Source organism: Amia ocellicauda, chromosome 11, assembly GCF_036373705.1.
Source record: "Amia ocellicauda isolate fAmiCal2 chromosome 11, fAmiCal2.hap1, whole genome shotgun sequence".
In the NCBI taxonomy this organism is placed as follows: domain Eukaryota; kingdom Metazoa; phylum Chordata; class Actinopteri; order Amiiformes; family Amiidae; genus Amia; species Amia ocellicauda.
This window is the reverse complement of record NC_089860.1, coordinates 32,789,547-32,850,494: the sequence shown is the minus strand read 5'-3', so window position 1 is coordinate 32,850,494 and position 60,948 is coordinate 32,789,547. Positions and strand designations below refer to the sequence as shown.

At 42.4% G+C, this 60,948-nt stretch overlaps 1 protein-coding gene across 1 annotated transcript; it reads right to left on the bottom strand.

The window, feature by feature from the left end:
* Positions 1-4,392: 4,392 nt before the first annotated feature.
* Positions 4,393-35,325, bottom strand: slc9a1a (solute carrier family 9 member A1a). Its single transcript, XM_066717525.1, has 12 exons — positions 34,431-35,325; positions 17,922-18,382; positions 15,142-15,392; positions 14,248-14,465; positions 13,955-14,154; positions 11,094-11,183; positions 10,731-10,801; positions 8,875-9,048; positions 7,956-8,070; positions 7,181-7,279; positions 6,742-6,814; positions 4,393-6,568 (listed from the first exon to the last, which is right to left on the bottom strand). The coding sequence occupies exons 1-12, from the start codon at positions 34,708-34,710 to the stop codon at positions 6,300-6,302; spliced, it is 2,301 nt and encodes a 766-aa protein (XP_066573622.1). The 5' UTR covers positions 34,711-35,325; the 3' UTR covers positions 4,393-6,299.
* Positions 35,326-60,948: the final 25,623 nt, after the last annotated feature.

The following is a 60,948-nucleotide window of genomic DNA, read 5'->3' as shown; positions in this document are numbered from 1 at the left end:
AAGCACATTAAGGTCCTGGAGTGGCCTAGCCAGTCTCCAGACCTTAATCCCATAGAAAATCTGTGGAGGGAGCTGAAGGTTCGAGTTGCCAAACGTCAGCCTCGAAACCTTAATGACTTGGAGAGGATCTGCAAAGAGGAGTGGGACAAAATCCCTCCTGAGATGTGTGCAAACCTGGTGGCCAACTACAAGAAACGTCTGACCTCTGTGATTGCCAACAAGGGTTTTGCCACCAAGTACTAAGTCGAAGGGGTCAAATACTTATTACCCTCATTAACATGCAAATCAATTAATAACTTTTTTGAAATGCGTTTTTCTGGATTTTTGTTGTTGTTATTCTGTCTCTCACTGTTAAAATACACCTACCATTAAAATTATAGACTGATAATTTCTTTGTCTGTGGGCAAACGGACACTCTGTACACTCACAGCTCACCGATTAACGATAAGAATTTGGTTACAGCATACAATAAAACCCAACTTGTGGTACTGTTTTCCAGTTTGGATGATCGCTCACCGAAATACACATAACAAAATAAAGTGAATGTTAAACTAATCTGGCAAACGAAAGTTGTCGTTTTGAAGACCGCCCATAATGGCCACTACGGGCTGCATCAACTCCTGCTCGCGTTTAATCTACACATGGGAAAGCACGATACAAGGAAGTTATACACCTTTCTATCAGAACCAGCATTCACTTTTTCAGCAATTTGAGCTACAGTAGCTCATCTGTTGGATCGGACCCACAGGCCAGCCTTCGCTCCCCACGTGCATCAATGAGCCTTGGCCGCCCATGACCCTGTCGCCGGTTCACCGCTTTTCCTTCCTTGGACCACTTTTGATAGGTACTGACCACTGCAGACCGGGAACACCCCACAAGAGCTGCAGTTCTGGAGATGCTCTGACCCAGTCGTCTAGCCATCACAATTTGGCCCTCGTCAAAGTCGCTCAGATCCTTACGCTGCCCATTTTTCCTGCTTCTAACACATCAACTTTGAGGACAAAATGTTCACTTGCTGCCTAATATATCCCACCCACTGACAGGTGCCATGATAATGAGATAATGGTCATAATGTTATGGCTGATTGGTATACATCATAAGCCTATTTAGGTTTTAAATGAGTCATATTTCAAAAGCAACAAACAAACCCAGTAATGAATCAATACGCAGCACAGGTATTTTATAAATTAGAACTTTAATTTGTATATTACTGACACAGTACATTGGGTTCTATGTACAGGAAGTGGAATGCGGCGGCTGTGCTAGTCAACACCAGGGTGTGATGACGAGATGACACACGATACAATCTTAAAATGTACATTTGATATAAAAAAATAAAGGAGTTAAGTGCATTTTTTATTGCAAAATGTACTTTCTTTGCACATCACCAGAAAACAACTGACGGCAACGTATAAAAGACGAAGCGTAATCTCACTCGACAGACTCAGACCCACAGTGAGACACTTGCAGCTCATCTGCACAAGGGACACAGAAAGAAAGAAAGAAGATAAAGGAATTATGCCATTGTGCGCCACCTTCAATCTCCTGCACCCAGTCAAGCATTTTGGAGGAAAGAAGAAGAAAGGCATCCCAGCTGATTGGACTCTAAATAGGGATGTTAAATGACCTGCCTTTTCCCTGGCACTTAAGTGGTTTTCACACTCGCTGCGAGACAGAACTGTTGACCACACGGAAGACGCTGCCTGTAGACCTTCCAGTGGGCAATTTCGACTGCCATTGCATTGTCACACAACTAAACGACACAATCTTATAGGAGCTGAGTTAATACGAGTCAAAAAGAGTATCCTTGGAAATTGTCGAGTTTGAACAAGGCCTATGAGAAGTCCTGGATTAAGTCACTTCATGCTAAGGCTTTGTAGTAGCTCTCCTCCCCTCAGCATGTCCCCCAGGCCTAAACAGCTAGATGGGATTGGTTTATTAGGTTGGATAATAAAGATCTGATTGGGCAATTATATAAACAAAATACAAATACAAACTGACACTTGTGGTTCCAGAGTTCGGACCAGAGTGCAAAACTGTTGCTACATAATTTGAGTTACATTCATTAGAATTGTTTGAAACTATTATTTAGGCGTTTCCTTTTCAAATTGTATCCTCTGTAAGGCATTGGGTTAGGGAACAGCGAAATGGAGGAGCGATGGGGCAGATGCTGATGCCTGAGCTGCACAAGGAGTTGAAAATGGCAGCACAAGCTCGGCCCACAGGTTACCTTTAGTGGAAATGCCCAACAGGTAGAAGGCAAAACTGAAACCCCATTCTTTGTAATGCAAACAGTTTAGGACAGACAATAACATTCTCAGATGAGAGTTTGCTGAACATGATGTAAAGCAACAAGTTTCAGTTGTCATTTATTTTCAACATTAAAGCACAGAAAACCTGCAACACGACTCCAGCCTCACACAGAGGTCGCGGTGGAAAACAAACTTTAAAGCAGAGAAGCGCTCCCTGCACCCGGCCCGCCTGGACTGGGTTTGTAGGCCACGTATTTTTCACAGGGGAGAGAGTTAAAGGAGCTACGAAGGACAAGGGAAACTTTAAGACCACGGAACCCCCCAAAAAATAAGAACGACTGGAAATACATTTCTTTTCAGAGTGAAGAATGTGTGTGACCTTTTATTTTGAGCAGAACAATCTGGATGTTATCCGTTTGCGGAGCCCTGGCTATTCATGAGAGCAGATTAGAAACCGCCCGAGGAGCGAAACTGGTGGCAATTGTAATTTTCCACTTCTGTTATGCTTTGTTATATTGCATAGCACCGGAGTGATTCCTAAAACCATGTAGCCTATTGAGAGTAATTATTTTGTCCCTAACTCTCTGAATGGATGAAGATATAAACTGCCTGCAGGAAGAAAAACAGTCGTCTTCTTCCTCAAGGCATAAAGCATACCTCAAATATGTTACTGAATGATTGAATGTGAGCATTTCCTCACTAATTTAGGATTGTTTGCCACCCATCTCTGCCCAGAAGAGTTCAGCACCAGGATAGTTCTGGAGAAGCTAAATCCACTCAACTGGGCATTAGAGTGCTATGCAACACTTTTCTTTTTCTTTTTAATCAAGATCTGGCAAGAAAAATGTTTTGTCTTAGGCTCATGCTATCACTGTATCTGCTCACACCCAAATCTCTTCCAAGTCTCTAAATAAAATGCCTGGAGATGACCTTAAAAGCAATTACTCTCTTCTTCATTGACATTGCAGACAACAGGAGAAAAAAAAAAAAAAAAGGCACAGTTCTGGATTCCACCTCTCCGGAGTCACGACTGAGATACAGGAGCCGGGATGAAGCAGAAAATACATTTCTGATGACTGACAATCGGTACTGCGGCTGCTTCAAGTTATATTCATCATCGGGTTTCTGTGCCTGTCTGCCGTCCCCAGGAGTTACCGGAGAACAAAATCAAACAAACTCAGAAATAAAGTTAGAAATCCTCCCCACAGAATACAATCAAATAAATAAAACCTTAAAGTCTGAAACTTGGCATTCCTGTGCACACAACTCCACGTGTAAAGACAGGGCACAATTAAGCAGAAGTAGTATTTAAGTAAAAGAAAGACAATCTCACACTTGACTTTCACACTGAACGGATCGTGAACGGCCTGGTACACAATCAACTGGCTTGTTGCCTGTAATGCACGACAGGAGAGCGGGTCGCTGGCTATCACAGGCTTCACAGCAGCTCCGACTGGGCCAGGGAGCACCGCTCGCCTCGAAACACAACCGGCACAGCGATGCACGCCAACCCAACTGTGATCAAACGCAGCAGATCAAACGCATCCTCGCAGACTGTAGCTCCTGTGAACACCGCGGCGCTCGGCAGCCTGGAGTTTTACTTCTGTTTTGAATTTAAATAAATGATGCAAGTAGATCTGACCAAGAGGCATTTCTTTACAGCTTTTTCTTGCACGACAATAAATAGACAATCCAGTAAGATTTCAGAAATATTTTAAAGTGGATATTTTACACCAGTTATGGTTTTTAAAATCTAAATAAAATAGTTCATATTAACATATTCTACAGCAGTATTCAAAAGATGTGTGTATATATGTAATTTTTCAAAAGATGTATACACAATGCATGTACTTTATATATACGTCTATGCACAGAAACAGTTATATCTTACATTGTTTTAAATAACATGTTGCATAGTGTATCTTTCTGGAGTCTAGTTTGCAATGGATTTATCTGGTTATCACTGTAAGGGGATTCATTTAAACCTGAACACACTTTTAAATCTTGCTCTTGGGAGGGGATCATTTCTTAAGTCTCGAGGATGTGCCAGCAAGTATTGTGACCCATATTAATGCAAAGAGTGGTTTTCCAAAATATACATCTCATTGGTTGCAAATTAAAATGCTGGCACAGCGATGGATTGAAAATTTAAAAATATATTGCTTTAATTGCACATGAAAGAAACAAAACATTACAATTAGAAAACATGGTTTACTGCATGTAGGTAGACAGTGCCAGGGGCAGATTAGTACTCTCTTAAGAAATCCCCAAATCTTTTTTGGAGCTTAAAATTGCATCATCACAGATTTTAAGGACTTGTCTGATCTAACAATGTCAGGTTCGGGAAAACAAAAGACAAAAACTAGGTAAAGCTGAGAAGAACATTCAGATTAAATTCATATCAAATTAAAAACAAAGCTGATTTTGTGTTTGTATTAAGTTCCCTGAACAATCACGGATGTAAAAATCATAAATAATACAGAGATGTATCCACATTCCCCTTGTCAATCTCTTCAGCATCCATGTCGCTGACCAGTTAAGAAACGTTGCTGACGATCGGATCATAACTTGATGCAAAAAGAAAACAGGCTGTAATAACGCAATTTTCACTCCGCTCTTTGGCTTCCCTCTTGCAATTCATAGTTTAAGTTCCTAGTTAACAAATTAACAAATGTCTAACCAACTGGCCCACGTCTTACTGGTGCTAAGCGAAGCTTGGCCAAGATGTTTGTCGTTTTTCTGTTTTGGAACAAGGCTGTAAAAAAATAAACTATCATTGCAAATATCAAGAATGATACCTAAAGCGAAGACCGACATTTATTTATTTGTATTCAAAAAAGCCTACATTCTGCGGAACTGTTAACATCCTCTGTGTTCCAGATCTCCAGATCATTCCACAGACCACAGCTGGCAACATTTTGAAGTAACTTCGTCTTATCTCTGTGAAATACCTTAGTTTTCGGTCCAAAATTTATCTATCAATGACACATTCGCTGAGAGAAGGACACCGGAAATCGGGAAAATCACAAATATCTCGATTACAAAGGTCTGAAAACAAACTCCTCTTTGGTTACAATGTAAAAAAAAAAAACACAAAAGAACTGAATCAAGTTTTGTGACCGATACCAACATTGAAGCATCCCCACCACAGACTAACAGGAAACCTTTCAAACCATGTCGCTCTAGTGCAATTTCTCATCCGCTGAAAAAATAAACCTATACATTTCATATTGCCTCTCGTTACACGTCCGCTTTCCGAATTTTAAAATCACTTTTGGAAAATCAAATAACTTTATTTGCTCAATATTTAAGAATCGTCGACCCTCCAAGAGCTATTGTACGTCATCCTCTTATAAGACACATTTATCCATCACTGAAGCAGAAACCTTAAAAACGGAGCGCCAGGCCTCCGGTGCCGGGTAGATCGAGCACGCTCAGATCCCTCTACTCCACGCTATCGATCCGTTTCCCAAGAAGAGTATTAGTATTGCTACAGAAAACAGAAACAGGGTAGAAAAGCCGCGGTCGGCGAGTAAGACGGATATTTACAGTGTGTTCCCCTTTATGCCTCGAACGCGGATCAGACTAGCTTAAAACAAACCGAGAGCAGTTCCTGGAGGGGAGGTTACACTATCATGGCTTTTGTACTGCGTCTTAAAACTGCCAGTGGTGAACACAAACGCCACAAGACGAGGAGTCGGCACGAGAGGAAAGGCTTCCCTCTGTATAAATATGATTCCGATACGATTAAAAAGACACACAAAGAAACCCAACGGACATAAAACCCCACGTCCGGAGTCGAGATGACTAGAACAGTACTCAGCTTTGGTTATGCATAGTTCCGTCCCCGTCTTCCAGGAGAACCGACAGCTGGAAAAGGACTGCTTTTTAACTTTAAACTTAAAAGACAAAAAAAAAATATATATTCCCAACGAATTAATGGCTATTCCTCTCTCTTTATAATCAGTGTTGTTTATTTCTTTTTTTTTTTTTGGTTCGCTCTTTAGTGTTGGCATCACCCCCAGGTTCAAGCCGGGGTGACGGGGGTCAGGGAAGGAACGGCTCGTCCTCCTCCTCATCGGTGTGAGGCCCGGGGTCACTCAGACAGCGGACGAGCCGCTGGTCTTTCCCGCCCTCCCGCTCCTCCGCGTCCTCCTTAGCCGCGGCCTTGATGACGATGCCCTGGTCGTCCTCCTCGGCCCGCTTGCTCAGCTCGTTCTCCAGGTTCAGCGACTCCGGGGACTGGGGCGAGGCCAGGTCCACTTTGATGGCTGGGATTTCCTGAGTGTTAGGCTTGGAGCTGTAGGCCTGGGGGTCTGAAGGGGGAAGGAAAGTCATTTCTGACGTCGTGAGAAGCTTTATTGCCCTTTATGCATCCGTGCCAAATTACTAGTGCACATCATTTACTGTTGTCATTTGGCACTATTATCTGTATTTATTCATTTACTTTCACGTGAAAGGCGCTATATGAAGGCACTTGAACCCTTACCCGAGGCCAGCCGGGCTCTGATCATGGTTGGTGAATCAGGGTGGTTAGCTGGTACAGTTAGATAGTTATTCATCTGGAAGAGAGAAGAACAGAATTCCAACATCTTCAAAACAGTTTAAAAGGTTAATATCTTGTCAATATAAGAGGATGCTGCAATCCCTGTATACAATATACATTAAAGTACTGTGGCTGACAGCAGATCTGTAGCTTCTGTGAAATTAATTGATCATAAAATCCCTATCAGGAACCAAGCTTCGAAATCAGGGTGGATCAAATCACACAATTACACAGTGAGTAGAGTTATATAACACACGCTCCCGAGGCTAAAGATCCATACTCTTATTTTGCCCCCCCACACACTACTTCTCCCACTTAAAAAAAACATCAGTTTTAAATCGCCCCCTCTCGGAGCAGGAAACACGCTGCCCCGACTCCTTACCTTTCTCTCGAGTATGGCTTTCTGTTTCTTTATCAAGAGTTCGTTCAAGCCATCCTCGTACGGGTCGGCCACCAGCGTGTGTCTGTTGTACGACCGCAGCTGGGATGGGAAAAGCAAAGCAGGTTTTATTCCGGCAGTCACATCTCGGCAAGCATGCTATTATTTTACTACATAATGGCACCGCGTCCGTAACTGGCAACACGCGGCAGCCTCCCGGGCAACTGAAACCCAGAACGGTGCTGCAAAATAAATGATTCCTCCCACACACTGCTTCTGGAGGGATTGTCTTTAATTAAGGCACGGTTTCTTTTCAGAGAGACAAAGACATGGAACAAATAAATAGCTCATGGAAATTCAAATGTAATCGTTTTTCAAACAGATCCCTAGTTCTCAAAGGGCATGCGACTGATTGTAATAACTGCAATACGCTGTGGTTGTGAAAGGAGAATAGTAAATTAAAAACAGTACATAAGGCACACTTCTGAGGCGGTTGTGTTAGTGATCTGTTATCAAGTCTGACTAACGATGTAATAGAAGTCACAGCATGGTGTTTGCTGGTCTTTCCGTCTCTACTAATGGAGAAAACTAAGTGGCGCTACTTCCTTTGCTAAAAATATTAGATTTGGGGAAAGAAAAGAAAAAACACAAAATACCCTTCCAATGTCATGCGTCATTAGCCAGGGTCCCGTCTCTGTAACACACATGACCCCCTGACAAAAACAACAGTGACTGAGAACAAACGGACAAGCAGAAGAGAGCGAGGGCGACGTCTTACCCTCTGCCTGGTCTTCTGGAGGTTCGTCCGCAGAATGTTCCGGATCTCCTCCTCGCGGCCTTTCGAGATCTGGGGCAGAGCTCTGTCGGGATTCTTCTGTTTGGGATGGATGTTTCTAGACGCACACACACATACAAACGAGCACTGGGTTACTTAAGAGGACTTTGTCCCTTTTAAGTTTTTCTTTTTTCCAACCCGAAATCTTTCCTTTCAAAAGACGGAGCAAAGGTCCAACGGACAAAAATAAATAAATAAAAAGCCAAACTTCTGGGTATCAAATCTCACAGCCACTTCACTTATCGTTCGGAGTCAAAACTACGTGAGGGGGAATATAAACATCGTGTCCAGCACTTCCTGTTAAACATCAACAGATGATTCTGGCCGCGGACCAGCTCTGATTACAACCAGGGCAGTGGGAAGGATTTTGAACTTTAATTGCAGCTCGGCTCAGTAACCGCTGGGGAAAATACAGTGCCTGTGTTCAGTCACGACAATATCGAATTACCAAAGAGTTCAAAATCTAAATGACCAGATGCATTCTAGGGTTTGGTTTCCTTTTTGTTCAGTTCATGACAAAAAAAACTCATCTCAAATCACTTAAATGCTTTTATCAGTCTGGTTTAATCCTGTATTTTAATGTCAAATGAGTCCGGGCTCTTTGCTCAAGCAGGGTAAAGGTGTTGCGTGACAGAGAAAAACCCAGCTGACAAGTTCCAAATTCCTAACAAGTTTCCCCAGCGACATAGTGGCTGGTTGTTAATGTTTAAAAGGAATTGGGAACATAAAATCCTTGAAACTTTCACCCTTAGCTGCCAGGTGGAACAAAACCCTTTGAGAAGCACAACAACCCATTGAAAGCACTCTGTTTCCCCCGTGCAGTTCCCTGGGTTAACGAGAAGGTCAGGACGGAGTTCCTTACTGCATGGAGACAGTGGACACTGTCGAGGGGATTTTGGAGATGCCTCCGCTCTCCACCAGCTCGATGGCCTGCTTCATCTCCATCTTGTGGTAGAAGGCAATCAGCTGCGGCTCTTTGGACCGTTCTCCTTTGATCAGGCACTTCTTGATGTACTTCTTATTGAAGCGGTTTAGCCTTTGAAAGGTGAAAGACAAGAGGCATGCAAATGTCAACAGACTGGCATCTGACTCATCCTTGAAGAGGTCTAGTAAGACTTATGGCATTCCTGTTGGTGGCTAAAGTCGCTGCCAAGCATTCGAGAGAGGAGAGCATCCTCAAAGCAAATTACGGCGTCTTTATTAGTTGGATTAAATCCCAGGATCTCAAAGGCTCACCGGAGAGGCGGTGCATGGAAATTAAGCAAGACCTTTATTACATCTGCTGCCTCCCTCACCGCATCCCCACCTCCATGACTTCAGGAGACTGTCATATCGTTCTCTAGTGTGTCGAGGCAAACTCCTTAATTAACACCACTCTGCTAATGCCCTCGCATCTCACGTGGGTTTTATGACTCACAAACGAATGCTGATCACGGAGGAGGCAAAACTAGAGCACGCCGATCTGAGAAGGTGTCATAGTCTTGGCACCAACCAGGTTTGAGAATTATTAGCATACGATAAACCCCTTTCTTGGCTGCGGTCTGCGGCGCTGAAATACCCCCGAGCGCATTACGATTGCTAATTTTCCAGCACGTTCAAGCGTTTCTGTCAGGGATGAATCAAGACAAAAGCCATCCTGTGACTCATACTTGGAGGTCATGTTTTTTGGTTTAATCAAAAAAGCTGTTATCACTCCAATGCACAAATACTAACAAGACAAATGCCCCCTACCGCCTCCAAACACTCCTCCCCTGGCTCTCAGTCTGTCTCTCGCTTTCTATGCCCGTCATGCTGGAGAATAACCACTGGGGGATCCATTATTGGAAAAATGTACTAACGTGGCCAGTACCAATACACTCACTGTAACTATCGCAGAGAGTGGCATGTTCCTCGTCACCACGCTGGGCACAGTAAAACTGGGTGGGATCTCGGCACTCGGGCTGCGACTGCCATCATTGCGGATCTGAATTCTGACTCTCAAAGACTCCCCGTGTTTTCCTGGCAGCGGCTCCCATCGTGCTCCTAATAACCTATGCTAACCGATCCCCAAATTAAACCATTTTCCTCATCGTGGTCCCTGAAATAGCCTGAGGTCAGTGCATTAAGAAATGGAGCGCTCAGAACTTGCATGGCTGTCCTCTCAAAGCGATTATTTTCTATCCTGAATAGAATACCGATAAATAATGTACAAATGGACACATTGTATTAAAAACATTCCGTCTCAACGTTCCGATAGGGGCCATTTATTCCAAAAGCAGTCGACAGTATTCCTGAATAAGGTTCTGGAATCCAGCGTGTTCCACAGGAAGAGTTGGTTTTATATTCTGTAGGAGCTGAAACCAGTTTGAGTGATCAAGGAAATCTCTTCAATCAAAAGGTCCTGTTTGCCTGTAAAATACAACACAGGAACTAGGAGGAACACAAAGCCAGGACATTACAAAATCTGAATATGAAAAGAAAAGGGCTAGAATGCGACTTTCATGGCTTGGGAGACCTATTTTAAAGGTGTCAAACTGGTTTAAGTTGTACAGAGAAACCCTCCCTGTTTGTGTCAGGAGTTTGCAGCACAGTCATCATGTGCTTGTGCAAATACACAGAACAGAGAACCTTTTTAACCTTCCCACCAAAAAAAAAAAAAAACCAGAAAACCAGCTCTCTTCCCTGGGGACACGTACTCTGAAATGTGAAGAGATTTGGGAGTGGCGTTCACAAACTTACTTATCTTTCCAATGGTGGTGGCCGTAGTGCCCACATATATCCTCTATTCCAGTCAAGAGGTGGTCCAGGAACTAGTTAGCATGAGAAATGGGGGGCGGGGGGGCAGTGTTGAAGACAAGCAAACAAAAAAAAACAAAAACAGGTTAGAATAGAGAACTGCTTATCTTATCGCATCTTCTCAAACAGAGCCACCGCTGAAAACCAGTTCTCCCGGTCGGGTTTACTACCAAGTCAAACCCACCCCCTGTGTCCCATCATCGATCCGTTTAAAAATCTGTGTCCCGCCAAACGTGTAAACTGACAACTCTGACATGAGAAGCACATGCTCTGGTATGAAGTACGGAGAACAGATGAGGGGGTTACCTGCGTGTGGATTTCCTCGTTGATGGATCGCTTCGTCTCCTGTTTCTTCTTCACCGCCAGGAGGTCTACGAGAGGCCGGATGGTCATACCCTAAAACGGACAAAGCAGACTTTCTCCAGTGGATGCCCTCGTAATTCGCACAAACTGGTGTGTTTAAAGTTTCCTCACAGGGTGACTGGCTTCACATTAGTGAGGGCGTGCCGAGAAAAGCTTACAGAGCCAGGCATCACAACAACGGCTGTATCTGCAGGGTCTCACTCATGCGTTTCGTTTCCCAATTGATCTTTTAGCAGTCTGAGCCTGAACAGCTTTTTAAACCTGCAAGATTGCCTCGGCTCCCCTGAAAGAATGTCTGATCACAATAAATACAGCGTGTGTGTGTGTGTGTGCGTGTGTGGGGGGGACTTTAGTCAATAATTTGTGGAATAGACTAATTTGTATTATCTTGTCCTTTGGTTTTCCCTTTCATTCATTCATTTTTAGCATTCCCCTCCCCAAACTGTCACTACTCAAAGAGAAAACAGTATTTTTGTTTGCGTTTTTGCTCAAATAATTAGGAGCTGTTGAATAAAGATACAAAGACAAAAATACCATCAAGAACTAAACACATGTAAGAAAGATAACTGAATTCTACTATGATTATTATAATTTTTCAACATTTATTATAAAGCACTTGACTACAATAACAGCCGCAATACAATTTCCTGAGTTGCCTTTGAAATTATTTTCTTCTACTGATCTGTCTGCTCTAGAAAATGGTATTCAAACCATAACAGGGACGCTAGATTTCAATTATAGAAAGAGTGATAAGAAATTGGGGTGATCAAGTCTAGCTTGCTTTGAAGCAGTTCTGCCAGAATATGAAAAATCAGACTCGCCCACTCCCTGTCGGTCTGACTGCCAGCTTGCCTCATCATTTGACACATCATTAACTATTTCAGTCACTGTGCCTCTCTCTTTAATCCCATGGCTGTCAGGTGTTGTAGTATTCGCTGTCTTGGCATCTCACCGAGCTCCGCCGAATATGCGGCAAAGCTTACTCTTACATTCTCTGAAGAAACAGGAGTCACTTTGCACAAAGAGTTGTAGAGGCAAGGAACAAGCTGTCAAACTTTCCAACTAACAGGGCGTAGTGGACAGAGACGATGAGTTACTCACTCCTCACTAGGGAAATCAATGAATTACAGTACGCTCAACTTTCCTCGCTGGCTCTGTACGACTTATTGCACAGGAATAAAGGACGCAGTGTGTGTGTTTTTGTATGTGCGAGAGAGAAAACAGCAGGGAATATGAGATCAAGTGCCTTGTCAAGGTCGTGGGACAAAATCGATGGTATTTGTCTGGCCAGGCTAGTAGCACATTGCCTTTCAAGACAGAGTTGAGGCAAAAACATCTGCTATGAATCTCTTCACCACCTTAAATCATTCAAAGCTCATCCCTTATTCATGACATGCACTGCAAAACCAACCAGCTCTAAAGCACCAAGGTTCATTCCTCTACCCAGGGAGACCAGATCTTCCAAATCAGGCCGTTTCTCAATTCTCAATTTAACATCCTTGTCGGTTATAAGATTAACTGATCGTGAATTGAAAAGCTGCACTGACAGGCTATTACTTTTACTTCCGTCACATCACATGCAAGTTATTGAAATGAACAATATGTACCTGTAGGGTCATATGAATGCTTAAAAAGTAAACTAACTAATAGTGTACATTACGTAGAAAGAATGCAAGAACGTAAACCATTTTAAAATGAAAATCTAGGCTTGAATTGGGTTACAGTTCAAAGCGAGTTCACTTCATTCAAAATCAGTTTAGTACTGTAACAAAAACAGCTGCAGGTCAGGAAACAGAGCGAAGTAAGAAACAGGAACTGCAATAAAAATAGGTGCATTTGTTTCCATCGGTGTAACACAAACCGGACCAGTTTAAGGGAACGTCTGTGTGCGTAATATCGCTGCACAACACCTGTCCCAAATGTACGGTCTGACATCAGGGCGGTGGTGTCTGAAACCGGAGTCTCAGCACAGCTCAACACAGCTACAGGGGGAGGCCGAGTGGACTTAGCCTCCGTTCAGACCCTAAACGAGATTATCAGATCAGCAATCGCAGCAAGCCAGTTAGCGATGACAGAGTATCGTTTTCCCCATAAGGAGATTACAGCCAGCTTCTCTAATTCTCTAACGTATTTAGCAGATGATCCCCCGGACCGCTCTGCGTATGATGGCCAGGGCTGCCTTTTGCATCGACGGGCTTTCGCTCCGAGCTTCATAATGCGCACAGTCCTGCTACATTCAGATGAGCAGTCAGAGGGGGGTTCGCAATGGCTCGGATGTCTTGAAAGTGAATATTTTCACTCTATACATTTACAAAAGACTAGAATACAATACTGCACGCTCTCCCTTTGTATTATTGTCACTTTAGATATCCGTTTCCCATAATGAAGTCACGAATGAAGTCCACATTAGGGAATATCTTATAATTGACCATACAAAGACTTCAGTGGCTTGATTTCCAGCCTGAGGTTTTGAATTGATAACCATGTTAGCAAGTGGATTGATTTGATGCATTCTGACAAGGTGGTTCATATCCGATTCTGCAAATCAAATCAACTCACAACAGGTGTAACAGCTTCCATTATATCATTACTTACTCGTTTCCACAGGGATGAAATACAAAGCCACCTTTCGGTCTATGCATCATAAATAAGCCCAGAATGCCCAAAAGCCAGCTGTTACACTCAACGTTGTGTTCTTGTGCACCATGAACAGAATTTCCCAGCAGTCTTTGCCCCTGTTATGACCTGGAAGAACTTTCCATAGAGAAGACCGCGTGGCGCTCGATGTGGAGACGGGCTCTTACCTGCACAAACACGGTGAAGAAGATGACCGTGATGATGGCGGTCAGGAACATCTCCCTGGGGAACAGGTCCGGGTGCAGCAAGTATCCGAGCGAGAATGCAATGGCTCCTCGCAGGCCACCGTAGGCGATGATAAACTGGTCCTTGGTCGTCAGCTTGACTATCCGGAACTTGTTAATCATGAAGGTCAGCCCCACGACCCCTGCGCAGACAGACACGTCCACCGTTAATGACCTCGAACAGTGTACTGCTGCCCTAGTCAGCACCTTTCAACCCTCGTTCATCCAAGACCTACCCATGACCCTGGCCACCAGACACAGGACGACGGTGGAGATCACGAACACCCAGTTCCAGCGATGCGGCCCAGCCACAGTGGACACGCCCAGGAAGATGAAGATCAGGGTCTCGCTCACGCTGCTCCACATCTTCAGGAAGTACTTGATGGTGGTGTGGGATTTATGGGAAATGTTGGCCTCCACGTAGGGCCGCATGACCACCCCGCAGGATATCAGCCTGAAAACGCCAAGCAAGGGTTAAAGCCGCTTCTCGCCTACAGAGCTCTTTAAGAACTTTTATTATTTGCACAAGATTGGGGAAAGATGGATGGAGGCCACAAATTACTATGCTCTCCCTCTCAAGGCTCTCTGGATGACAGACTGTCTCGTCTCGAAGAGGAAGGTGCTGCATCTGTCTTTTATTTTTAGCCCGATGAAAGGCTACAATCCCAGCAGGAGAAGGGCTTGACGAGTGAAGGATGGCACTGCGCACCTCTTAAAAACAAATCATCCATCCCGGTGTGTGTGACTCACCTTTCCATTTAAGGTGGACCGGTATAACCACTATCTGTGCCTCATATCTCATAACACAGCCTTTAGAAATTACAGGCTCTCGAAGCTAGTCATTTTGGCCAGGCTCCAAGGCCCTAGGTGCAATTATTGTGCATACATTTTCCCTGTCCTGATGTACATCTGGTTTGTCTTTCTCCACTGATTAAACCATGGGATTTGGGTGGATTATAATTGCACCCTGGTATTAAATCACTGCGCATGTGGAACACACCACTTTATGTGATACTACTAGTAAAAGACATACATGGATCACAACCCTCTTCCTTCCCATGAGCTCTAGTTCGCACCCAGGGGAGCGGAAAATGAGACACGACAACATTCCAACATAAAAACCAACTCACGCCATGATGCCAGAGAGGTGGAAGACCTCCGAGGAGAGGTACGCCATGTAGCTGTAGAGGAACACGAAGAGGGGCTCGATGACACGCGTGTGGGAGGTGAAGCGGGAGGTGAAGGCCGCCAGGAAGCCGTACACCGCGCCTACGAACACGCCACCCAGCGCCACCACCAGGAAGCTGATGACGCCCAGGAACACATCGAGGAAGGTCACCGATCCCACGCCGGCATACTCCTCGAACAGGTGGTACAGCACCTGAGGGGAGACATCAGATTCTCAGACCACACACGTGTCAGAGATCGCTCCCGCCCACTCAATCACATCCCCACTCAAGATGGGTGTGAAAAACATGCGCCGACGGGAAGTAAATGGTTAAATGCATTGGTCAGATTGGCCCCCCCACCAAAAAAAACAGCATCAGGAATAGCGACACTGAAAGCAGAAAAAAAAAAAAAAAAAAAAAATGGTCAGGCACAGAAAACAGACCAGGACGATCCTCACTGCAGTGTGTGTTAGCAGCTGTATGTAGTGTGAGGGCACTGTTGTGCTGTGTTGCTCGCTCTGTGCGTTTGTTTTGATTTTATGAGAAGGGGAAGTGGTTTTCTTCGTCATACCCTCAGGGGGTTCCAGTGCAATGTGTGCCAATCCTGCAGCCGAGAGCACGCAGCTTCGTGGTAAAGCCTACTATAATGACCAGGGGCATTGCCTGCAACACCAATCCCCTCCTTCTGTAGCCCTTGTGCAGAATTCAGAAGACAGACTTTTTTTTTGTATTGAATTTAAATGTCTTCTTACTGCAATCCTGTGACCTATGACTCAGCAGATATCCCTACCACACTGTGGCTCATGCCAAATTCTTCTTTTTGCAATGACATACGCCTGTAATTAATGACAGAATGCAATCTGAACACTTCAATGACAGATATTTAAAGATGTCACAGTGTTTTTATATTAGCATTCATATGAACTATTTGTCATGGTGTTGGCCCGGCACACTGAAATTACACAGCTATGCATGGCTCGGTTTAAAATGCTTCTGCATAGCTGGCACACCTGGCTACTGTGGGACTTTGGGGAAACAACGGCTGTGTGAGCCAGGTGGCCTTTTGTTTCTTATTACCTCCCACTACATTCTTAAGGGGAAAGAAGAAACCATTGCTTACCATAATTTAACAAATTACATTCATTAGTGTAGCTCTCTTATTAGCTCATTCGGAGCAACCACACTAATTAACCTTTCTATGTAACCAAATTAAGATTATGGGATTGAGGAATAAACCTCTTGCGGAACATGTTATCAAGACGTCTGCATGCAATCAGCGTGCGATTGTGATTGTTCCTCTACGGATGTTTCATGAAGTTCCTTTAAGCTCTCAGACCAGACAAGATTTAGATCTTCCTTCTCCACGTTCCTGTATTCAGGTTCTGCTTTTTGGATTTCTCTTGGTATTTATTTTAAGCATGCATCTGTGCTTCAGGTATGATTGTCAGTGCTGATGCTAGCGGTCCTTCACCTGCCTTCCCTTCAGGCTCCCAGGCCGGAGGTGCAGTCAGCGAGATGTTTGATAATATATCCTCTTAACCCCAGGCCACCAGCAGAAACACATACAGTGGAGATCAAAAGGAGCAGAACTGACAGAAACAGAAAGAATGGCCTTCTCTGGAGTGGGAGATCTTTTCTCAGTCGTAAAACAGGGGAGAACATTTGTATTTCTTGGCAAACTGAAAGGACATTGAAAGGATACTGAAAAGGACAACCACTGTAGCAGTCATGGCCAATCTTCTAAGAAATAATAAACCCACATGCATCGCAGTATGCATACATCGAATAACAGAAATAACCCGTTTTATTATCTTCATCAAGGTTTTAAACACTGTTTGTTTTGGGTGGTTTGGTCTGTTGTTGAAACAAACACCCTGCTCGTGGTGTCCCGTTGCCCACAAGTTTGTGGTTCAGCCGTCTCTGCTACAGCTGATTAAAGTGACAACACATTTCTTAAGAAAGTGAAACACACACACTTCTTTCCCCCAGTGCATCATCCACTAGACAAGATTAATAAGGGTAGGAGAGAGAGGGGAGTTCTCAGCAGCTCTCTTTTGGGAAAGAGGTCTCTACTGCGAAGGAAAACTCCACAGACAAAAACTGTGAAATGTTGATTTCTCCTTTTTTCGCACACCGACTCATTATGAGAGGAACAGCAAATTGAGTTCTCTTCGCCTCGTCTATCCCCTTAAATGGCACAGTAACGAATTGAATATAGATTTTCGCCCCGAGCTATGATACCAGACTGCCGCTTTCAAAATTAGGCCCACCGGAGTGTAAGTGAGCTTTAATGAATAGCACAACGAAAGCATTAGTTTAAAAAACAGCGGAAAAGGAGTTTACAATTTAATGTAGTCCAGTTGACTAGACATTTACGTTTCTTTGAATGAATCATAAGGAATAGGTACTTGTGTGTGACAGTAGCAGAATACTCTCTCAGTTAGGCGCAGGGTGTAGAATCAAATAAAAACCCACTCGGTGTGACCTGAAATGGATTATCTGCCCCTGTCTGAAGTGCGGGATAAAGGATTGGAAAGTGTAGGGGTATGAAAACCATGAAGGAAGGAGCGAGAGAAACATCACAAAAAATAAATAAACCCTTAAATAAATAAAACTAAAATCTATCAAGGCAAGATATTTCAGTTTAGCACCCTTTCCTGAGCCACCAATTTCAATCTCAGAAACTCACGCCATCAGTTTGCATTACTGTGTGCCAATTAATTGTCTTTCTGTCCACTCACCACAGTGACGGCATCATTGAGCAGGGACTCCCCGAACACCAGGATGTGCAGCAGCTCGTTGATGTGGATCTCCTCAAACACGGCCAGCACCGCCACCGGGTCCACCGCCGAGATGATAGTTCCGAACAGGAGGCAGGCCAGCAGCCCCACATCCTGTAGGCCCGTCCCGCCGATCTGGCACACGGCGTACATCAGGCCGCCCACGAAGAAGGCGTTCCACAGTGTGCCGACCACAGCGAACATCAGGATGGTGCCCACGTTCTCGCTGAAGGAGCGGATGGGCAGGAAGTAGCCGGCGTCCAGGATGATGGGCGGCAGCAGGCACAGGAAGAAGAGCTGCGAGTCCAACACGGGTGGCTTCTCGCCCACCACCTTGATCAGGCCGCCCACCAGCAGCCCCACCACGATCAGCAGGCAGCTCTCGGGCACGATGGAGGACAGGCGGGGGATCAGGTGGAAGCCTGGGGTACAGAAATGTGAGGGTGAGTGTTTAGGTCAACTGAAACGACAGACGAGCGCACAAGGGGGTGTCCCCTCGGCCTCACACCTTCAATCTCTCTAGGGCTGCATGACTGGACACCTCTTACTACACACTTGATTTGAAGCACCTGTTCTCATATAAGCCGCTAGTTCTCTTAACAATGTATTTAAAACTGCACTTTTCTGTACTCACAGTTACCCCCTCTCCCTGTACAAGTATGACACAATGTACTTTTGCACTTCATTTACTCTAATTTGCCTCCTACACTTAATGAGCTCCTGTACATGCGGTTATACTCATTAAAGCACTAGGTACCATGTTGTAGTGGTTACAATCTGTTGCACAGGTGAAAATCAAGCCTGTAACTGGAAAATTCTGGACTAATTGTCGGAACAGAAATTATTTATTGTATTATTGGAATGTATGACTTTAATATTGATAATTTAAGCATACAACACTAGATACAGATTTATTTTTAAATAACATCTAATTTCTGTAGTAAATTAATAATTCTCATGCTCAAAAAGTACCACATTCAAGTACTGACATTGTCATGGTGATTCCCAACATACAATACATATACAATTTGCGAACCTTAGGCAATAGACTTGGGTGGAGCTTTCAGCCACCTGAATGCAAAGTAAAATCAGGAATGCCCCCCAGACTGAGCCATGGAGACTTCATTGTGCACATATTGTTAAGCAATAGGGCCTAGAGCACATACATAGAAACTCAAAAACAAGCTCACAATGAGGGCCAACGCCTACCACCCCCAGTACTTTCATCAGCTTTCTCCTTTAAATAAGCCCCTTTACAGTTAAGGATCAAGTGAAATCTAGATCTCCCTGTTCAGACAAAAACAAGTCAATATTCAGACATCATTGCAGGTAGAGATTTGAAAATGTGAAAGTACCAAATACCAATACATTAAAAAATAAAGCAGTAGAAAAAATCTCTAATGAATTACAGACAGGTTTACTCTGTGTTGATGATGACTGAGTCTGGTATGTCAAAAATGCAATTCTACTGAAAGTCGTCTAGATGGTGCTCTTAGACGATTTCAGCCCACTTTCAGTTTAGCTAATGTGCGCGGCCTGTGGGTTTCGAATCCTGGCCGGAGGAGGTCAAACGCAAGCATGGGGTGACATCTGTATATTTGAAATCTGCTCTTCCAAACGATACGTGTGCCACACAACTCTGGGATTCTGCAGCAAACCCCTCCGGGCAACATTTCTCAGATTCCTATACTTCAGCTGCATGGGTTTCAACACAGTCAGTGTGATCGGTTGTGCAAACAACTCCGATAGCATCTCGCTTTACTCAGACAGAACAAATTAACATGCCGATGAGATGCCGAGTAACTAACAACCAAACTGTGCTACAATCTGCACATAAATAAGAAGTACTGCCAAATCCTATAACATTTATCCATTTTGCAAAGTCAGCCAGTGGAGTATTACTTGTCTTTTCTGTGAGCATCATTGTCAATTTGGAAAAGTTTATCCTGGTAAATAAACCATAGGACTTTTAACATGGTTTTACTATAGTGTTACAGTTGTTTCCACATGCTTTCACTGAGGTTTACTGCACTGAACCATGACAATACTATGATCTACTATAAATGGAAATATAATAAATATAATAAATATTTCTACAGCACGTCTATTACAGTAGACTGTAGTTTATTCAAGTTAGAGTGAACCAACGCACCGTGAAGGCTTGTTAAAACCATAGCAAACCACAGTAAATATATTTTTTAGAACCAGTGCAAATCTATGTTTGTCTGTGCAGCGTGCAAAGATACTATGTTAGGTATACCAGGGTAAGGGTGCATATGGCATAGGCTATTTACTCTTGCTCAAATCTCTTGTTTGATTAAAGATACAGATACCATTAAACTGGTGTGATGATAAATTAGAAATGGCAGAACTAAAAAGAAAAAAAAAACTGTCTGACAGCCATAGGGATACTGAGGGAATATTGTAGAGTTATAAAAGTGTGTTGTAAACTGACTCATTCAGTACACATTCCCCGGCTCAGAATGGTACTTTAACTTTATTAAAAAGATAAAAAATAGAGCAATTATAAGCACAACCAACCACACTGAAGGTTAGTCTCCCTCTAGCAAACAAAAGCGAGCCAATTACTGAAAAGTCACAGAAGTGGTGGGAGTAAATGTCCTTATCCTTTCAACCTTTTCAGAAGCCCCCACAGGTGCTGGAGAGAAACCCACAGCACCCTATGAAGGGAAAGTGCTCTTTGAGTGCCGGGAAACCATATAGAACCAGGTCTGATCAAAGGAAGGTTTGACGTCTGCAATTATAGCCACAGGAAGAATGAAGCAGGTGGATTTTGCGGTGGGTTCATGAGCTGAGCTGCCTGCATATTTCATTTGCTATAAGATACTTTGGAGATTTTACATCTAAACTAATTCACAATCCCGTCTGCTTGGAAATGGTATCTCCCACAGAGTTGTGTGTTGCTGGTGCAATGACAGCACAGAGATAACGGCATTAAAAAAAAGGAAAAGAAAGAAAAACAAGCCGAGTAAAACAGCTGTGGTTTGTGCCGACTATATTTAAACCTGTTTGAAGCACTTCATCAAATGGCCCAGCTCCCAGTCACCAAGGACATCCAAAGCAGCAAGTCTCACAGTATTTAAACACGGGTACTGGAGGAGAGCAAGAGGGAGTGCTTTCTTGGCTCAGACTGGCAGAACAGTGGAGCCTGTCCATCTCAAGCAGGAAAAGAAAAACAGAAAAAGGAAAAGCTGTTTTCCTAAATGTTCCAAGGTACTGCAATGTTTCCAGCTCCCCTGCTCTTGTTATTGACTGCCTCAAGGATGACTACACATGGGAGCAGCTTGGTTTCCTAACGGCATGGTTGCTGGGGCAGCAAAGACATACACAGTTTCGCATGGATATAGAAGCAAGCTGAACAGCAGTTTGAGTCAAACACGAACCAAGGGTTTTAAGGTACTACCATTATATAATGAATGCTGAGTGACAGGGACCCCATTCTTCAATTACCCAGCCTAAAGCTGACACATTAAAATTCCCCAAAATGAGGACTGGAGTACACTTCATTTTCTGACTAAACGTAGGAAATCCAGTCACAGAACACCAGCTTATTACTTATTACTCTTCCCGATTTAATGGCGTCTCCAAACTTTGCATTCACTTGATTGCGGGAAAGCTGATTTCCAGCAGGAGCAATCCAGCATTGTTCTATCAATAGCTCTAGCAGCAGGTACAGTGACACAGCCACCCCTCCACAGAAAACAGATTCATCTGCCTGCAGGGGGTCGCCTTCAAACTCATCTTGTACCAGAAAGGATGAGTCACAGTTACCGGGAGCTCAAAATTAGCATCCTGCTCATTTATTATTATGATTATGCCAAAATGTAATGGACGCACTAGCACTGGAGGAATTGTACCCCGCGGACGTCCTCCAAAATCATTACGAAAGTTTAACAGTGTCTAATAAGCCTTCATTACGCACGTAGATTTGCTTCAGATCGGATGTAATCAATACTTTGTCACACCCACTAATAGCGAACTACAAAATTGATAGCATTTATAGTTATGACTAAAAGAAACTGACTTGACAAAACAATTGGGCTAAGCAGCAACTTAGAGATCAGGGATGAATATTCCTACTAGCAAGTGGGCGAATTGTTTTTATTTTATTTGCCCCTGTCCTGTATGAAACAATATAATTCCTATATTTCCCATCAATCCACACCCTGCAGTAGGAATTTGTTTTTTGTACAGAAGACCTGTGAACAAACATGGCCACAGTTTATTAAATCATTTCAATTAAACGTTTCACACCCACTACAAAACAAGTTTGAAAATGGCATTCGAAAGTGCTTACACTGATAATGAATGCAGTGTTAATAACTCATGGATATTTCCCCCATGGGGCCTATCACATCAAACAGAGCCATTTTGGTTCACGGAAAGTAAAGACTACATTAAAAAAGGAAGAAAAAATAACAGCGTGAGATAGAAAGAGTGCCTACATATCACTCCCATCATAGCCAATACACCCCCTAGGGGTTTTTAATATGATACATTTCCTCTCCATATTTCAATCCTGTTAACTCTGTTTGTGCTTCAAGGTTGCAAATTCAATTAATAAAGCCAATATCGAACTACAGAAGACCTTTCTACCGACACTGCTGGTACCATTGCCATTTAACTTCCCAAATTCACCCAGTTCCTTGGTTATTTTAGTTGATTGTTTGAGGATACTACATGTAGTGCTACAGTATCCAAAGAGCAAGATGGTTAGTTTATTTTAGTGCGAAAACTGCAACAGGCTGAAGTAAAATGATACTAGCTGAAGGCGATTCCTCTGGACCATGGATCCTAGGATTAAAAAGTTACTGGAAAGCAAAGTCAGATGAGTCAAATGGTCAATAATTGCATGATATACAGAAATATAGATAGTGTATCGAGAAACATCCTACACTGGATCCCGGGCCTCTGTGCATTAAAAGTTGTCGAGTGGCTTCTGGAAAAAGTGTGACCCTTTCCAGAGGGGGGATTCTGATGCTGGGATGAGCAGAGACCCTGCATGCATGTCCCACATGGCGGGGGTGTCACGTTCCATAAATAAATCGCCTTTCGCAGAGAGTAGCTGGAGAGGTGAAGTGCTCAATGGCCGGCATGACATAACGGAGATATTTTCACTTCCTGTAATAAGACAAGCACGGTCAACTGTCCCTGTGAACTGTTGGGAGTGATCGAGATTTATGAGAGAAATAGGTTTCCAGAGTATGAAGAGATTTGGTTATAGAGGGATGATCAGCATTCCTAACCTGAAGATGGTTATCACTCTTCATCTTTATGAAGAGTGATAGAGAGAGAGAGAGAGAATGCTTTAAGTTTGAGGAATGTTTACTTTCCTCACCCCATCAAATGATTATTCCAAATTTCAGCTCCTTGGAACTTCAGAGCCTGCTGCAAGTGTAAACCATATTAAAGCTATAACTTGTAATACTGAAGAGGGAAAGCATTCAAAAGTCCTCATATATTGCAGCTGCAGGAGCTAAGTTTGTAGTGCAATCAGCTCCAAGATCTCCATTGATCTATCCGCGGCCGATCTCTGATGCAGCGATGTCTAGACAGTAGCAGAGTTCCTTGGGAGGGCCACATGCAAGTCACACGACTACCTCTTTGCACTCCGTTACCTCAAAAGATATACATAATTAAATCAGAATTACCAACTCTTCCAAACCACAAAAAGCTTTGCCCAGCTATCAACAAGCTAAAGAAAGCACTCACAGAGCTACTAGGTAGTTGTGGCTGGGTGGGGTCACTAAGGACTTGAGTCAGCAACAACCGACACCGACTTCACTCTCTCGTCCCCCTGAAATGTATTATCTAGAACTCCTTTATTTGCCACTCTTGAACTGATATGTAACTGGACTTATCACTTGTTGATACTTACAGCTGGTTATAGATAAGGGGGAGCTTTCAACAAACTCTTTTGAAGCTCCAGTGCCAATTCGGCCTGCCTTTTATCTTGAGAAGAAATGCCGCTCTCTCCACACTGCTCTGTACACACTGGGTACAATCACTGCATATTTGCTCTCCCAGTGTCCTGCATCACACCCTTCTGAGAAATCAGGCCTCGTCTTTCATAAGCCTGGTTCACAGGTGTGCAAACTGCTAAAGCCGGTCAAAGTCTAGGCAAACCTTGAATTTGAAAAGGCTTGGGGTCTTTACGAATTGGACAGAAAACCCACCTAGTTACTAAGTGATGTCAAATTTTTTTACAAATCATGACTTTAGTAAAGCAGTGCCCCATTCAAACCCGAGTGCAATTTGTAGCACAACCAGAGAAGCTGGTCTCTGGAGTATCATCCCAATACCCTGATCTGGTTTATCCCAGAGGTGTTCTATGGGATAGTGTTAAAGATTCTTTTACCTCTGGAATGTGGGGACAATAATGCACATCAGGTTTAAATTCTCCATTATTGTTATTTTTTTAATATACTTGTTTGGACAAAGTCAAAGTCCTGTGTACACTGCTTTTAAAACAATTTCTAATTGAATTTGAGTGGGATTTTAACCTTGAACACAACGCCTACTCTTTATAAGCATAGTTTATGCAGGAGAACTACACTGGTGTCTTTGCATATCTCTGCTTAATCATAAAGCAATGCATCATTTTTGAAAGGACGACATCTGATAAACACTGATAAAACTGAGCTCACCGATCAGCACTGGGATCTAGAAAATTATTTCCTATAAGAGTTTAGTCTACACCCTGTCAAAAGACTTTTTTTAATCAATTTGAAGATTTCACAAAGTTCAAGGGTGAAAGGTATCAGTTCCCAATATCTTCATGTAATATTGAGTCGTTCAAAATATAAAACCTCTGGGAAGAAATAAAGAAAAAGCAATAAATAAATAAATAAAATACAATAAAATAAAATAAAAGGTTCTACCTGAGAATCATAAACAATAATGAATCTGAGAGCAGGTAAAGGTCTGTTTGTTTAGTCAGCGAGTGGAAACGCTAACGGAGGCTGCCGGCACGATCTGTTGCCTGGTAACTAATCCATGCTGTGATGCTGAAATGTACAAGATATGTTCTCACACGCTCTCACGCGCTCTCACGCGCTCTCACACGCTCTCACACGCTCTCACGCGCTCTCACGCGCTCTCACGCGCTCTCACGCGCTCTCACGCGCTCTCACACGCTCTCACGCGCTCTCACGCGCTCTCACACGCTCTCACACGCTCTCACACGCTCTCACACGCTCTCAATAAGAAAATCAACATTTTGAGCAGGACACTAACCCCAATCATCTTTAATGCACTTTTATGCCAATAAATGTGTCCTTGTAGAGGGTTTGCCGTCCCCCCACGTGGAGTTTCTAAATGTGTCACCTGGAAGTTTAGCAATAGGAAATGTGAGAGCTACACCACGAGTTACAAGCAATAATTGCACAGCTCAGTTGGTGCTAGCTGCTCATTGCATAACCTTTACAAATCTGCCCACCCACCTTTCCAGCACTACAATACCCGTGCGATGTCCCCCTTCGAACAAAGACAGAAACAGGATCCCAACAGTGAAAATCACACTGAATATGAAATGGAGACTTCCGAGATTGTATGTGCGATTATTTTTTTTCTTTTATTTCTACTCCAAGGATACAATCTTAAAGGTGATATTAAAGACCTAAAATAATTGGTTTATAACTATTAAAGTGCATCAGAAAGAATTGTGTGTCTATGGAAGAGAAGAAATCTTTCAGAAAGACACGACAGGAAAAGTAACGCCTGGACCAAATCAAAACATTGACCATCCAACCGTTCACACAATCCAATTCCAATAATTCATGGCGGCTTCTTGTTGTTCACTTCCATGTAATGCAATGTAATGGACGTTTTGATATTTTTCTCTGGTTATGGAAATTGAGGTCAGCTTTTTCATACACAGCTCAGTGAAAACGAGCACAGGGGCAAGATAACTGTGACCTTCCAAGGCCCCTAAAAGGTTATCATCTTCTGGTTAGCGTGGGTTAATGACACCAACGTTGCAGACTATTTGAAATCAGCAAACCTCATCAATGTTAAGAAACACACCAAGTAAAATAGTTAACTTTAAGCAGAAATAACAATGACTAGACAGACCAATAGATTAAGTGCTTTTGCTATATGTGTACTACTTGCTGCTCATTTTGTGTGTTTTACATTTAAAAAATATCAGAGGGATGTTTGGTTTTATTTTTCCAGAATATACTGCTGAAATAAGTTATTCTGTAGCACAGGAAAGATTTAGAAGGAGTTGCATAAGGAGTAGCAGCTGTAGAATAGAAACAACTGCAGTAGTGGTTATATATTTTTTAACTCTTATTAATACAGGATGTTCTGCAGAAAGTGGCCAGGGAATTGGGGGGGGAGCAAATCTTCAAACCAGAAGACAGACATGAAATATTCAGAGATAATCCCGTCGATGTTATCTCAAATACTGGCAGGGGGAAGGATTTCAATAATGCACGGAAAACAGTAGGCCGACATACTGACAGAAAAGTTCACAAAGCAGAATGTGCATTTATGGGAGGAATATGAACAAGAAATGAGAAAACAATGTTATGCTTATGTTTTGATCACCATTTCAATTCTAAGAGATCAGGTGGATTTTATTTTTGAAAACCATGAGAGAGAAACGGGGCCTATTACACAACCGTTCGGTTTACGATTTCACCCTTCGATATTTCAATTTCCCAAAGTCAACAGATCACCCGCATTGCTTTGAAGTTTGATGAAAATCTCCTTCGCTGAGCTCATTCCTGGAATGTGCATGCTATCTATGACAGACTGGGCCAGATGCAAATGGGAGGATCATGACAATGACGAAAACAATTGGCCTATCGTTTTTCACACTGTTCGAACTCTCTGGAATGCACGTTTTAATTCTGAGAAACAGGCACGTACATGCAAATTAAAGGTAAAATGGTTAACTAAACAAAATCCATCCATCCATCCATTTTCGTAACCGCTTATCCATGTGGGTCGCGGGGGATGCTGGAGCCAATCCCGGCAAGCATAGGGCGCAAGGCAGGAATACACCCAGGATGGGACGCCAGTCCGTCCATCGCTGGGCACACACACACACACACACACACACACACACACACACACAGGACAATTTAGTGTGGCCAATCAACCTAACCAGCATCTCTTTAGATGATGGGAGGAAACCCACGTGGACACGTGGAGAAAATGCAAACTCCACACAATATCCATAGCAAGCAAAACAAATGAGACATTTAGATTCAGTTCTGTGTTTTGAGCAGACTCCCACTGTTTTAGGAGTCAATCTCCTGAAATCTATAGATCGTCCGTTTTCATAACACTTTTGTATACAACGGTTAAAAGCTTCCAGCAGTACTAACCAGTCCTTTGCTCTGAGACAGGATTAAAGGACATTTCCCTCACACACACACAACCGTCTTGAACTTAAAGGAAAAATGTATATATATATACAAACAAACAATAGTCTAATTTTCAGGTGTGCACTCCATGTTACATAACATTAACAGAGTAGTAGCAGCTTCTTAAAATATCCTTTATTATTCCAATCCGGAGACTGAACACGTGTAGAAATGTATTTTTAAACATTAAGTACTTTTAATAATGTAAAAAATAAATGTGACCCATAAACTAATTAACCAAATTTAGTCTGAGGAAGATAAGGAACCGAAAGTGTTACACAGGTTCGTCTGCATTTTTCAAAAACAAACTAAGGAAAAAAAAAGACGACCAGTAGACAAATCACATGAGATGGAAGGGACATTATTTCCTGTACAGAAGACCGAGAAGCACTGAGGAATTTATCTAGATAAATAAAAAAAAAAGGAGCTTTCCACTGCCGCACCAACAGTTTGCGATTCAACGAATATGAAACATTAAGAGGCTGCAGAGGTTTTTCATAATGACAAGTAAATATGGCCAGGCCAGTGTCAAGCTGCTCAACGACGTGCTGCCAATTAAAAAACCCACATATCACATGCAGTCATTAACACCCTATCTCCTTTCCCTTGCAAATACTCTGTTTGCTGAAGATAAAGTAATGTACAAGACAGTACCAGGTGTACAGGAGTTGGATAACTGCATTTCTGAGAACCTAAACCTTCAAAAAGAAACATTATAAAGATAAATAAAACCAAAGAGCTCTCAAATGACAGGGCAGCAGCTCACAAAGTGGATAAGCATTCATTAATTATTTCAAAAGGAGTTTCAGCAAAACTCATGTTGCCAGTCATTGTTCGGTTTCAGTCACGTGTCAGAATTCACTGCAGCATGTTATTAAAAAAATACAAATACAAGAATAAAAAACACTTAGTCACAGCGGTGCCCCGCTTCTATTTTTGCTCTTCTCTGACGTCATCCAGAGAGAGAGAGCGGGAGCGGGAAGGCAATCAATAATGCTACAGCAAAGCAGGTAAATATTCTGGAAGCAGTACTTGCTTCTTTTGAACTCTTTATATTAGACATTAGTGAATAAAGAGCTGCTATCATCCACAGAGAATTTAAGCACTACTGCCAGCACAGTAGTACTTAACTTATCCTTCCTATTAATCAATTATTTAAGATGGGCGACAGTTCTTGGATGATAACATTTTTCCCAAAGCTTACTAAAGAGGACAAAATAATCCTACATCTGGATAGGAGGAACTATACAGAATGCACTTGCTCGTTTTACCTCCAATAATTAAAGCTGGAGTTTGGGGAAGGTTTAATCACAGCTGTGCCCATATTTAAATTAAGTGACAGGTTTTATTGTGCCAAGTGATTATGACAGGAGAATGAAACCCATTCAAAACCTGGCAAATGAATCACATCTACTGGTAATTGGTAATTGGGTACATCCATGTGATGCCTCTGGAATTTATGAATACCTGAATCCATCCTTTTCATAAGAGGCTATGCTGCCGTCACTTTTTCTTCCTGATCTTTAGTGCAAATGCTGTTGGAGGAAGTTTGCAACAATTTGTTTTGATGTTAAAAGTCATTATCAGGAGGTTCATTAGTGTCTTACAGTAAGTGGATGTTTTCAATTTTACATACAATTAATGTTCCCCCTGTTTTCGAAGGTTTGAACGTTCCAAGCTTCGTCCAGCCTCCAGACCTTCGAAGGTTTTTACAAACGGCTTTTATTCGGCTTAATGGTCAATTGCATAGAATTGAACTGGAGATGATGCCGTGTTTAGTACCAGGTAATAATTCTGAAAGTTTGTAGTTAATCGACCCATTATTATTATCATCTTCATTAATAATAATATACAAAACAACAAATTGACAAACTCTCGACACCAGTGCCGGTGTCTAATTTCAGTGGTATAGGCTATTCATCAAGGGGTTTACACCAAATCGCAATTTCCGACACTTTTTCCATATAAAATAAAATACAAATTAAAGTTAACATACATGTCACCGTGCATACAGTTTATTATGAGTAGTGCTTTTACAGGAACATAAACATGTTTCATGCAAGTAAAATCAATACATATAGATAAACCGTGTGCTTGTAAAAATAATTAAAAACATGATTACTGTTCAAGATTTTATACTTCAAGGGGATGTTTTATCTTGTTTATATGGGTTACCTGTAAAAACAAAAAAGTAGGATTGTCATTGAAATCTATGCACTGGTAGTGAAGCTACACCAACACCAACAAAGCTACGAAGGTAAAAATTGACACTTCGGGACAGCCCTAGTTCCCCCTATACATAGTATGCACAATTTGTCCTTCCCCGTTCTTATCCATTTAGATCTATAATAGACTTGAAGGCAATCTTACAGTCTCTCTCTCTCTCTCTCTCTCTCTCTCTCTCTCTGCTCACACACTATCCTGAGAGAGAATCAAAATGTCCCGATTGCCAACAAAATGTACAGTGATGGCAACCTGGGCATATAAACTGCAAATAAATGCGACCTGGGAGTTCAAAGGTACAGTAACTCAATTAATAAAATAAAAAAATAGAAAAAAAAGCCTGGCAATGAACCAGAGTGTGTACACACTACACTACTTTGTATTCATTTTCACTAAGCCCTTATCACAACTTCCCTCCTTTGTGAATCAATAGGTAGTGTACGGTTATGGTTCAGAAAAGGTACCATGCAGTGCAGCACACCACATGTGAACAGGCAGAACTCACTTCTGTTTCTGCATTTCACTATGGGTTGCATTAAATGCAAATATTGGTACTGTTTTACAAGTCTCTGCATCTGATTATCGCAACCACCTTTAACGAACGTTTCTCAAAAGCGATTGCATTCAATTCGTTTTTTCTTTTGGGTTTGTTGGTCTTGCTTGCCATTCATACATGCCTGGTAACACAGGTGGTGTATTTGCTGAGGTGCGATTGCACACTGTCGCATTAACAGATTAAATGCAATGGGCTGAGATCTCACAGCGTCAAAAGTAAAACCTCCGCCACTGCGCTGAGAAATATAACTGGTGTTAATGGGAAAAACAATTCATCTTGTTTTTCTGTGCGTTTCTTTTTGCATGAAAGTATGAAGTGCTCTGGCAGGTGGTGGTCGTTTTATGGCGTGTGGTGTTGTGTTACTGTAGGTCAAGATAATCTATAATTCAGATTTCTTTTTAAATCTCTTCTTTGGTAAAGTATGGGAATATAAGGTCTACACAAACTGTACCAAGCAGTACAGGACTGCATTTACCCACTACTACATTGCAATACTTCAAGACGCACTGAATGCCAGCAAAGATCACTGTTCATTAATTAATTAAGTGCATACCATTTAAAGTAATACATTATAAAACAATAAAATCGATAGAATAATGGGGTGGGTGAGTGAGTGAGTCACAAAGAGGTAAATGGTTACTAAACAAAAGTCCAGCCTAGTGTAAAGTCTCTCCGATTATCAAGATCATACAGGGGCTGCTATCTATCGCAAACACACTCTGCACACCCGCCTAATATATAGGTGCCGTCAACAAGAGTAGTTGTCAAGTGATCCATGAGTGAGGGTCTATTTTGCCACCTGCCTTTATTTTCTTTCAAACACAGAATCCCACCAGGAGAGAAAAGAGGTTAGAGGTTAGTTAGATGGCCTAATTCAATGTGTACCTTCACAAGAACTTAGGGACAATTCACTCCGTCTCTCCCCGTGCAGAGACTAAAGTTAAGAGTTTTTTGTTTTTATGTAACTGCCCCTGCTACTACAAACAGACCAAAATATGACTTGGTAAGGCCTCCACAGTAAACACAACATGGGTTAAAGGTTCACCCTCTGCACCCCTCTGCTACGTCAACATTCATTTTTCTGAAAATAAATATTTCCTACCCAAAAAACAAGGAGGTAAACCCACAACTGCAAAAAAAAAAAAAAGCTGCCTTGTGCCAAGATTACATATTATGCAATGGAAAAAAAGACTACAGTACAAATTCACAGTGGTCGCCTACAGATAAACGATGGTCGTAAAAAGATAAACATACAACGCAAGATACAGCTAATTAGGTGCAGGACTAAAGTGTGCTCGTATAGCAGGTACAACAAAAAATGAAACTAAGGCAGCCGTGACCTGATCTTCCACAATGGAAACTCTTCAGTTCAGCGATAACAGCTCACAGGTTTTTAAGTACAGGTCAGCTGTGCAGCCGACAGTTGCGGTCTGACGTGTGGGGTTTGGTGCAGCTCCTGTTTGAAGCGATTATAACACAGATGCTGCTGCTCTCTATTAAACAGTGCTTCCCAGTCTGTCCTGTATGAGAACGCAGTGATACGAGAACATATTGTCAAGTTAAAAGACTACAGCACGGACACTGGTTACTACTGCAGGACCTGTACCCGACTGGTTCATCCATACATGCAGTTATTCATATCCTTGTCGATTTCGGTGACCTCCCATCAATGATGAATTAATTCCACTGTGAATTATTTAGCAGCAGCAACAGAGCGCCATTCTCTCGGGCCTCATTGACAGCTCTCCCTCTCGCTCCCCGGGCCGTGCAGCTGACTCCCGAGCTGATGTTACTGCTGGGAATGCAGGAGGGGGACACCACTGAATGAGTAACGCCAGGAGGGAGACCACGGGACCGGGGAGGGACGGAGGGGGGTGCTGACAAGGCGCGTTGTGAAACTGATGCCGGGAACTGGACATCAGGCCACGCACGTCCTCCACCGTCCTATCTGCGCGACACAGCCGGGGCCGCCGAGGAAACCTGCACTGCAGATAAAGTACCGAGTGTCGAGTTTGGAGAATGAATCGTTCAGCACGTCCTCTGCCGGCCGGTTCCAGAGTCACACTACGCAATGCCGTCTCTGGTACAGTTTGTGCGTGGCAGCTGCTGTGTGAGGTTGTGTCACAGAAGATAATGGACCTTGCACAGTGTGACATGCAGGACACCGACTGCACACAAGAGGAAGCATCCCACAGCTCAGAGAGAGGGAGAGAGAAAGGAAGAGGGACGGAGACAGGGTGTGTGTTTGTGTGCGTGTGAGCGTGTCATTTATTTCCCCCCAACCAGAGCAGCAGAGGAATGGATACTTCAGGCCTCATATTTTCAGCTGTGATTATAAAGCACACAACAAATTGAGCCGATTCACAAGATCGCATTACGCATCAGATGTCCTCATGGGCCGGTTTCAGCCAGTTTAAAATCAGCATTTAAACAAACTGTGGAAAGCACCGGCATACAAAAGGAGTGTGGTCTTTCCAGGGGCCGAAGCGGCAGGGCGAGAACACATCTGCAGGGGAAGAGGCCATAAAGGGTGCGAATGCAGGAGGACCAGTTTTTCTGACTGAGCGCGATGACTCATTTTGATTAACTAATTGAAAAAAAAAAAAAATACACAAGTAACGCAAAGATTTTGAAATGTCTGTTCCCTGCCCATCGCTTAAAGTGATCTTAGTGTTAGTGTTGGAGAGGAAAACGCAAATACAGAAGTATGAATACAAGTGAGGCATGTTAACATGGGCAGCACGTGCAGAAAAGCTGGGCCGTGATATCACAGGTACCTAATTGTTCACAGGCAAAATGAATAAATAATAATTTGGAGCAATGGATGTCCCACTCACCCCTACAAAGCTTATTATAGGGGTGCAGAGCACTAGTAAAATTGGTACATATAAAGAACAGAAGTAATAACTGGTAGCGCCACACTGACTCTACACAGGAAAACACAGAGAGGACAGAGAAGTTGGGTATCCTCTGGAGCACATTACATTACAACCTAATGTTGTTTTAGATGTAGTAGTGTTTGTTTTAAAAGGCAGAGAAACCCTTCTAGACTGTAGCGCATTGCTCAAAATCAGTTCTCCATTACATTTCTGTGAACAGACACACGTTTTGCCTAGTATATTATATTACATTTTTTTTTAAATAAATCCAGTTAAAAAGTATTTATCGCCGAAAGAAGGCCTCTACGGTCAAACAGATTGAACCCAATTCCTCTCGAGTGATTCCCCTGTAATGCAGAATCTTTCTAGTGTCACCTTCAGAGCAGAAAAAGCCCGGGCCCATTAGCAATAAAGCCAGTTGCAAATTTAATTAACATATATATATTTTTAACCTTCCTGAACATGACACAGTGAAAGTTGCTCGGGGCTTTTTCTTTACAGTATTTAGTCGCATTTTCAGAAGATTAGGAGGTATCATTTGACCAATGATTGATATATTACAGTTTACATATTACTACAAAGAAATAATTCACCACCCATCCCGCTGGTCCAAAAGCCTCTTTTCAGATTAGGCAGCTTTAAAAAGCAAAGCCATCAGTCCAAGTTTCCTCTCGGTTTACAGGAAACACAGGAAATGGTCCCTCTCTTCGCTGGGGAGTATATATCGCACGCTTAGGGTTACGAACAGGTTACTGCTGATTGTGATGACAGTACAAACATATTCTGGCACTGGGAGATTTGGTTTTCCTTTTTATCTGGCCAGGATATAATTAGTAAAACCCTTCTGCACAGTATGAATGGTTTGATATTTGCAACTCAGGGCAGGGATCCAGACAACCTTTGATTTTCTGAAAGAATTAAATGATACTTTGATTATTGGCAAATTTCAAGAACTCCTTCTCCGCTTGCAAATCCTCCCCAAGAGAAATAAACATCAGTGCACGCTGACCAAGGCCAGCACTGACCACTTACAAGTGCGAACCACAGTCATATTGTATTCTAAATATATGAAAACATATTCATCTCACACCTATGAGTTTCCAATGTGGGGGCGAATTACATCTCATGAACCTCTAGCAGAGATACCAGCCTGAACACACAGATAAAACAGCTGATTGGCATGACCAATTGACCCAATACACTGTATCCTCTTTAATTGAATGCTTAAATGAAGCTGGGTTGGCATGCACATCCGCCCCTCTCCCTGGCACATGCATGCTCCCCTGGCACTGAAGGAGGTGCCAGTCTGGGTTTACGCTGGGACTCCCCGGAGCCCTGGAGCTGCAGCAGGGTGCTGTGCTTGAGCATCAATACATCAATTAACACGCAACCACAGACACACACATCCACTCACCCAGCTTCATCAGGGAGGCCAGCAGGACCCACAGCGAGACCTCGAAGGGCGTCTGGACGTGGTGGAAGTCGAAGCTCAGGACGGGGAAGGCTTTCTTCACATGCGGGGTCGAGTTGCTGGAGCCGTGGGACCCGTGGGGGTCACTGCCGCCCTCCGCATGGGCCGCTGGGGAGCTGGCCAACACGCCCGGCAGGACCAGCCCCAGCAGGGCCAGGGACACCAGCAAGTGAGCCCACCGGGGGCCACACCTAGAGCCGTGGGAGCGGCGAGGGACCAGCATGACTGAAACAACTTTCCTTTCACCGAATTAAAAAAAGACTAAATAGGAAAGTAAACACAGCGGTGTCGTCCAGTGTCAGAGGAGAGGATGAGACCCGGCGCTCAAGTTCAGCGAAGGTGAATGGCTGATGCGTGGCCGTGGGTGTCTGTCCTCATGTCCTCATGTCCAAGATGTCCTGGTCCTGGCGGCAGACACCGTCACACAACGACACGACAAACTTGGGTCAACTCTCTGTCACACATCTGCGACACTGCCTGGCGTGGGAAGCAGCGTCCACTCCTACACAGGCATGATGATCATGCGGATTAATAATAACATCACTTGCTAACTGGTGGCTGAAGTGCGTGTAAAGTCCCGGCGCTGTCACTCATACTGGCTCACACCGGACAGAAACCCGCCTCTGAAGTGCAGCCGGATCCGGCACCGCCGCGCATCCAGTCCGCTCCGGGCTCACACTCAGAGCCGCTTCAGCTGGCCGCCTGTTCCGCGTCTCTCCGGGACCGTCGTCTTCCTCTCTCCCGCATCGGTGCAGCCGGCGGCGTCTTCCGCGTGTAGTTAATACAACCTTCAAACACACCCTTCAAGGAAGCCTTTATCAGCGCGCTGGCACAGGGGAGGGAGAAGGACAGGGATTTTTTTCTTCTAGTGTGGAGACATCTGCCGGCCAGGAGGTTCACTCTTCCGGGTAGAGGCGCCCGACAGCATGCATAATAAAAATGGCTGAGTAATATCTGGGGGGAGACGTGTGCGCTCAGTGCTTTGGCTTTCCGAGCACGACCCCGGCAGCCCGCAGCTGCATTGCAGATGGAGATGAGACGGGACAGCAATGCAGACGTGCAGCTGCAATACAGGCGCTCTGTGGGGTCCGTTAGTTGCTCTTCATGTATATAAAGAAATGCAATCATTTAGGTGTCCCACCCTAGAGGGCTTCTGCAGGGGTCTTATAATGAAGGATGCTGGGTTGTGAGGAAAGATGCCACGTATAGGCAAGCAGTTAATATCAACGAAAAACAATGTAAACTAATGTATATGATCTGTGTGTCTTGTTTTCTAAAAGGGTATACATACATACAGAGTGAAAATATTTTGCTCATGAAATATTTGCATGATCACTTTCAGTTCTACAGAAATGCATGTACAGAAATCCAGGACTTGACACAGTTGTGCACACCCGCACTATTGCATGCCACAGTGTCATTGGAAACCACTCTTACTTTAAAGATGCTGTTCTCTGTATTATTCCCCCACCCCCATCTCTCTCCCATAATTAAACAAGGCTTTTTAATTGTGTGTCTGGCAAGGCAACTGCTAACCTCACAACTGCTTGGTTGTCTTATTTGGACGTCGGTAAAGTTTTCTGCCGCATTACAGAAGCCGTGACGGCATGACCTGAGGAACATTCAATTACAGACCAGAAAAACACAGCGGTGGTTTTGAAATCACAGTAAAATATAGACTGTAACAGCCTGGGTGAGCTAATACACTGACATATTATTTAAAAATGTGGCCACTATAAAGTAACACTGTACAAAAACAAGGCATGGATAGATAGGTACCATATTTATACACAATATTTACAAAAGGTTTGGGAAAATAAACAAAAAACAACCAGTCAGCTACCCACAATGTAGTGCAGAGGGTAAAGGCCCACGCTTGGTCTTAGTGACTTCTTCTCCTTCTGATAGATGACCAAGGAACACGTTTTCTACTGCACCTAAAGAAGTTGCTCTCATTTTCTCCTGATCCAGTTGATTCCACGGGTGTTCTTTGAGTCTGTCTACGAAATGCTTTCAGTGCTCGACACCTCGAACCGCTGCTGTCACAGTGCATGCGAGATAAAATTGTATCAATCCTGACCATTTATTCTGATTGTGCCTATCACACCCGCACACATTAAATAGCCTGAGACCTGACCATTGGGTAATGTCATTTCACAATCCAGTCTGGGTGCAATACAATTAGTGGTAGAATAAAAGCCCTCCCTGATTTATATACAGTTTGTTCTCCTCGGGCATTGCAGTACCTTGGGGTCAGAGCCAAGGCACAAGAAGAAAAAAGTTACAATACAATTATAATGGTTTCTTTTGAAATGTATAGCAGTGTCCTTGTTAATGCAGTCAGCCCAAATACTACATGTCTTATTGTGATGTTTGTGTGCTTTGGTTTTATGTTGCATAAGGAAAGACATAACACTGCAGTCAGAGTAAATAAAGGAAGTGAAATAATGTGCAACAGGATTTCTTTAAACTGTTGTGCAATTGTTGTATTGGTAAATAGAGAGAGTTTTGGTTCAATACACTTGAGATTTCACAATTACACTCATGTAAACAAAAATGCAACAACTGCTACTACTATTTATAACAACAACACTATTAAAATATTTTATTATCCTTATCATGTTGTAGTTTTTTTAGTTTCTGCTTTTTTATCTATTAATCTATTCCTTAGGCTACAATTGAAGATAAGATTGCGTGTGGAAACCTGGTCTCTGACAGGGCCTAAATTAACAAGAAGGATTATAAAGTATGCATTGCATGTATTGTGAAGGGAATTAGGCTCATTTCTACACCCTCTTGGTTACAGTGGAAAAACAAGAGAACAGTGAAAACAAAATGTAGCAGACTTGTTTTTTAAAGGCATAAAAATAGTTTTATGCACATTGTGACTTTGAAGTTTTTTTTTTTTTCATATCATAAACATATGTTCATGACTTCTTACAGACCTGAATTATGTAAACACTGGTTGGCAATTGTCACTGAGTTTAAGGAAAAATAAAAGCACTGGCACCAGTTCCAGTAACCCACTGAACTCATGTACAGCATTGCTGGTAAAACTACACAGCAATAAAAAGACAAACACAATGCTAGGGTATATTGTCAAAAGTGTAGAATTGAGCACAAGGGCAGTGATGTTCAGACTGTACAATGCACTAGTTAGAGCTCATCTGGATACTGTGGACAGTTCTGGGCTCCACACTTCAAGAAAGATATCGCTGCTCTAGAGGCAGTTCAGAGGAGAGCAACCAGACTTATTCCAGGTCTGAAGGGAAAGTCCTACTGAGAGACTGAGGACCTGAACCTTTTCACCCTGGAACAGAGGAGACTACGTGGGGACTTGATTCAAGTCTTCAAAATCATGAAGGGCATCGAACACATCAAACCAGAGCAGCTTTTCCAGATCAGCAGGGACACACGCACCCGGGGACACAAATGGAAATTGGGCTTCAAGGCATTCAAGACAGAAAACAGGAGACACTTCTTCACACAGAGAGGCGTCACAATCTGAACAAACTCCCCAGCGATGTGGCTGAAGAGACAATTTGGGAACATTCAAAAACAGACTGGATAGGATCCTTGATCACTTAGTTATTAATGGACACCAAACGAGCACGATGGGGCGAATGGGCTCCTCTCGATTGAACCCTTTCTTATGTTTCTACAGCTATTAAAGGGATTCTACAGCTATTACAGTATAGGGAAAACAGTGCCAGGTACCACAATAATCTGATTTTGTTTGCAGAGTGTTACGAACTTCCCCCTTGGTCTTGGACCTAGGGGTAGAAAGTGTGGGGGGAATGTGCAACATAACGCACACGACTGGGGAAAGTGTGGTGAGATGAGCGAATGATGGGGAGACAGAATGGGGCCACGGACAATGCGGTAAAATAATACATATTTATTGTTGGGACAAAAATAACTTAAGACTGAGGCATAACAAATACGCCAGATAAAACACAATAAATAACAGATACACAGAACTAAAGGGAGGATGAAGACATGGGTGCCAAATCAAAGAAATAAAGAAAACCATCACCTATTTAAGGCACTAAGGCAACACCCTCCTAGCCTAGCCCAAGAATACATGTTGTGGCACCCAGTGAAGGACTAGCCTAGTGTGTTGAAACAGAAACCAAACCCTACATGATGTAAATGTAAGCCCTGGGGCGTCCTACCTACCTACCTCGCCCTCCCCAGGCTTATTACAGGGATGGGTGACAGGGGGATTGAAACAGATGGGATATACAAGACAATACAAGGAAACCTGCAGGTATAGCAACAGCAAACGCACAAAGCTCTGAACGGCACAGACAACACATTCATTGACAAACCTCCTGCTGGAGAACACGGGAGTGGTGAAGTAGTCTCCTCTGACTGGATGACAAAGACAGCTTGAAAAACAACCGGATCAATGATGAGTGACGAAGGAGGAACCCAGGCCTGAGAGAGAGACAGAGCGCAAACGAGAAAACAACGACACCACACAGACGGCGGATGCGTGGGGTCGTAACAGAGCTACTGTAAAATGTGTGGTATGAAAAAAAACACACACACATACATACATGCACAGCAATTGTTAACCACTGTGTTAACCAACTGAAATTATAATAACATAAATAATAACACCATTAATAATAATATGACCATGAACTTTTCTTAACACTCAGCAAAAACATGGACGTTGGAACTACGGATTCCAGGCACTGAGTAATGTCTACCACAGAACAAGACTGTCTTCCACCCTTCCTTAATTTGTAGGAATAACAAGCCTGTTTACACTGTAAAGGGCACGTGTTAAGTCAAAAACATCAGTACGTGGGATTTCAGAAGAGAGTCCTGGTAATTATCTACTCGCAAACAGCTGAATTCAGAGGAGGTGTGTTTAAGTGGATCTTGATTTTGATTTCAGGGAGGGCAGCATAAACAATGCTCAGAATCTGAAATCGGCACGGAGTTGACCATTTTCCGTTGACTTTGATTTCTGTGAACCGCGCTGACACAGCAGCCGGCTGAGGTCGTCTGATTCACAGGATGAAACCGAGCTTTCACTCACCGCTCTCTGGCCATGAATCCGCCGACTGAGTGACTAACTGATTCATTAGTGTCTCGCAGGCTGTGATGCAGTAGTTTGCACAATGTAACTGTTGAAGGACGTGTGATAAACATGACACTGCCTTCTCCAAGTGCTGAATCAAGATCAAAATAAAGAAGTGTGAAAAGCACCGCCCTACCTCACTGGAGTTCTGTATGAGAGGCTTTTCGGGGCAGACACTACACAATCAGCCCACTATCAGACTGGTAATGATCAGTCCTGTTTTGCACGGGTGCACAAATACCTCACTGTGTAATTAGGGCACCATTGCCACCTAATTGTGGGTTGGATCCCCTGCAGGACTGATCCTTCGATTTGAATGGGTTTATGCTGTCAGTGGGGATGAGTACTGGGTTGGCACAGGTGGTTGGATGACAGGGTTTGACAGTGACCAGAGTTATATTTACGGATAGAGAGATGCCCGGTAGATTAGTGCCCAGACAGAGAAACAGCAGCAAATAGGATACAAAAAGGAGACGAGGTGTTTTTAGATAAGGGAATTACAAATGACAGAATTACTTAGCAGATAAAACGAGTCCAGACTTTCCCTGAGCTCTCTCCCTCTCTCTCACACACACATACACACACACACAGCATAATTGAAATGCCAGGATGATTTCTCCTCTAATGTCTGTAGCTGAGAAGGCGTGTGAAGGTCTGTTCTGCAGCAAATTTACATTCAGGCTTCAGTGAGGCTTTACAGCAAGACTGGAAACCTTAGGAGTGAAGCCACTACTAAGGCTGCTCTCAGGTTCTGGCAAATATCATGCAAATGGAGGCCCGTCGACATAACCAATTATGATGAGGCTACAGGAAGAGGCGGTTTATTCTCTTGGTGTGAACCCTCTTCATGCAGAGCCCGCAAATCCACAGCGGCAGAGCAGGCGGGTGCCAGGTCACGGTGCCGACGAACACACGGAATCTGCATAAGCCATGGCGTGCCTTCAAGCAGTCTCAGCGAGGGATCATTATCTGCCAGAGCTTGCTGTAATTGCTTGTGCCTCGTCTCTGACTCAGACGTGAAGCTCACACTCTCCTCAACACGCTTTGCTATAGAACTACAGCTCCCAAGATTGTAAGTGGACTGCTTTACATGTATGTACAGTGGGTCTCAAAAGAATTCACCCCCCCTTGGACTTTTCCACATGTCATTGTGTTACAACATGAAATTAGAATGGGTTTAATCAGGAGTTTTTGCCACTGATCAACACAGAAACTGCCCATAATGTCAACATGAAAAATATAATCTGCAAATTGTTCTAAATGAATTACAAATACAAAACAGAAAATAATTGAATGCATAAGTAATCACCCCTTCAGTCAATATTTGGCACCTTTGGCAGCAATTACAGCCATGAGTCTATGTGGATGCGTCTCTACCAGCTTTGCACATCTGGACACAGCAGTTTTTACCCATTCTTATTTGCAAAATTGCTCAAGCTCCATCAAGTTGGATGGGGACCTTTGGTGAACAGCAATTTTCAACTCATATTCTCAATTGGATTGAGGTCCGGGCTTTGACTGGGCCACTCCAGGACATTGACCTATTTGTTTTTAAGCCACTCCAAGTGTGACTTTGGCTGTATGTTTGGGGTTATTGTTCTGCTGGAAGATGAATCTTCTCCCAAGTCCCAGGTCTACAGACTTCAGCAGGTTTTCTTCCAGGATTTCTCTGTACTTTGCTGCATCCATTTTGCCCTCTATGTTTCCAGGCCCTGACACAGAGAACCATCCCCATAGCATGATGCTGCCACCACCATGCTTCACGGTAGGGATGTGTTCTCAGGATGATGTGCGGCGTTAGGCTTGCGACAAACGTAGTGCTTAGCATTGAGGTCAAAATGCCCATAGAATCTTCCTCCACTTGGTCTCAGAGTCTCCCGCATGCCTTCTGGCAAACTCTAGCAGAGATTTTATGGGAGTTTTGTTCTCTCCCATAAAGGCCACTTTTGTGAAGCATCCAGGCTATTGTTGCAGTTTGCACAGGGTCTCTCAGCTCAGCTCAGTGTGTTTTTAGATACTCTGAATGGTCTGCCATTTGATTTTCAGACATTCAAGACATTTGTTCACCGCATCAATGTTCAGCTACATAAAATGAAATAACAAAATACGTTTATAAAAATAAACAAAAGGAAATGAGGATTTGAATGTCCAGTGTGCTGCTTTTTATTCGTTCTTGCCCAGTAGGTGTCTCTGTTTATTGAAGCATCTGCAAGGAAAAAAGTAAAACAATACATCAATATAATGGGTTTCCATCTGGTTTTGGGAGAGTAGTTTGTTGACTCCAGGGTCTTGCTAGATCTTTACCACATTGCAACTAGGTGAAGATTTGCGTCTGTACCTTTTCCTTGTGTTAAAGTTTCCCTGTGCAATTTTTATGTATTGCCAATCAGTGCAGACTAATACAAAATCAAATAGTCTGCAATTGCTAAAAAGGCAGAATATGTCAAAGCCTCTAAGAGACACATACTTGCATTCAAAAATGTAATGAAGTAGCTAATGTTTGACTACAGTAAATTAGATTAATAAATCAAAATTAATTAATTAAATGATAGTCATCTAATTTCACTATAGTCACACAATAATGAATTAATTTCCTTAATTAATTAATCTCCTGCCTTGGAGAAGGAGGAAGAAAAATACAATGAAGAAAATAATTTGATTTCCAGCTAAAAAGATAAAAACGTGAATCATACACTCCAGTTAGTATTAATGGTTGGATTTGTTTTGAAACATATTTTATATAATAAACATGCTTTTGAGATACATAAGTTTTGTAACACACACAAATCAGGCTTGTTTTGGTGTTTTTTTAAATATGAATGCAAGACCACAAAATGAAAGCCATCACTGAGGAAGCCACAAGAGGGCAATCATAAACCAATTATAACTGCGCACTGGGCTCTGACTTCAGATCATTCACTATGAGTACACATGAATGAAATAAACACAAAATCTTGTCTGGTTGTTATTGATTTATTTATTTATGTTGTCTATAAAAAAACAAAGAACAGTGCATGTGATTAAATAATTCTCTATGTGTTTTTATTATCTTACATTTCTGACTTTGTGTGCTATTAATCTTTTATTTTAATGTATGATAATCATCTTTTTTGTATAGATCTTTTTAAGTTTTCCTTAAATTTCCTAAAATGTTATTTAACTTCAGACAGTACTGTTAGTCTCTCTATGGCCTGCTCCAATAATTAATATCTAATACAATGTTGCTTCTGATGATAAAATAAACAGCAATAAGATACCACTCTGTAATATTTGATTCGCAGGCAAGGCAATATTTGTCAACATTGTCCAGTACAACGATACACTGTAGAATAAGTGCAGATCAGATAAGTTCAGGACTAATCCCTTTCAGTGAATAGACTCTGATGAACAGTATATCTTTCATCAGCTCACAGATAATAAATATAAACTTAAATTGATGTTTGAAACAGTTGCTGTTAATATGAGGAATACCAGCCGCAAAGTGTGACGCTGTAAATTGTCCCTGTATTGCTGAAATAAAAACATACAATACAAATGTAGAATTCACAATATGCTGCTTTTGTGATTTGTCTTATAACATGTTTTTCCATTAGAAAATATGTACGGGGGCTTCTGTGTCACTTTTTGTGCTAGGCTTGCACCCCACCACACCCCCTACTGTTCCAGGTGCCGATCTCACCTTGTTAGAATAAAAAGCACATTTTCACCATATATGATTGCTCACATCTGGCCCGGTAAGCAAAAAGGAAAGATCAGGAACACTTTGAAGTTCAAAGCAGAACCTAAACTTTGTATATAAATACCAAAAGATTTCCATTACCCAAGTATCACTTGAAAACATAAGGTTATGCAAAATCTTTGGCTCTAATGTTCTCTTCAATTATTTATTCCCCACAAAGGTCAAGGGAAGGCGCTATTACACAGTCGCCATTGCTGAGCCTATGCTCCACCCCCACCTGAATTTAAATGTATGCTATCTAGTGTGTGTGTGTGTGTGTGTGTGTGTGTGTGTTAATCGTCAGTCATTCTCTGCTTACATTCCTGCAGAAAGAAACAGCCTGCCAGTGGGGTGTCTGAGCTCAGTAACTTAAGAGCCAGGCTTTGCTGCTGTCATGTCTCGGCCTTTTATTTGGATCACGACAATCCTTATCAGTCAGTCCGCCTGCATCGCCGGAGTGCAGGTGGTCTATCTGGCAGAACTCTCATTTTATTGCCAGCACCATCCTTGACATTTCATCCTCCCACCGGAGATGCCCCCTGTGGAATCGTGCTCAGTGCCAGGGGTTCTAGAATCAACATTATTCCACTTATCATTTACTATAACAACCTACAACAGGTCTGAAGCTGTATTTTAAGTATTTACAAAGCCAAGCCTACCCGATATGCAGGTGTTTGTGTGTGCTCAGTTTGGTGCTGGGTGATTTTTCACAGTACACACATACAAGCATACAACTGGTTCAAATCTGCTTAACATTCCAAAGACAAAATAACCCCAATTTTAAAATGTCATTTGGTCTGGAAGTGTAATCAGGGCAGAGCTATAATTATGCCCAGTTTCTTCGAGTCTACAATACCTTGTGAGAAAAAGTACGAAAAGTGAAACCAGTCTTTCTGATTTTTAAGTAATGTATGTGAGTCAGAACCTGAGAATTGATAGGGGGTGTGGCTGCCAGAGTCCTCTGTCTCCCCAGCTAAACCGTTCATAATTAGTGCTCAGGCCATCCCTTCCCAATTGCCTTTCAATTAAGCTCCCCCAGCATCTTTAATCAGATAATGTCAGTCGTGTTTTAAAGGCCGGGACCACACCCTGCGTCGCACGCCCAGCAGCGATCGGCGTCGCTGAAGTTGCTATCTTTGCCCGTGTCTTTGATGCCACATGAATTGGAGACACTGAGTTAAAAACAGAAAGCTGGGTTTGCCAAGCGTTGATAATGAGAACCTGCCACAGACGTCTCTGAACTTCAAATGATGTACGACCCTACCCTCGGTCACTCACAGCAGTTTTATTTTTATGTTTTCAGTGCTACAGCAGCATTTTTAAATAGAGAGCCCATGTGACTGGATGAGCACACAGCTGACAGCACATAAGAAGCCCTTGTGCAGAAGAGAGAATGGAGGCTGGTACACTCCTTCACAGCAGACTGGAGGAGCTGTTATCTCCTACAAGAGCAGTGCGCTGTGTGTAGACACTTGTGTTTTGGTTCCCAGACGTCAGGACATCGTATAGAAGCCAATTCCTTTCCTTCAATAGTCTGTGGACACCCACAACAGGATATGTTTTTAAAGGGGGCAGCATAAAATCACCCACCCCGCTGCAAAATCCAAACCCAATACTCAATTTAATTATTCCGAAGGTAGAAGTAATACTCTGAGACAGAAAGCTGTTTGTTTTTTTATTTAATCATGGCCTGGGTTCAATTTATATTAAGGTTGATTTATGTGACTTTTAGGTGGTTGTATTTCTATTGTATAGCCACACAGCACATTTAACACAAACCCTCTGAAAGCTATATAATCAGTGACTCATATCTGGTTTTGGGAAACACTTTATCACCTACACCTGTCAGTACTTTAAATCTTGTCAGAGTGCAACTTTACAATCTCTCAGCATTCGATACTGGTCATTTCTTTTGTTTCATTATGTGTAACTTAAACTATCCAGAGTAGTGCGACCACCTGTTGTTGTTTTAATACCTGAGAAATTAAAGTGCAACAGTAAAGCAGTAAATAAAACATTATTAAAACATTATTCCATCAAATTCCATTCAGAAATAGTTGTGCATGTAAAAAAAACAGCAATTTACAAAGTGATGTGTTTAATAAGCAAGTAGATATCTGCAGGCCTCAGTACAGACTTGGGTTCATGCGTATTGATATCCTGATATCACGTTGAATGCTGCTAGTCCCTGCTTTAATTATTTAGACTTTAATCAGATTAATGGCACCGAGGTAAAAGTGTTAACTGGAGCATGACTGAACACAAGTCACGTTGGACTGCTGCTCTGATCGCCACTGCTGGAGGGGAAGGAAGTTCAGAAGTCGGTTTCTGTCCATCTATGCCGATATTTTAGTGTGTGCCATAAAAGATTACCAATTGGCCAACCTAGAAGGCTCTATTGTCCTTTGATGACCTTCGACCGCCCATTGTGCAGGGGTTAAGTCTATCTCTCTGACGTACGCTGCCCCTCCACAAAAGTCTTTCTATTCCCCCTGACAAAGCTCTCTTTAGAAACTCGATGGCGATGACCCATTCCAATAGGGCTCCGCAGATAAAAATCAAGCTCCTTCCTGTTCCTTTAAAGAGACCGCGGCTGGATTTTTAAAAATCGCGTTGAAGCTCTCTGGGACACCTTGGACAGAAAATACAGAAATAGTGTGTCACAATTTAACAAAATACTCTCAACGTGTACGTGTGTGTGTTTTATGTGTGTCGTCTAATCAAACATACAAATGAAACAAGGTAAAATATTACTATGGTCTTCAGTCTACATCACATCAGCATTCCACAGTAGGAAAGGAATATATTTATCAAGAATAGTAAGTAACAGCAATTCAAAATGTGTTTAATAAAGTGCAAAACAACGCCAATTCGGCAACAATGCCATGTGGGAAACTTTCAAACATCTGTTGACAGATACTGTGCCTTTCCTCCCTCCACACTGTTTCCAATTCACCATTCCAGTTCATCCCAGAGGGGTTCTATGTTATTGCAATCAAGCAATGTCATGATTAAAGTGGTCAAGGTGCCCTTTAACAAAAACACTCTACACTACATGTGATCTGGCCTAAAATTCATCACTGGCACAGGAGGTTTGTCCCATTACTTCTGACAATCACTCTGAATCACCCCAAGGCTTTCTGCTATTCTCTATCATGCTCAAATAACAGCAACTGTATCTTGCAGAACTCAATTTGGGATTTCAAGGCACCTCCCTGGCACTGCCGACAAAGTATTTCACTGTCTTCTCTGTGGTTCACCACAATAAATTGTTCATGAGGGCAGAACAGCGGCTAACAAGATTAGGAGCAAATACACAGGCAATTTAAAAGGTCTCAGAGTGATATTTGAAGGCTTATGACTAACCACAATGATTTGTTTTGGAAGGAAGGGAATCCCCAGTGTTGTAAACCTGAAATAAGGAAAAGCCCATCTGTCAGGAGAGAACCCAGTGAGTTTGAATGAGGAATTGTCTTGAAGGTAACTTCAGAGGAGATGAATCACCTCTTGCTGTATTACAATTTGCTCTATTGCTCATGATTACTGTTGAACTCTACTTATTAAAAGAGGGTGATCAAATTTCAGGTTTACAATGTGGAAAAGTCGGCATTAACCCATTCACACAGACCTCACCGGCAACAAAACGCTTCAGGGTGAATGGGGTTTAAGACAGACATTGCAAGCGTCAATGATCATGGAATAAGAAAATGAATAATTACAGCTACCGCGATGGTCAGAAAGTCTAACCACCCGACTAAAACTTCAGACATTCATGAGAACTGCATCTATTTCCTGCATCTCTCCTCTGAAAGAGTCGTGAAGTTTTAACGTGGGTTTGTTTTAAAAATAACGACAGCAAAGCCTCAAGAATGCATTTCAGAAGAGCGTCACTAGGCCAATAAATCCTGACTGCACAGGGAAGGGAAGCCGTGATTAACAGCTGTTTGTTGTGCTGTTGAAAGAATCTTCCCATGAAACAGGGAGCGAAACGAATCTCTTGTGTTAATTGCGGATGAAAAGCAACAGTGGAAATTAATAGATTACATTTTTTTTACTGGAAACCGTGGGTGTTTAAAAAGCCCTACGTCTGTTAAGCAGGGCTGAATTGTGGGAATATGAGAAATAACAATGATTTAAATAAAATGTGTGTGGGAGAGCAGCGACTGTATCGCATGAAACACAACATCCCTCTTTATTCTGAACGCAGTGCTAAATAGACCCAGAGGGCTAATGGTCTCTTGTTGTATTCAGAAATTTGTTGTTCATACTTAAAATCTAGTTTAGCTTAAAATAGGAGTTTGTTCCTTCTATTAACAACCTATCGTAAGTCTTAGGAAACGTGGTCTGATTATGAAATATCTACAGAATATTTGCAAATAGCCGTGACTACTGGTGATGTCAAACAACGAATTAGCTTGCTGTGTTAAGAACATGAGAACATGAGAACATAAGACAGTGTCCAATCGAGAGGAGGCCATTCACCCCATCGTGCTCGTTTGGTGTCCATTTATAACTAAGTGATCAAGGATCCTATCCAGTCTGTTTTTGAATGTTCCCAAATTGTCTCTTCAGACACATCGCTGGGGAGTTTGTTCAGATTGTGACGCCTCTCTGTGTGAAGAAGTGTCTCCTGTTTTCTGTCTTGAATGCCTTGAAGCCCAATTTCCATTTGTGTCCCCAGGTGCGTGTGTCCCTGCTGATCTGGAAAAGCTCCTCTGGTTTGATGTGGTCGATGCCTTTCATGATTTTGAAGACTTGGATCAAGTCCCCACGTAGTCTCCTCTGTTCCAGGTGAAAAGATTCAGTTCCCTCAGTCTCTCAGTAGGACATTATTATTATTATTATTATTATTATTATTATTATTATTATTATTTGTATTTCTTGGCAGACGCCCTTATCCAGGGCGACTTACAACATAAGTGCAAAAATACAGTGAAGTACAAGGCATCAATCATTACAAATTCAGTTTAGCTATAACAGCAATTCAGAATACATTTTACAAATTCCAATTTACAATTTACACAAGTACAGTAAGTGACTTCCTACATCCTGGATGGTGAAAGCTAAGTGCTGTCAAGATGTCGGGTTACAGACAATGGCTACGGGAAAGGGAGCAAGGAGGAAAACAATCAAGAACGCGAGAAGCATAATAAAAACTGTGAAGTGCTATCTAGCAGGGATAGAGGACTGTCTGAAAAGATGAGTCTTGAGTAAGCGCCGGAATGAGGTCAAGGACTCTACTGTTTTGACTTCGGTGGGCAGGTCGTTCCACCACTTAGGGGCCAGGGATGAGAAGGAGCGGCTCTGGAGGAAGGAGAGTGGAGAGGAGGTAGAGTTAGTCTTCTGGCACTGGAGGAGCGCAGTGGTCTGGAGGGGATGTATGGACAGACGAGGGACTGAAGGTAGCTTGGTGCAGTGTGGTCGAGACAGCGGTAGGTGAGACATTCCCTTCAGACCTGGAATAAGTCTGGTTGCTCTCCTCTGAACTGCCTCTAGAGCAGCGATATCTTTCTTGAAGTGTGGAGCCCAGAACTGTCCACAGTATTCCAGTGTTCTAGAATTGTGTCTTTAATCTTTATGAAGTTCCTGATGCCGAGAAAGGATTTGTACATAGTCCTGAGTTAATCTGAAAGCCTATTCAGTTGATGCAGTGTGTTTCACTTGGTCTCTGTCATATTGTAGACATTTCATTGTCCCTTCTGGGTCTACAGGAAGACATTTGCTCATAACCATACGTAAATGTCACTTCAACATACTGTGATAATAAGGTTCTGATTTGTGGTCAGGGTGTAGACGGGGTCCACATGTGACCTAAATGTGTCAGGTGTGGTGAAGGCAAATCCAGCACGAGGAGAAATGGGGCATAATGAGCTAAAAATACAGTACATAATCCAATGAATACATTCAAAATATACATTCAGTCACAACCTATTACTGTTAATGCGGCATCTTCCACTCGCTCCGTGCATAATCAGATATCGGACATGAAGCAGAAGAGCAGCAAACAAAAGGTCAGATAATACCACTTAAGCGGATTGTGTCACGAGCGCAGGTTCTCCTTCTCCGCAGGGCCAAGATGCGACCTTCTCCCGATTATTTATTTCAAAGATTTTGTAGGTCAGACACCCTGGCACACAGCACAGATGCCATGTTTTCATTTAAAGCCACAGTCGCCCAACAGGTGCTGAATGTGCTGCACAACCTCTGTTAAAGCTACAGCGCTGCAGATCTGGGAGGAGAACGTTTAAACTGTCATTGCAGATGAACCAACCTGAAGAACAAAATGTTTACTCTGTTTGTATTTAGATTGCCAAAGTGTATTCAAGAGGTCCAGTGGCAAACTAATGCTGTTTCAATACTCTAGCTAGGGTCCGCTGGGGTTTTATATCTCAATTTACAGACTCTGAGATTAAACCTTCCCAGGGACCCCTAGAATAGGCCTCTAATCAGGCTCTTATTTGTTTGTTTTGACCCTTTCCCACCACCTCATACCCACAGCGTCTGCCAGAATCTCTCCTCACCTTCTGTGCTGTTTTCCCCGAGGTGCACGTTAGCACCGCTATTTTTAAACAGGAAGGGAATCTATCACAGTTTGTTAGCAGACTCCCAGGAAGATTGTGCGGTCAGGGCCTCAAGAGACAGCGGCTAACAAGATTAGGAACAGGGCTAAAAACAGGGCATTCCTCAAGAAAACAAGCTCTTAACATTTCAAGTGTCGGGTTTATCTATCTGCGACAAAAACGTGTCCAGGTTAAGCACCTTATTTGCACATTAGCCTGTGTTGTGTTGGGTGAAATGTAACTTAACATAATGCTGTTATCATTCGGAAGCAAATGTGGTCGATCTTCGAGAGAAATTGTAGAACATATTTATTCCATACTACAGTATAAGTAAAAAAAAGTGTTTAAACTTCGCTCTGTTCTCAAACCGAGAAAACGCAATTTAGTGTGAGAATGAATAATTAGCAACAGCGCAGTGTGTTTTGCTAACACAAGTCTGTGTTAAGAAAACATGATTGCATTAGAGAGACACATTGTGTTGCAGGGTTCGTTGATTTTACACTATTTTCTACGTAAGTGCATCACATGAGAACAATTAACGTTGAAAGGGGAAAGTCAAATTTAACTACTGAAATGTTTCTTTATACGTTTGTTTTTTCATGCCTTTCGGATAGACGGCACAGTCAACCACAAAACAACACTCAGGGTAGCTCAATGGAATTTGTGTTTTTCTGAGATTGAACGCCAGCATTTCCAAGAATGCTTTGAATGGGGATCCACAATAAAGTTATATAAGTGAAACTAAAGCTTGTGAAGATGTATGTAAACAGCCGGGAGTTACGGAAAAGAGGCATTTTTATTTAAAACAACAAAGACAAAATAGCTTTGTGGGAAATAATTACACAGTTGTTTACAAAGACTTTCAGCGTATCTTGTGCAGAGACAGGGACAAAAACAACATTTTGATTTAACTGAAAAATAAACATCATCTAATATTCCTGAATTACATTCCCGGGAAGTTGCGCTAATTTGATTAAAACTAAAGATGGTAGATATGTTAAGATAAGTCTTAAATAAAATGTACAAGAGCATGTCACTGGGGCTGTCTGGGTTATATTGTTGTGCATAACCTTGGAAGGGGTCCCAGTTGAAAAAGATGCCATGATCGTATGTCCCTCAGGGGGTTGGAACAGTAGGGGAGTCCCTGGTCTCCAGGCCTATTTCAACACTCCTTCGGCTAGCGGTGGGAACGACACCAGGGGGATACTGGCAATAATAACAACAGGGCTGACTTCATCACCCGTCCCTTCTCATTCACATACATTCACACATGGTATTCATCAGGAGCAGGCCGGTCACACACAAACAGCAGCTGTGCACCAAGAACAAGAGCTGATAAGGGACAGGGGGAAATGTAAGGTTCAGAGGAGGCCCGTGTTTGCGTTTCCTCCTCTGCACTTCTCTCCTAAGAGGCACGAGAGCCAGGGAGGGCAGGCATAACGATCCCCTTGAGAGCATGACTGGGGGCAGGAAGAGGAACAGGCTGAGAGACGGCTGTGGCTCACCTTATTTGGCTTATTTTTCCGGGATTGATTTCACCCCCCCACAGTTTTTTCCCCCGTCTCAGTTACTCCGATTTTTCAGAAGTGACAGAAATGTTTTAGGTGTGTTCAACTCCGAAAGCTGTATATTGCATAGGTAAGATGCATTCAATAGTATTATAGTAAGAGTACAGCATTGCTCTGGTCAGGGGCTGGAATGTATGTAGTGTCACCAAATGAAATGAAATTTTCATTTTCACCTCTGGAATTTCACATCTGTTTCTTTGTCTTTCCTTGTGTTTTGTCAGGTCGGTTTTCTCGTCTCTTTGGTGAGTTCGGCAGAACAGCACAGGGATAAACGACACTTGGATCATCAGTGTTTGTCAAACCAAATACTTGGCTGGACAGTAAACCCTAATTCCTATATACAGAGCGCTGCTTTTCTTCATTCTTTCACGAAACACAAACTTGGCCAGCGGAAACACACTCCTCCTCAAATATTCAGCACTAACCCAGAGAGGGGTTGGAGTTGGAGAATATTAACAGGCTGTGTTTGACAATTAGGTGTGAAATACCATCCTGGGAAGCTTACAAGTTCACTGTTTTTAGTATTTTGCTTCTCAGGGGGATTTTACGCTCTCTCTCTACAGCGGAGAACTTCAAATTCCAGTTAATTCATGATTGTCAAGAAAAAAGCTGCTGATCATTGTAAAAACTCTCACAATTCCTCACAAGCTCAGTCACTCGTCTAAATGTAATTTGGCTCCTTCCAAATTAGCTATTTTATTCAACTTTAACAATTTGTGCTGAAGGGAAGTGTACTTCAAGTACATTAAGTGAAATTAACCATTTTTATTCCTTCTGAAAAGCAGACAGTTTTATAAGAAAGCATCTAAAGTTCTGTTATTTTATAGTTTCTAAATCCTATCTCACATCTCGTGTATCTACTGTATTTATCCATATGTATCTATCCATCTAACAGTATGTGCATATGGGCATCTTTATATTTCTTATATATCTGTATATATCTTATAGATTATAATCTTAAACTTTCAGTTGGGTGTTAAATTAATAAATAAATACAATGATCCAGGCAAAGTTATTGTTGGCTGTTGTTGAAATTGAAAAACTAAAGTAACAAAGAAAAATACACCATCATGCAATTGAAAATGCACACTTAAAATACATGTAGTGTCATTACAGGCAAAAACGAGACAGATGGATAATTTATTTGCCCTGATGCATCAATTAATCAGTGCAGAAGAACATTGTCCATTTCAGGGTTTTCAAGGTTCAAATTCCAGCCATTTAACAATGTGAAGGATGCGGCGCATTCACATGACTGACCTAAATATAGAGCCACAAAACATACTGAGGTGCTAAAGTTTAAATTGTCCCTCCAGGTTTGCATAATTTCTTATTTAAAGACAAAATCCATCATGTTAATCGTGTTACACAACTAAACAAGCCACCCTGTGATGCGGCCGACAATGCGACTCACTGTTTTCCTCCACAGCGACAAAACAGACACCGCATTCAGAGTGACAGTGTCTCTGTGGTCCGGGGGGGGGCAATCTAATGATCGTTTAACATTAGCCCCCGGGGTCATAAGTGTGGAGTTCACAGAACTGCCCCCACCCCCATCCCCTCCCTCTGCCCACCATTAATTAACCCCATTGTTTAAATCCACATTTTCAACTTAAAGGGATTTGCATTCGAGGGCAGTACTGATGCACAGAAAGCCTCTTCATCGCTGGACACTGCCCAGCGTCAGGGCTCCGCGGGGGACCGGCACGCATGACTGTTTGGCCATTTGGTGAACAATGCCTGGACGTCCACAGGTCAACTGCTAAAGCGTCTGTCAGACTGGCAGGTCAATGGCGGTCCTCGTTCGGTCAGGCTTGTAAATTCAGCCAGCGCAGTTATGTCCATTTGATAAGGGGGTGTCAGTGGGGACAGGGCTGCTCGTCCCCAGAGGAATGTTTAAGCCTCTTTCACACTAGAGTTCCTGGAAAAAATGGCCCGATAAGTCCCGTCTTCACACGAGCTGGAGGCCATTTCCTCACCTCACCTCACAAGTTGTACTCTCTTGACAAACCTTATGACCCGAGCAATTGTGAACCACGTAGAAAAAAGAATATTATAAAGTGTCAGATGTGAAATGTTTATGCAAAGTAAGACAAGAAACAAATATCCTGCATCTCATTCCAGCTCATCCCAGAGGTGTTCTGCAGCAATGAGGTCATCATCTGAATAGACCGAATTATGCTGAACAATACTGTTCACCAATCTCATGACTTAACAAAGGGCCATGCATTAACAATCAACTATATATTTTTAAATATCTGCCTGTGATGTATTCAGGACTTTCAGGTGAGTTGATGGCACTGACAAACATATTTTCAAAAATATATCAACACAATATTGTACACATATTGCTTGAAGCTTAGAAGACCAGCTATTTGGAAAAAGTATGCAACATTAATGAGCTCCTAGCAGGGAGAGATTTCCATTCACAAATGCAAAATAATATAGATGGAACGGGTCAGATCCAAGCTCTGACTCTCCCCTCCACCAAGTTAATATAATGAGAACAAGTCATTAAGCTAATTACCTAATAATTAGGGTGTTGGAATTGAATTCCTTTCAGAAACAGATTAGAGTTCATCCTTTAAAAGCTGAGATCTACAAAGGGATAAGATACTGAACGCCTCCAGGGCTTCAAAAAGCATTTCAGTTCGATTGAAAAGAGTAACGGCAACTTAAGGTTAACACCTTATTTGGAAACAGGGGGCCAGAACGAATGCATTTGATACTCAAAAAGGCCGAAAAGCACAGTATTATTAATAAAGCTATAAGATGGGGGGGAAAGTAGATTTATATTTAAAAAAATGATACATCAAAATGATTACAAAGTGTGGGTACTGGTTACCTCAACAGAGTTTCAGTAATAAAAGAAAGATAAAAAGAAAGAAGACACTTATTCTTGCATTATATGTCTCAGAGTGGAGTGGATGGGTTCAAAAAGTGGCATCACAGCTCAGTTTATGTGGAAAGGACTTTGCTCTGGTCTGTCTCTCGGCTATTCCCTGCTTGAGAAGATGTTTTCAGTGTATCTGGTGTCTTTCCAAAACCACCCCTTTGTCTTTAAACACGCAAGGATCTAACCATCCTTCCCCGTAGAGAAGGTCTTTGAAATCTTTAATCCTAACACCATTCGGCTCTGCGTCAAGCTTTGGGACAAGGGTGTCTTTGTGTGGTAAATAATTAACACAAGTTCTGCATTATCAGCTCTGATGAGTCAGATTTAAAAAGTGGTTCAATTGAGCATTACTATATCCTTGTCATTGCTAAAGAAAACACAAGACACAAAGACAATAATTTGCAATATATTCTAGATGTTTCTGCACAGCTTTGCAAGTGGAGAAGGGGGACGCCTGTGTTTCCCTGTGCGCGTTGAACGAACACACCAGAGCAACAGAGAAAAGAGAGAGTGAGCGAGCGCCCTATCTTCCCATCTCTGTCCGTACTAGGGACGCCACTTAGCAGAGCCGTGTTTTGCAGGAGGCCTCGTGCTGAGACCCGCTGGCAGGCACGTCTCTCAGTAGTGCTCTCCCAAAACATAAAGGGCACGGGAGGAGCCGCATGCCAGGACAGGGGGATCCCTGCCGGGCACTGACTGCTTCCCTCTGCACTCCAGCATTGGGACAATGGGAGGAGAGTCGGCCCGGAGAGCGGGGACAATCAGAGCTGTCAACGCGGCACTTAGCTGCTCTTCCTCCGCCGCCGGAACACAGGTGGTAAGTGACACGTCGAACAAAGCCGCCAGCATCGTCCGATCAGAGCCATCTGCGGGACAGCACCCACGCCCCACCTCCCCGGCTGACCTGCGGAGGGGAGCTCGGGGGTTCTGGATCACTGACTTGTACACCTGCGTCCTTTTCAACAGGAAGAGAAAAGAGATGGGAGCATTTCCTGCAGCTCGTTTGGGAGCCGCATGCCCGTCCTCCACCGTATCAGTTACCTCATAGTCGCTTTATAGTCCATCCGCAATACAACACACACACTAGACAGCACACAGAAGTGGGCTGCTTCCTAAAGTAAAGGCCCGACTCCAGTTCGTCACCTTTCACACTTCATTACCTCCTACACGACTCACACACAATCTTACTGCAGGCACAAATTTGCTTACAGCAGTACCACATGGACAGAAGATACTTCTGACGTTTTCAGGATTGAGCTGGTTTCTTCCTGGATCTCTATTTGGCCGGGGTTTTGATGGAAAGCTTCTGTGCACACCAGGTGTCAACATGTGCCTCTTTGATGTCTGTGAAGCTTCCTCTCACTGTCCCAATTCGTACAGGTTATTCCCCTCCAAAAATAGAAAAGAAAAGCAACGTGGTGAAGCCCAACTCCAGATTGGTCATTGGCACCGTTAGAATAGCAAGGCCTGGAAGTTGTCATCTGCCAGATGGAAGCAACTGACCTTTATTCATCTGCAGGAACTGGCTGAAGTCTCCTGTGCGAGGAGGAGTAAACCCACCCTGTCTAAGATGCCCTACTGTCCAGGGATTTACAGATTAACACTCTGGGAGGAGGAGAGAGATGGGTCAGACTGAAACTGAAACTGAAAAGACGGTGGTGGTGGACAAAGCAGAGAAAATAAATTCTGAGCAATGTACAGAGCAAGTGTAGTTTCTAATTCTCCTCATGAATTGAAGTTTATTTTATGCCTAACATTCATAATATATTCTTCAAAAGGGATAAACTACAACACAGAGGGATTTGAATTTGAATCTAAGCCTGACTACAGTACCTTTGATCTGGATTTGATCAAAACATATGCCAGCCATATATTCCAGATATGTCTGTTATGGTAGATTTGTGTTTGCTGGGAGTTTCGTTTTCTAAATGAAATCTCAATAACAAGTTTGGGGTTTTGAAGCTTTGATTTAAATGATTTGAGACATGGGGATATATATTTTTTTAAAGGAGGACACACAGTTTATACCAGCTCTAAGAAAGGCAGATATTAAGCTGTCTATTTCATGTTCAATTAATTACCTAGGTTTAATAAAGGCTGTGTTTCATACGTTTATCTGCCAACTACTATATCTACAAAAAACACACCGTACCTCATGCATTTACATGGAATAAATTCATTCCTTTGTTCATTAAAAAAGGGTTAAGTGTTGGAGTACAATATTTTGATCTGAACACCAGAGCATTATGTGTTTTATCTGACACACACATTTGTCCCACAGTGGAGCCACTATATGTATCTGCAGCCATATGAGAAAGCAAGGCATTAAAATGTAATTTCAATATTATTTCTAAAGCTTTTGTAGGTCACAAATGGCACCTGAGGTTTCACAAATTCCAATTTCGACCTGGATAGGCAATATTATTGTAGATTAGCCTGACGTATTTACACAGAAAATGGATTTTAAAATGTAATTTATACCTAGTGTGTTGTGTGTGAACACCTAAATAAAACAACATTCTTTGTAAGATATATATAGCTGGATATATGGCTTTTTTCGCCTTATTTGGAAAGCTTTAAGCCCAATTAGTGAGCTTGCTCCTTTTCGCAGAATGCCACAAAATCGTCCTTGAACAATTTATAAGAAGAAACATCTCTCAGATTGGAAGTAGAGACTCGGAGGTTGTTTCGTGAGGAAGGACGGATGTTTTCAGGAGAAACTATGTGTCTGAGGCTGCTGCCAATGTGAAAAACCCAGCTCTGGGGAATGTTATTCTGCACAAGATTACTCCAGTACAAATATTGCTTTTTAATAAGACAAATATTGTATAGTGTACTAAGAGCGATACAGGGTTTACAATAACTCGTCTTGAATTGCAATGGAGTATAAAGGTGTTTCGCACACGCAGGCGAGAAGATTAAATAATAACAATAATAGAAACGTGCTCCTTAACGGCAGGATTTTGGCCTCACTGTCAATCCGAAATCCTAGTACAATGAACCAGCCATTAGCTCGACTAAAACAACCAGGGGCTTTTTAACAACCATTATCTGGACAACTCCAAACAATCCAATCCCTGATATCACAGTTTACACATTCACAGGTTCCGGGAACTGGTTGCAAATCCAGAGGGACCCCTTTGACAGTGCAAGCGTTAAACAAAACAGGGTGAAGGAGGGATATTTCTCACCGGACAATTTTAAAACCAAACCAAACAAAGGGGGTCAGGGCACTGTGAAAGTCAGTGCCAGAGAGAGATGGTTTATTTAAACAGACTGGAGTCTAACAAAAAAGAAAAGAACATGCCTGGGTAGAAGCTGACTAAACAGACAGAGTTTGGGACACAGGCAGTAAAATAAATTAAACTCCTTATCTTCAATGAGATATAGTTTGAGATGTACCCTTGTACATTGATGACTGATTATTGGTTGATGTTTGTGCTACGTCAGCACTGGGTTGGATGTACCCAAACTGCAAAGCCTGGCGTATAATTTACATTCACACTAACTGAATTGGCTACGGCACAGATCTGAGTTAAACAGATGTCCAGGAAATCAGACAATAGTGTTCAGCTAACTCCTATATTTAACAAAACCCATTCAACTTCACCTTCACTCGAAGTAGAATCAAGTCTGCCCTGAGAGATACTGTAAATTGCTTATAACTCCTTAAGGTAATGAAGTCTGAACATGAGGGAAAATGTGTCATTAATATTTCTGGATTATCATTTTTAAAAACTGAAAAATATATGTAAATTAGTTTATTTAATAAATAAATAAGATTAAGCAACTATGACATATATTCAGCAAAAATCTGTGACATTTATAATCAAATCCCCAAATAAGTAAATTATTGACTTGAAAAGTTGATTTGTTCAAAAGTGTATAAAGATTAATTGATTTAACATGTATGTAAATGTATACATGTGTTGACTTTGATGAAAACCATACCTAACAAAATATATATGAATAGGTACAAACAGTTATGTATTTTCCTGAGGTTCAATCTGTACAAATTTCAAAGTATAAATCCCCTGCAGTGTTTCTTCAGTGAAGAGATATTTGCTGAATTTAAGGTGTTAATTAGCCTTCCACTGTGGCAAAAGTGGAACAACTGCATTCAAAGCTGCTGAACTTGAGCTGGTTTCAGAATCAGTTCCCAGTGAGATCCTGGAGCACAGGGACCTTCTGACATCTCCCTGGGGGATGTATCAGGTGGCTTTATTCAAAGTGACTAAGAGACTTGGTGAGCTCAGTACTAAGAGCTGTTCCTATTACACTCTTTCTAAAGGATGTCAGTTTACAATTTCTCCAGAGGACGGTGCCGTGCTCAGGGTAATCGGTCAATGCGTGGGTCAGGGCTTTGACTGGGAACCTTCTGGTAACATCTCCATTCCTTTCCATGGGACCACTGAGCTCACGCATTATTCTACATTAAAGGAACTGGTGTAGATTTGTCTAGTCAATGATGGTTATTGAGGTAAAATGCTCTCAGCATCTGCTGTGCTTCATCCCGAAACACTGCTGTAGTATTTTAGATTAGAAACATCATCCTGAATTACTTTTTTGGGGTCAGATGTGCTGCTAAACTTAGCAACTTATGAAAAGTAAGTAATGTTAACTACACTTAGAGTACAGGCATGCATTCTGGTATAAGTACACCAAAAGCATATTAAAATATACTTCTAGTGTCTTTCGCTGTTCTCCTTTCTCATGAGGGGAGGAAGCCCAGTAACACGACGTAAAAGGAAACTTTAGTTATTTTTAAACTAAGTACAGATTTCGGTTTCACCTGTCGTCGATCACATCCAGCTCTTGTAAATGTTCACACCCTGCCTGGGTTTTGAATCTGTGAGGTAGAAGTCTAATGCACTTTCAAGATGTCTAGCTGTGTTTGTGCCAAAGTTGTGCCCACTGGACTGCTGAATGTCTGATGCCACAAAAAGCTTTCCTGGGAAGGAACATCTATCTCCAAACCAATGTGCACTGAGAGCAACAGCAGCTGACAGGACCATAGGGCTGATTCTCAGTGAGGCATCAGAGGAGGAGACGGCGCTTATACAAATGTAAACTGACATATTGAAACGGACTGAAATTGACTTTCCAAACAGTTTCCAAACTGGGCCAGGTTCTGAAAGAAAAGATACATTGAAAACACCTTACTTAAACAGTTGACACACCATGCTGTGACGTTAAACACGGCTTTCCAGAATCATTTGTTTTTTAACTTGGTAAAAACAGTAGAATAATAAATTAAGCCTGAAGGGGAACATCTAAAAACAGAAACACACACCATGTAACAATGATGCAGAGCAATACGAGGCCCACAAGTGCTTTCCTGTGCGTTCTCATTAACGCCAAAGAAAATGAATCATTTGGTGCCCCCATTTTCTCTTTCCAAATAGCCACCACATGGCTAATAAGATAGCAATCAAAAGAAGAGCTCTGAGCAAATGGTACAAAATGTGCCGAGACAGGAAGAAGGCCTCAATATTTCCCCCCTAAAGGTGTCATTAATCAATGAAACACAACACACACACGCACAAAGGTTTCCAGATAAACACGAGACAGCACATCCTGGCGCAATGACAGCCCAGTGAAGCACAGCACATGGTGCGTGCAGTGCTTAACTCACTGCCCTCAAAGCCACGTTTAAAAGCCATTTGTTTGCAAAAGTAAAAACAAGCAGTCTGCAAAACCAGCCCCTCCGTTCATCTCCCCCCCAAGGCTGTAAATTACAACTGCCAGTGTTGTGAAGCCGCATATTTTCTTGCCATCACAGGAGATTTTACCTGGAAGTCTTTGAGAAGTGCGCTGCCTGGCTAATCCCACTGGTCGACCTTCATGAAACATCCAAACAGACAGCTTTTCTCTCGGAGGCTCTTCAGCAGAATACAGCTGTATTATCTTTAAAAATAAATAAAAAGAATATTTAATGAACTTGTGGGACATGCCGTAAGGATCTGCATTTGAACAGGATGGGAAAAATAAATACATAAATAAAGTCAGAAAAACAACAAGGAGTGATGAGTGAATTCTACTGCGTCTCATTCTGAGAAAATCAAACTTTAAAATGCACTAAACACTGTTGTAGGTTAGACACACAGCATGTCTCCGATAACACGATTAACAGTCCTGCACATTAAAACAACACTGTGGAAAAATCCACCGTTTGCCACAGTACAACACAGATTTAAACCATCTGTGTATTTTACTTGTATGATATTGCACCTCCTAAGTCAGCCAAAAGTACATAGCTTCTAAAACACATATACATTATACAATATACAGTATAATTAATACCTAAAAATAGAGGATATACTGCTGAGCAAAGGTGATATCCACTCAAAATCAAAATCACCACAAACCTACGGGTGGGTAACTAACTTTCAGCTGGAATAACTCACAGGCTAAAAGTATAAAAAGCACTTCAGCTCAAAAATACTTTAGGAAATGAATGAGCCACGCAGAAAATCGTCTGGAGGATTGTCCTTCGCTTTTTCTTTTAGGAATAACCATCTAAATGCTGAACTACAGGAGAAAAGGTAAGCAAATTTCACTTGTTTTCATGTCAGAGAATTCCCAGTCCCACACCAGGACCAAAAGCAATCAGTTATTCTGGGC

What these genes read in the sequence shown, in the direction of transcription:
- slc9a1a (XM_066717525.1), bottom strand. Translation starts at nt 34,710, where the DNA reads ATGCTGGTCCCTCGCCGCTCCCACGGCTCTAGGTGTGGCCCCCGGTGG. An exon ending in ACGAGGAAATCCACACGCAG is followed by an intron (nt 10,802 to 11,093) that starts GTAACCCCCTCA and finishes CATGCTAACTAG; the next exon opens with TTCCTGGACCACCTCTTGAC. An exon ending in AAGCCATACTCGAGAGAAAG is followed by an intron (nt 6,815 to 7,180) that starts GTAAGGAGTCGG and finishes TCTCTCTTCCAG; the next exon opens with ATGAATAACTATCTAACTGT.